The sequence below is a fragment of the Pinus tabuliformis genome, chromosome 5_1, assembly GCF_031772625.1.
Source record: "Pinus tabuliformis cultivar Carrire ecotype Pingquan chromosome 5_1, CPIR1, whole genome shotgun sequence".
In the NCBI taxonomy this organism is placed as follows: domain Eukaryota; kingdom Viridiplantae; phylum Streptophyta; class Pinopsida; order Pinales; family Pinaceae; genus Pinus; species Pinus tabuliformis.
In genome coordinates this window covers 641,543,645-641,615,733 of record NC_142305.1, presented here as the reverse complement: position 1 = coordinate 641,615,733, position 72,089 = coordinate 641,543,645, and the positions used below count along the sequence as shown (strand labels likewise).

The following is a 72,089-nucleotide window of genomic DNA, read 5'->3' as shown; positions in this document are numbered from 1 at the left end:
TGTCCATAGCAGAAAACGATATGCAGGAAAGTCAAGTTTCGATTTCAGAAGGTGATAAAGTCAAGACAACTATTTTAGATCTAGATTCAGATAGTGAAGATCAAGAATACCTTGTGCTGAATCCTATGAAGGAGAGCTCTGCCATTGAGATCGTTCTCAGTTCATTAGAACACAACCTTCATGAGGAGGTAATCCAATCAGTTCATGAAAAACAGAATGAGATATTTGTTCAAGTAAGTGATAAGTCTTCTTTCAATAATTCAGTGATAAATGATAATTTGATTGCCATGTCATATGAAGACAATTACTGTTTGAGCAAAAGAAAACAAAAAGCATTATCTCCTTTGTCTGAAGATGAGATAGATCAACTCTTGAAAGGTCATGTTATAGCCCAAGCTAAAGCAGATTTGCAGTGCACACATGGTTAAGAAAGTGTTGGTGAAACTTCTTCCTCTTTTGAAAATGGTGGCAGTCTTGTAATTAGTTTTATAGATCAGCAAACAGATAATATTTTCTTTCACAAAGATGATAAGGCTGTCATGTTTGATAATCTTGAAGATTGTTTTTTGTTTACGAATAACCTAGACTATGAAGTTGAGGAATATGAGCTTGAGAGAGACAATATGCTAAGATTTATCATGGTCAAGGAACCTACAGCTAACACTCAGATGGCAGAAGCACATACCTCTCTGTGCATTCCTATCCCTTGGAAATCAATTGTTCTTTCATATCAAAATGTAGGGAGTACTTGTATTTTTGCAGCTGGATCTCAAGATAAGCCAGTGCTTCAGGATTTTCAAGATCCCTTCGGCATTCTTCTGCAAGAATTAGAAAAGATAAATATTTCCTGGTTCATTATCGTAAGCTTTGGTTTCAGTGGTTATTTCGAGTTGCCTACAGGTTCATCGTTCCGCCTGCTCGAGAAAAGTGAGAGCAGGAATTTGGTATGTAGCCATCTGCTGGATTGGTTACATTGGAAAGCTCATTACACATGATTGTACATATTTCATTAGTATGCAGGTGGTTGTCATCATGATTTGAAATCTTGATGGACTACTGCTCTTCAATAAGCTTTGTAAGTTATTGTTTTAGTTAAGTCAGCCATGAGTCATTTGTGAGTCAGTTTTCAATCATGTTGATTTCATAATTTTGTCGGTTTGAGTCAGGTTTCAGTCAATAAATGAGTCAAAGTCTTGTGCCGTTTGCTGAAATAATGGACTCCATAGCCCAATGGACGAAGGCACTGTCTAGTTCTCCCAAAGATCTGTTGTTCTTGGCACCTCCAAGGAGCTACCATCCCCATTGGATCCAATATTAGTGTCAGTCTTTCCAACCTGTTATCACTTAGAACCATAGTTCATGTATGTAATGTTGTCCACAAGTTTCATATAAAGGTTTTCAGCTTTGTGAATAGGTTTATATGTGTGTGTCACTTTGAAATTTGAATTTCAAAAGGTATTGATGTAAGTTCGTGTAAGAAAAAAAATCGTTAGATACCCTCCATCATTGTCAGTTAAGACATGTCATGTCATTAGTACTTTGCGCAGTTTCGCAGCGCATGTTTGTTTGGTCAATTTAGCTGTGCAATGATGTTTCCGTCTTTTCGCAGCGTACTGTTTATCAGCCATTTCGTAGCGCGTCTTGTTAAATTTGAACTGTCCGCGCTACGAAATCGGGGTTTCAGGGTTTTTGTAGCGCTTGTTCTTGGAATGTCAAATCCGGGAGGGGTGAGTCATAGGTCCGTTCATGTTTGTCAGTTGATGTCATCTCCAGGTCATGATAAATCATCATTCCGCCATAAGGTCCAGAGTCATGCATATGAATGTCAGCTTAAGGGATTTTACGAGGTATGGTTATGTCATAATGTGTTTTCATAATGTGTAAACATGTTTGCTGTATGAGAAGCCCAAGTTCTTATTTAAAGGGATCATTGCAAGCGAGCCTGCACTCCAAAGTCGAGATTTTTTTTGCGCTGTAGCTGCCATTAGTTCCCTGTGTGAAAATATTTGAAGCAAGATGGAAAAGAGGAAACATCGATCCGGTAAGTGTTTGAGGACAGAGCCGGAGGGGCTTGATGTTACACTCAGGGATGAAAGTGTCGCAAGAGCCTTTCGAAATGCTGGTTGCTGGAGGTTCTGCGAGAAGTTGAAGGGAGGACATGCAGAGGTAACGAAGGCTTTCGCATTGAATTTTACTGGACTAAATTCAAAGGTGTCAATGTTAGAGTTTCCTGTGTCTCCTGAAGTTATTTCCACTGTCACTGAAATTCCGAGGGTAGGTCAAGAATGGTTCAAAAACTTTAAATTCGACATGAGTCCCTGTAAAGAATTTTTGAAGGAACCTTATGAAAATGAGGACCTCACCAAAGCGGTGCCAAGGAGTTACATAAAAGAACATTATGCTATGCTCCTCACATGCATCCAGAAATACCTAACATGCGAAGGAAGGTTCAATAAAGTTTACTCCTACCACTTCAAACTTTTGTTGCATTTCACAGGTAAGGCTTCAATAGATATACCTTTCTATTTGTTCAGAAGCATTAGTAAAATGTGTGATAAAATCCAGTTAAAGAAAGATGGTTGTGAAACATCCTTGTTTCATCATGGTTTAGTAAAGTTGCTGGTGTTGGATGGTTTACAAAAGATTGGCAGAGATTGGGATTCATTTGTGTTTATGGCCGGCTTTCCAAGCAAAACAGGCCTCACTCCATTGCCTGTGAGGGAAAGGGAAGAAAGGAGTGAAGAACCCACTCTGGCTGAGCTCAGAAAAGTGGTGACAGACCAAAAGAAGCCTAAAACCAAATTAAGGAAATCAGAGAAGTCTGTGGCAGCAAAAGAGACACCTAAATCATCAGTAAAGGAAACTCCTAAGTCATCATCTAAGGAGACACCTCAGTCATCAAAGCAGAAGATCCAGAAAAAGAAGGATGAAGCTAAACCAAGTGAAGTTGAAAAGATTTCAAGGGTGAAAACCAGAGGTCAGCTAAACAAGGAGAAGGGTAAGTCAATTACTGTGGAAGAAAGCCCTATTTCAAAAGGCAGTTTAAATGACTTACTTGAAGCCATTGAACTTGAGCAAGATCAGCCAATACAGATTGAACCAATAGAGTTTGAGCAAGATCACCCAGTGCAGCCAATGCATATTGACCTCACTCAATCTTCACCCGAAAGTACTAAAAAACCAAGAGCTTCAAAAAGATTGAAATTTGAAGAGCCTAGTAAAGAATATGCTTTCAAGCCACGTAGACCAGTCACAAGAAGACAAATGAAAGAAGTGGAGAAAGCGCAGAAAGAGAAGGCACCTTTAGAAGTGCCTAGTACAGATGTACTTGAGGTTTTGACCAGAACAGTTCAAGCAGCCAAAAGTAAAAACAAGGGTAATAGGGTTATCATCAGTCAAGGTGGAAATGTCATTTCTATCAAGCAACAAGGAGGAACAACACAAGAAGAAATACCTCAGATTAAAAATGTTTCTAAGGAAAGGGCAGTAAGATATGCAAATTATAAAAAGGCTGTAATAAAAGGCAGAACAAGTCTAATGAGCCAAACTGACTCAGTGTCTGATTCATATTTGTGGACGGTGCCAGCTCTGAAGCAGGAAAAAATCATGAAACAAATGAACACAAGCTTAAGAGCAAAAAACAAGGCTTTAAAGGAAGAAGTTAGCAGTTTAAAGAGAAAGCTAGGCAAACTAGCTGATTAATCCAAGGGGAAATTTGCTTTTCAAGTTTTGATAAATTTTGGCTGTCATCATTTCGAAACTTTTTGGAGCCCTTACACCTGTACAAAATAGCTGAAGAAATCACGGAGTTAAGTCATCAGTGCTTTAAGATTCATATGCTTTGTTTTGATTACCTACAGCAGTTTCGTAGCGCGCTACGAAACTGCTGTAGATGACTGTTTATGTGAAAAAATGAAATTGATGCTGAGGTCAGCAAGTCTTAAAAGGGATGACTCGAGGCCAGCATGGAGATTATACAAAGCTATTCAGATATTCAAAAGGTGACAGGTGTGAGTATTTAAGGAAAAAGTGAAATTTTTGTCTTTTGTTAAAGTCTTCCTAAAGTTACTTTATAGCCGAATTATTAGGGTTCTGGTAGGGTTACCGAAATTTTGAGTGGTACACCTGTTCAGTTCACAAAGTGTCCAGATCATAAGGCATATTGAATTATGCGTGGTTATTAGAAGAATTAAATGGCTTGGAGCATAGTCTTTAAATGCATGAAGACTAATGGGAGGCAGAGACCGTGAAAATAGGGCACAGATCCTTATCAGTTGATGAGTCATCCACATATCAAGTATCCGAAGCTGCTCATTCAGTGAATGTTCCTCCAGCATGTCTTGGCTATTACTGAAGTGATACAGGTGTCAAATTTCAAGAAAGCATCAATGCACACGAGGAGATAGACTTAGAGTTTCAATGGGAATGGGACTCTATGTTTTCACAGCGCAATACCTTTGTAATTAATTAGTTTGTTTAGATATGGATAAGGAAATTAATGATAGGATTTCGAGCTCCCTTCATGCTTGTTGAGGAGTCTCAAGTAGTTGTATTTTTGGTTTTCCTATATATAGAAATGACTCTGATGTAAAAAAGGTTGGAGATTTTATACAAAAACAGAGTTTATTTGGGCCAATGTAAAGACTTATTACAGTAATAGTAAAACAGTGGTTGTTTCTTCTCAAGATTCTCAATGGATTATATTGTTCAAATGAGATAGTGTTTTATTTTCTTAATGTTCTTTTACAACCTTGTTATAGCACAATCACTCAGAATTCATATCTTATGCTCTGACTTCCTGTGTGTTTGGCAAGCTGTGGTTTTTGTGAAGTATGTTTGAACATTTAATGCAAAGAGCCTTGACTTCCATGAAATGACTGTGCTTTTGTTTACTAAAGGTGTGAGACTCCATAGCCCAATGAAGACTAATTTGATATGTGTCCAACCAGCTTTGTTTTCATGAATGTGTGAAGAGTTAGCCATCTGTTGTTGTGATTGATTTTTATCAAAAGTCTGTGAGAGAGCCCTCTCTGACCAAAGAGGCTAATCTTTGGTCTAAAGTCTGGTTGAAAGAGTTACATGAAATCTTGCTTGGCTGCAGCCCTTAGTACTGATTTTGTGATAACACAACCTTCCTCCAGTGATCAAATATGCTCTTACAAAGTGGTCTCAGAGTGTCAAAGTCAAATTTTGTCATTTCAGTGAGTCTTCAAGCAAAATTTGGTCACTAGGCATTAGGTCTAGGGTTTGCTTTCACTCCTTTCAAAGTTGCCCAAATGTCAGTCTATGTCACTATTCAGCTGAGTCTATCATCATTCAGAGGATTTTCATCATCATGTTAGGTTCCATTGGGTCATTTTACACCCTGTTCATGCTTCAGTTGCGCCTAGGCAAGGTTCATTTCCCTATCCTAGGGTTTTGAAGGCAATTTCTCTTGAATGGTCAAATCATTAGCAAAACTTGTATCCAAAGGTTCATACACATTCCCCTATCCTTAAATTACCTTATCAAACACTTCCCATCACTGAGATCCCCCAAATTCCTCATTTTCGCACAAACCCTAGTTTCTTGCTACAACCTGGCAATTTTCTAGGTTGGGCCTGTGTTTTGCCCTTTTGGACCCCTTCCCCTCATTCAATCTCTGATATTCCACTTTCCCCTACTTCCTACATCTCTCCCTACTTCCCAAAATTTCCTCAAGAATTTAGAAGCTCCCTATCTCCTTCATTTCGCTTCATTTCGACAAATCTCTTGTTCCACACATCGGGGTAGGTTTTACTCAAATAATGTTTCTGAGCAATCAAAGACGAATTTTGAAAATTTTAGAGAGGTTTTTGTCCACAACAGGCCAAGAAATAAAAACCTCCTTCAATTTTTACACAGGTGTCATGGTTTTAGAGAAATGTCAAAAATACAATCACCTCGGGAGAATTGATGCACCTCTAAAGTGACCTTGGGAAAATCAAGTTTTCTCCTATTTTGGTTGGCCAAATGACTTTCGTGATGAGTCAAATGATAACTAGACACAAACATATTTCCAATGAGCTATCATGAGCTCAATTTGGAGTTGAGGAAGGCATTCAAAATTTGATTGCAACAGCACTCTACCTTGAGGCAGCCTCATTTGGCACATTTTGACCAGTCTTGGGAGATTTGATTTTTTATAGGGAAAATGAACTCAAAATTGAAAAATTCTAGTTGGGTTGGAAGTTAGACTCAAAGACCTTTCCAACGCGATATCCTGCACCCAATTTCGACACCGGGAAGGCCTCCAAAAGTCTCCTGTAAAAAGGGACTACACACAGGGCTATATGCGTTGTGCCTTCCATATGCATCGCGCCAGTGTATTTTTGCACTGAGAAATGAAGCTATATGCGCCACGCATTCCATATGCGCCACGCCATCAACAACTTCACAAACATGCTCCAAATTTCCTGAAACCTGTGGATCATCACTTGTTCAAGTAGATTAACCCTCTGTTATTGCTTTTTATCCAAATTTGATGGTGGTTTGATGGTGTTTGTGTATGGTGAGTGTTCAAAAGAAACCAAACCCTACCTTTGAAATTTCTCAAAGGAAATTGTTGCTTAGGGTTTCAAACGGTCGTTTTGTTACCAAGTCCATTCTTTATTCCCTCACCACTCCCTTATTCCATTTTTCTCTTGATTTCCCTATCCCTAAACTCACATATCCCTAAAAAGTTCACTAATCCTATATCCCAAATCTCATTTCTCAAAATTCCACATGCAAATCCCCAAAACCCTAGCCCTTGTAAAAATCTCCCAACCGTATGCAACAATCCCAAACCCTAAACCCTATTCCTATACATAAATCCCCAAACCTCACACTCCTAAAACACAATCAAGTGACTGTCCTCACATTGCAGACTTCACTTGATTGAACAATATCCTTACCCTCACTCCATTATACCTACTGTTCCATATTCCTCACAGCTCCTCATTTCCCTTGGCATATTTGGCACTTGGAGACAAAGACATCAAGCCTTCATTTCTCATTTTCAACAAATCAAACATACACTTTGCATAGACTTTCAACACCATGGAGGCGGGCACCGATACATCATATGACCAAGACAATGACTCTACAACTGAAACTGCATACACCAAGAGGGTACTGAGGATGCACAAAACACATGATCGGCTCCAAGTCTTGACTGAAGCTTATTTGGTTGAGCATGGCACTTGATGGGGGACCTACAGTCCAAATTTCAAGAAATTTGGAGAAATTTTTGACATTTTGGAATTTTTGCACTAAAAAACAGGTTTTTTCCCTATATGCGCCGCGCACCTTGTGCGACGCATAGGATTGGGAGATCCAAATCACAAATGGCTTGTAGTTTTTGATTTTTCATGAGAAATCATGAATTTTGGTACTTGGACAAGAAACTTGGGCAAGTTTTGGGTCCCCAAAAGGTCAAAAAACATGCAAAAAATGACCTCACTGCCCCTATTTTGACACACAGGAAGCAGTCTTGGGAGAATGCACTTTTGGAGGGGCAAATGGACACCAAATTGGAAAATTCCACTTGGGTTGGAAGGTAGACGGGTAGGGCTTTCCAACAAGACAACCTAAGCTCAATTTGGACTTCATAAAGTGCCTCAAAATCAGCAGCAAAGTAGCGTGGTGCATATAGAAATCAGCGCGACGCATATAGATTTTTTGCCCAATTTTTCATCTTTTAGCTCAGAAATTCGGCCAGTTTGACTAGTTTTGATTTGTGATGTAATTTTTGACTTCTCTTGATGTAATTTATTGAACATGATGTAATTTTGACACTTAGTTACTTGTTCTAGAAGATTCATTCACCAAAGAGTGAAAATTTAATGAATGAATCAGTTTCCTACCTTATAGAGGCAAGTTGTTTTGACTGCCTAGATTGTAGTGCTTTGTTTAGAATTGGTTGAAACAGCTCCTAGAATGTTGAGCTCGACCCCTAGAGGAAAGGGAATAGGTTGGCTTGCCTATATTATGTAATTTCTAAGTCATTTTCAGGGTTGGACTCTTGGGAAAAGCTTGACACTCTATTGTACATTCACTTCTGCATTTTTGGCAAAGGAAAGACCAGGGTTTTGCAGCACTGTTTGGGATCCTTGTGGCTTTATGTGTTGATGGTGTGCTTTTTTCAGTAATTGTAAGTTGCTATGTGTATCATTTTCCTTCTCTCATCTTCTGCAATTGAACAAATGAAGTGTTAAGGTAGAATCCATAGATTGTTATGCTCTTCCTTTGAATTTGTTTGATTTTCCATGTTTTCATCTGTTTAAGGAGAATCCTTGAAAGCTTCTTGTTCTCCTTAGCTTCTCACCTGTCAGATCTAACCATTCATTCTCTTTAAAAGCATCAAGATGATCGCCTACCTTGCCCCAAGTAGACCTCTGCAAAAAACTGTGTCTCATCCCCTCACCCAAAATTGCCTTTTCCTTAGATTCAACAAAAACCTCAAAATTCAACCTCAAACTCCTTGTACTTCATACCTAGCCTAAGATCAATTGCAAATTTAGTCATCTCAAGCCTCATCAATTACCTTTTCCGAGATTGACACGGAGAGAGCCCTCTCCTGTCCTCGTAGGGCTAGTTACGAGGCTGAGCGTGGTTTGATGTGGACCTAGAACCTTGTCTTTTCAGCTTGAGACAAATCTAGGCTCTAACAACATGTAAGGTTTTTCTTCTTCAAATATGATCTTGTAAAGTGGGATGATGAAATTGTCAATTAGTTGTTCCATTACTCCTCGATGTCTGCAATCCAAAAGTAGTTTGCAATAGATATGCTTGATAGTTTCTCATGGTGTCCATGTCTAGTTCATGCCATGAAACTAATGTTGTGCACAGATTGCATACAGTAAATATGAAGACATATAAAACCTTTCTTACTCACCCTTGGGAGGATTTTGGGCCTGTGTTAAATGGGCTCTCAACCATCGCGCCATCATATATGACCAGTTGAATGACTTCCCCTCGCTCATAACCTAGTTCAATAAGATTGGCCACCCTTCAGGAAAGGTCTACATGCTCTGTTGACCATGGATCTTGGAAGCTAAGATAACCAAGAGTTGGTAGGCCTTCTTGAGAGACTTTGTCTCACTACAACAAAACCCTATGATTAACATCCCTTTTTGCTTCCTTTTTGCATCTAGAGCTCATTTTTGGTGCTATTTGTGTCCGTTTATCAAATATGGTGCAAATCTTGATGCAAAATTTACACTGAGTTTTACACCAAGATTTGCACCAAGTATTGTAATATGTTTTGCACCCGGTTTTACACCAGGTTTTATGTTAGGTTTTATGCCAAGTTTTGTGCCATCCTTTGCACCATTTTTTGCATCAAGTTTGGCACCTAATTTTGTTTCACCTACTTTTGCATCCTCTGTTGCGTCCAATTTTTGTGCCTACACTTGCATCAACTTGTGCATCATCTCTTGCATTCTCTTTTGCATCTTTTCTTAAATAATTTTTTGCACCTATTTTTTCATCATTTTTTGCATCCCTTTATGCCAAGTTTTGCATCGATGTTTTTGTCTAGTTTTTCATCTACTTTTAAATCCATATCTACATCCTCTTTTTCATATATTATTGTGTCTACTATTGCATCTAATTTTATTGTGCCATAATTTGCACCTAGTTTGGCACCTCCCTTTGCACCTATTTTTTCTTCTAATTTTGCATCCACGATTGCATCCTCATATACATCTCAGATTTCATTGACTCTTACATCTATTTTTGCATCCCATTTTTTATCCACTTTTGCATCGGGATTTGCATAGGGCTTTGTGTCTCATTTTTCATATACTTTTACATCAAATTTTGTTGCATCAACTTTTGCATCCATTTTTGCACCCGTGTTTACATCCACTTTTGCATCCCTTTTTACATCTTTGTTTGCATCTTCATTTGCTTATTTTTTTGCATCCATTACATCCACTTTTGTTGTGCCACAATTTGTGCCATGTTTTTCACTTACTATTGTACCCACGTTTGCTTCCAATTTTACATCCATGTTCATATCCTCTTTTGCATCCAATATTTGCATCAAATATTGCATATCTTTTCGCATCCAGTTTTGTGTTTGGTTTATGCATCGAGTTTTGCGTCTCATTTTGTATCCTCTTTTGCATCTACTTCCACTGCATCCATATTTTGCATCCAATTTTGCTTATCCTGTTGCACTCATTTTTCATCCCTTATTGCATCTTGTCTTGCATCTAAGTTTGCATTTTTTTTGTGTGTCTGTTGTTACATCCACTTTTGTTGCACCACAATTTGTGCCATATATTTTTTTCTACCATTACAACACACATATTCTTCCACTTTTGCTTCCACATTTTCATCCTATTTTGTGTCCAAGTTTGCATCGAATATTGTTTATGTTTTTTTCATCTCATTTTGCATCTACTTTTACATCCACTTCTGATGCGTCCACTTTTTCATCTAATTTTGTGTCCACTATTGCACCCATGTTTGGTCCATGTTGACATCCCTTTTTGCATCCAATTTTGCCTCCTTTTTTCGTCCAATTTGGTGTCTTGTTTTGCATCTGTTGTTGCATCCAAATTCATTTCACCACAATTCATTCTAGTTTTTATGCCTACTATTGCACCCATGTTTGCTTCCACTTTTGCATCCACATTTGCATCCTATTTTGTGTCCAAGTTTGCATCAACTATTGCATCTACTTTTGCATCCACTTTTGTGTCAATTTTTCTATATTGTTTTGCATCTACCTATGTTGCATTCACTTTTCATCCAATTTTGCATCTATTGTTGCCCCCATTTTTTTTGTTCAATTTGGCATCCCTTTTCCAACACTCATCATATTTTCTACGTTGATGATATTTCTTATGACATTGACAATTATGAACAAATGATGACAATGTTAATAATTATGGCAATGATGATAATGAAGATGATGATGATGATTATAGTGATTGTGATGATGACAATGCTAATGACCTTGGCCAATCTTCCAAATTTTTAAATGTTGTCATGGTAATAATCATAATCATTATCTTTGGTGTCCTCTTCCAAGTCATCATCATCTGATCATCATTATCATTATTGTCATCTAGGTCATCATCAACAACAATAATGGCATGAATGATAATGACAATTCCAATGATGATGATACCCATGATGACAATGAAAACAATGATGATAGAAATTACATTAATGATGATGATGGGGATGATGAAAATGATAATGATGATGATAATGGTAGTGACGATGATAATCATCGATCATCTCTAAAAAATAGAGTTTCTATTTCTCTTGCATATATCATGTGTCCTAATAAACCTTTTCTAGCACTCATAACATTTCTTGGGTCGATGATATTTCTTATGACACCTATAATTATGAACAATTGACGACAATGTCCATAATCATGATGATGATGATGATGATGATGACATGAATGGTGATTATGATGATAATGCAATAATGAAAATAATGAATACGATGATGGTGGTGATGATGATGATAATGAAGATGATGACAATGATTATGGTGATGCTAATGACCTTACAGTCATGGATTCATGAACTTACTAGTTTCAAGATCATATTCTGCATACGTATTACTATCCGAATTTTTACATTTTCAAACTCTCTTGGGATATTTTCCTCTTCTCAATAATATATATTAGCTTTTTCATATACACGAGGTAGAGTTAGATGGTCACCTCATCTGTAGATGCCCCATTTATTATGAGATTCAAGCGATGCTTTATTGTCTTTATCAATATTTGGATGGATCAATTTTTACTCTCTTTCAATACATGTCTAACTCTATTTATGAGGGAGGTCCTTGGATTTAGATCTTTATATAAGGCCTTATGTGGCCTTCACCTTTTGAACTCTTCCAAAGGGATCACCTCCTTCCATGTTTTCTTTCCTACATAGGGCCAAAATTAACAAACCAAGATTCAAACTTCTTTAACTATAAAATTGGAGATGCCTCATACCTTTTCTTGGCCCCCTCAATGGGATATATTTGAGAGAGACTATTGAGGATTTTGTTGGGTCCCTATAATACTAGCGATTACCCCATTACTATTGTAGTTATACCCCTTATTAATATTGTTGTGCCCCTATTGCCCGCCATATTGTTATTACTGTGCCCCATAGAATTCCTCTATTGTTATTTTTGTGGCTTTATATTATTATTATTAGGTCGGCTGGATTATATTGTGACTCCTTAGACTCCTATATATAGAAAGGAGGTTTTGTCATTTGTATCATCCAAGAATTGTTCATTTATGTAATGTAAAGGAGGTTGCCCCCTCAAAGAGGCTGAATTCTAAGGCGTTGATCTATCTTTTCTATCTTTTCTTGAGCTGGTTTCATAACATTTGGTATCAGAGCTTGGATTCTAGGGTTTTGCTGCTCCAAACAGGTCATCGTGGAATTTTCGATATAACGTTTTTTTTGTGACGTTTCAGAAGTCGCAAAAAAAACCCATTTGAGAATAAATCTCGCTGAACCTTGGGTCCGAATTTCAGAGCTTTTTGCGCGATATTTGAGGAGATATGATCTGAGGAAGTTAGTCTTTTTGCAGACTCCTGAATTACATTCCAAACAGGTGACCTGGAGAAAATCGTCATAACTTTCTCTCTGGGGATCGGATTGAAATTTCGTAAGAAAGTACAGAAAGAGGACAGACTGTAGTTTCTTGTATGCATTTTTCAGATCCAAAGGTCGAAACAGTGACTCGTGGCACATCGTACAAGTTCGCTCTACTGAACTAGTCTATAATCAAGCCACTGTGGGAGATTTCACATAACTCTTCCTTGGAGAATCCAATTTGGGTCAGACTTGTGGCATTGGAAAGAGGACGCAGAAGGCTACTATAGGTCACAATTTTAGAATTGGAGGATCTGAAATTACAGAGATACATCAGATTCAATATCAGACTTCTACAAAGTGAAAAAAGGTGTAGTTTTTTTTTTTAATTTTTGCGTAAGCTTGGTTTGAAGGAATTCAAAGGGCATAGTAAAGCATTATTATCAGTGACTGATGCCCCGAGGAAAGAAAATGCAAACACCTAGTAAGGAACCTGAAAGCTCTAGCATGACTCATGAAGAAGAGGAAGAAATGCTACATGATATATCAAAATTACAAGAACAAGTGCAACAAATGTCACGCTCACAAAAGCTAACAGAAGCTAAGATAAATGGCATGGAATCTAAGATAAAGGGCGTGGAAGCTAAGATGGATGATTGGAAGATAGATTTGAAGACAGACATGGAAGAATTGAAGATAGATTTGAACACAAGCTTAAAGACAGGCATGACAGATATGAAGACAAATTTGACAAATTTTCTACAAGAAATACTTACTAATGGTGAAAAGGTAGTAAAGGAAACTCATGATGCGAACAAAAGAAATGTTAATCATGATATCATAGACTCTAATGTTGGATCGAAGCCCCACCATATTCCAAAAATCGATATGAGGAAGTTTGATGGCAAGGATCCTGCAACATGGATATTACAGATGGAGCAATTTTTCGATCTCAATAATGTGCAAAACACACAAAAGGTACGTATGGCAACTTTATATTTGGAACCAAATCAGTTTGTATGGTATCAATGGCTTTGCTCTCGTAAACAATTTATCACTTGGGCAATTTTTACGGAAGAATTGATAGCACATTATGAGGATACAAAAAGCAACACTTTTTTTAGCCAATTGATAAGTCTCAAACAAAAGGGTTAAATAATGGAGCACATTGAGGAGTTCCAAAAATTGAACATAAGGGTAAAAGATATTCCAGAGGAGCATAGGATTGATGTGTTCATAGGGTCTTTAAAGGATAATATCCAACATGATGTTCGCCTTTGGGAACCTGATTCATTAGAGAAGGCATTTAGGTTAGCAAGAAAAATGGAAAGCAAAATTATGGCAACCAGGAAGCATACTACTCACAACTATAAAGAGGGAAGTGTTGTTGCCCCTAGTCTTACACAACCTATAAGGTTGACACCACAAAAATTGGAAAAAAAAAGAGAAAAAGGGCTTTGTTACAGTTGTGATAGCAAATACACTAAAGGTCATAAGTGTGCTGAGAAGAAATTATTCTACATAGATTGTGAAGAGGAAGAAGAAAAGGAGCAAGAAAGGTCAAAGGAAGAGGATATACTCCAGGAAAAAAGCCTAGATGAAGAAAAAATAAATCCGACCATATCTTGTAATGCATTGGCAGGAATTACCACTCCTCAAACCATCAAGATAGAAGGACAAATCAAGAAGAAAAAGGTAATAGTGTTGATTGATTCAGGAAGCACCCACAATTTTATTCATTGTAGGGTAGCAAAAGAATTGAATTGCTTCCTATATCCAGCACCAGAGTGTCAAGTGATGATTGCAAACAGAGGAACAATAAATTGCTCTGGAAAGTGCCATAATATCAAGCTATCCATGGGAGAATATGTATTGACTAGCCCAATGCTTTCCATTCCAATGGGAGGTGCTGATGTTGTACTAGGAGTCCAATGGCTACAATCCTTGGGTACAATAGCTTTTAATTTTCAAGAAATTTTCATCAAATTTTCTGCGGAAGGAAAGGAAGTTGAATTAAGGGGTATTGCAGGGAAACCAGGAAAGATAATCAACTCTAATGGTATGACAAAGCTTCTAAAAAAGGAGCAAAGAGGTGTAATTGCACAATTATGTTCGCTAGATGTTTCCACATCAGAATCATCTATTTCTCCAGATCTCCAAAAATTCCTGGACAATCATTCCAAGGTATTTGAGACTCCCAAAGGTCTCCCACCTATGCGTGATCATGATCATGCTATTCATCTGATTCCAGGAAGTGTTCCTCCAAACATCAGGCCGTACAGATATCCCTATGTCCAAAAGAGTGAAATTGAACGTATGGTTGCAGAAATGCTAGAGGTTGGTATAATTCAACTGAGTCAAAGTTCTTTCTCTGCTCCAGTAGTATTGGTGCACAAGAAGGATGGATCATGGCGCATGTGTCCAGATTATAGGGAGCTCAACAAGCTCACTATTAAAAATAAGTTCCCCATTCCTGTCATTGATGAATTACTGGATGAATTGCATGGATCAATTTACTTCACCAAGTTGGATCTTCGTTCAGGATATCATCAAATCAGAATGAAGATTGAAGACATTCCGTAAACAACATTTAGAACTCATGAGGGTCATATGAATTTTTGGTCATGCCTTTTGGCCTTACCAATGCACCTTCAACATTTCAAGGTTTGATGAATTCAATTTTCAAACCATTCCTTAGAAAATTTGTGTTAGTATTTTTTGATGATATACTAATCTACAGCAAGTCTTGGAAGGATCATGTTGAACATGTTGACAGGGTGCTACAACTATTGGAGGAGAAACAATTATATGCAAAAAGATCCAAATGTTTCTTTGGAGTCCATGAGGTGGAATATTTGGGTCATATTGTATCTCATGAAGGAGTTAAGGTAGACCCTAGCAAAATTAAAGCCATTAAGGAATGGAAAATCCCCACATCCATAAAGCATCTGCGAGGATTTCTTGGGTTGACAGGGTATTATCACAAGTTTGTTAAGAATTATGGGAGAATAGCAGCACCTCTAACAACATTATTGAAGAAAGATGCATTTTCATGGACTCCTGAAGCAACAAAGGCCTTTGAACATCTTAAAGAGGCAATGTGCCAAGCACCGGTCTTAGCTACACCGGACTTCACAAAAACTTTTATTGTGGAATGTGATGCTTCAGGAAATGGAATTGGTGTTGTTCTAATGCAAGATGAAAGACCCATTGCTTTTGAAAGTCGTCCAATCAAGGGAAAGTTTTTAAGCAAAGCTATTTATGAGAAGGAAATGTTGGCAATACTCCATGCACTTAAGAAATGGCGACCCTACCTAATGGGAAGACACTTCAAGGTAAAAACGGATCATGATAGCCTTAAATACTTTTTAGAACAAAGATTATCCTCTGAAGAGCAACAAAAGTGGGTCACAAAGATGTTGGGTTATGACTTTGAAATCATCTACAAAAAAGGGAAGCAAAATTTGGTGGCAGATGCACTCTCAAGAAAGGATGAGGATGTGGAAGCATTGTTGTGTGCCATTTCTATTATCCAACCAGATTGGATAAACGAAGCAAGGGAGGAATGGAAGAATGACGAAGAAGTGTGGGCACTTATTCGAAAGCTACAACAAGATTCCAGTACGTCTGATACATTTAGCTAGCAAAATGATTCGTTATGGTACAAAGATCGCTTATACCTCTGTAAGAATTCCCAGCTAAAACAAAAGATTCTTATGGAATTGCACACTTCTCCCTTAGGAGGGCACTCGGGATTTCTAAAAACTTACCACAGGGTTAAGAAGGAATTTTTTTGGGATGGCCTTAAATTAGATATTCAAAAATTTGTGGCGGAATGTTTGGTTTGCCAAAAAAATAAAGTTGAAACAATTAAGACACCGGGTCTATTACAACCTTTATCCATTCCAAGCCAACGTTGGGAGGAGGTTTCAATGGATTTTATCACAGGTTTACCCAAGTCTGAGGGAAAGAGTGTCATCATGGTGGTAGTTGACAGACTTACCAAGTATGCACACTTTTGTGCATTATCACATCCATTTAAAGCCAGTATGGTTTCTACTGCATTTATGGAAACAATTTAAAAGCTACATGGAAACCCAAAGATTATTGTAAGTGACAGAGATCCCATTTTCACTGGAAATTTTTGGACAGAATTATTTTCTTGTCTTGGTACTTAGTTAGCTCATAGCTCATCTTATCATCCTCAATCTGATGGGCAAACTGAGATAGTAAACAAATGTTTGGAAGGATATCTTCGTTGCTTTGTATCTGATAAACAGACACAATAGGTCAATTGGTTGCCTCTAGCTGAATTGTGGTATAACACTTCCTTCCATACAGCAACAAAAATGACCCCATTTATGGCACTTTATGGGTATCAACCACCATCCATCACATCATATTTAAGAGAAAATTCTAAGGTTTAGGCAGTGGAACATCACATCGAACATCAACAACAAGTCCTCCAACTCTTAAAGGATAACCTCGTGTTGGCACAGAATAGAATGAAACAACAGGCAGATCAACATCGCAGTGAAAGAAGTTTTGATGTAGGTGATTGGGTATTCCTACAGCTACAACCATATAAGCAAATGTCCCTCAAGTAAGCTAAGAAGGATAATAAGTTATCACCAAAGTATTATGGTCCGTACAAGGTGTTGCAAAAGATTGGTACTATGGCATACAAATTGGAGCTTCTTGCAGCTTCTCGATTGCACCCAGTTTTCCATGTTTCATGTTTAAAGAAGGTTATAGGCGACAAGCTCCCAGTTCAAACAATATTGCCAGAACTTGACGAGGAAGGAAAAATTATATTGGAACCGGAAGCAGTCATAGAAACAAGAACTCGACATCTACGAAATCGATCAATTTCAGAGTATCTTATCAAGTGGAAGAACTTATCCATTGAAGATTCCACATGGGAGGATAAGAATTTTATGCAATATCCAGAACTACTCAAGCGTTGAGGACAACACTTTTTTGAAGGTGAGGGGCATGTTGGGTCCCTATAATACTAGCGATTACCCCATTACTATTGTAGTTATACCCCTTATTAATATTGTTGTGCCCCTATTGCCCCCATATTGTTATTACTGTGCCCCATAGAATTCCTCTATTGTTATTTTTGTGGCTTTATATTATTATTATTAGGTCGGCTGGATTATATTGTGACTCCTTAGACTCCTATATATAGAAAGGAGGTTTTGTCATTTGTATCATCCAAGAATTGTTCATTTATGTAATGTAAAGGAGGTTTCCCCCTCGAAGAGGCTGAATTCTAAGGCGTTGATCTATCTTTTCTATATTTTCTTGAGCTGGTTTCATAATAGATTTCCCATCATAGATCGTAGGTTGGATGTCATAGGACCTATTACCCTACTTCATGTTGAGAAACCAAGTGTTAAAAGAAAATGATTGATTTATATTAACTTGATAATTACTTGTAAATTCTTTTTGGCTTCTTATTACTTATATTGTCTTCTTCATCAAGTAATTACACAAAAATGCAAAACATAAAGATCACAAGGAAACAAAAAACACCAAGAATTAGGCTCCAAGCCAGGGGAAAACCCCATAAGGGGGAAACCCTAAAATAATTCTCTTATAAAATTAGATCAAAATGAAATATACAAGACCCAAGACCAAGACCAAGATTGCCCCAAATATCCAAGTCAACCCTCCTCCAAGTCTCCTCCAACTAAGTCAAATTCAATGAAAATCAGTATTGATCAAACACTCTAAAAATATGGTCAAATCACAAAATATTTGGACCTGTAGTGAAGGATGAAGTTAGACCTGTAATTTTCATAGAGAAACCACCGAACCTTTGCACATGTGCATAAACGCAGGCTGAAAAAAACATAGTTTATCTCTCCTTTAATTTCGGTTGTCTTTTATTCTTGTTTGGCACAAGAAACGAATTTTTGTGATCATAATTGGTTTTTATTCCAGATGATCAAGTTTATTGATATATATACCTATCCAAGTGGGCCGAATAGTTGCCTCTCAGGCCGACTTGGTCTTCTGTTGATTCTTTGACTCAAAATAAAAATTCCTTTTCTTTTTCTTTCAAAAGTCAAATGGGACTTGATTGAAATACATTTCTATTGACTCAAAATAATTTCTCTTTGACTCTATAAGCATGTAGAACATGATTTGACCAAAATGAATATAATAATACATATCAATGATAAAAATTACATTTTATTGCATTATGAAGACCAACACTAGTTACATTTTTCAACACTCCCTCTAAACTAGGGAGGTATTTATAATGACACAACAAAGTACTCTCAAGTTGAAATATTCATATAAGAAAGGATTTAGATTGATAAGCATCAACGATGATTTACATCATCATAGCCAAAATTGTCAAAATAGCAAGGCCTTGAGTAACAAGTTCTATCTCTCCATTAGATCAGAGCATAACGTTGGAAGGCATAAATTTGGACACCACTGCCTCTATAGGAACTTACCCCACTAGGATGTTCGCCAAGTATGTCCTCACATGACCATTTCCTAATCCAATGTCATAATACTTGACACTAGGAAATGTAGATCCTCGTGACTATTCTTATCTTGGATTAATGTACTTGACCTATGGCGATTAGCCCAAGTCAAAGTATAGATTCTTAAAGAATATTAGTCCTAGATGTTTATCCAATCGACCATTCTCCTTACTTGTGTCTTTACTAGACTTATGAATGTTAGTCATAGCCATAGGATATGACACATGGATAATATGGTGTCTATCCTCACTCCCTCTCAACCAGGGAGGACACATCCACAAGCATAAGATTTTCTCAAGAATTACCCATCCTTTTCATAGAGAATAACATCATTAATTCGTTTTCATCACATGACACCTTTATGATTAAGAATTCATAGATTGTGGCAAAATATTTCCCCTTTTGTCATTTGTGATGAAATAAAATAAAAAAGTGTAAGCCAAAATCATTAAAGATGCACTAGAATGATGTATCTAAGTCTAAACTCTAACGTTGAAGTGAAAATTCATGTAAATGTTATATCTATGAGTTGTGACAAACTTATGAAAACCTCATTCCCTAAGTCTTTTATATAAGAAAAATAAGGCCCAATGAATGGTAACTCATGTATTCACTCCCTCTTTGGAAAACATATGAAGATATACACTCCTAGTCACACTTGATCACATGTTTGTGATGGTTAAATCATGAGTTCATCTTTTCCCCTTGCATTTTCACCTCATCATTTAAGCACCTAATTGAGGATCTAGGGAATGCTTGTTGCCTAAGGGTTTCATGTATACTCTTGGTTTTGCTTATGACACACTACGGTAAATTTATGTGATGGAGTGAAATACTTAAGTTTGTGGAGTTATTGGAACAGTGTATTAAGTTAGTCACCACACACACATGTATTACTTCTCATTGATCCACATGTGTGGGTTGGAGAATCATTGCTTGAGAAATTTAATGGAGACTAATTTAGGGATTTGATGGTATAGCTTACAAAATCTCTTGGTAAACATTGTGATTCATCATTTCTTTTCCTCGAGAGACTTGATAATATTGAAGTCACTCCCAATCATCCATGGAGATGGGGAGTATAAATTACTTGTGCTAGAAATAGAATTGAGAAATAGAGGTTTTCCATTTGCGATATTAAAGTCATAGGCATTGGATACGTGGTAGTAGTCCTCGATGTCAATTAACTAAAATTGTATTGTCATAATGCGAAAAGAGGTAAACATATTGGTAACCTAGGTGTGCTGATCATTTCAAATAATATCCATCCCACCCAAGTATCTCTAAGCACCAATCACTACTACTTGGAAATTCCTCCACCATTTTCTACTTATATGAGGTAGAACCTCACTTAATATTTATGTTTCTTGTATCAACATTATTGATGGGTGCTTTGTGTACCATTTTTCTTTTAGGAGTCTTTGTTTTCCTTTACTATTGAGGCCCCTCATGTTCCATGAGACTATTTTCATGGATAATTTACATACAGAGGAAGTATAATGTGAATAAAAAAAATATATATGTTTCAACATTTAAGTGCTTGGACAATGCCACTTCGAGACTCCTATATTTCCTTAACCCAAGACCGAATGGTGAACTTGATGGCCTTAAAGGAAATTGACCGATAAAAATCTCAAAAGGAGGTGACTTTTGACTTTATCACATACAAGTTAATATACTAAAAAAAAAATCCATAATAATTTCATCAATAAATGAATCATTACATTATAAAAGAAACTCTATAAACCTTTTTGGAACGTTTTGCTAAACCATGCTCAAAACCAACATATTTAATATTCATATTTAACAATAATATGGACAATAACAATTTTTCATAAATTAAATAACATGTTATCAAGCCTAAAAAATGTCACTAAAAGGAACCTAAAAAACTTACAACTAATGGGAGTGACCACTCAAGACCACCATAAGAAAATTAATCTATTAAGACAAAGATTAATGGGGACAAAGATCTACAAAGGACAAAGAGGAACTTATTTTAACTTTATTGTTTTATTAGGTGCAAATTGAACATATCAAGATATAATGCAGAGCATAATGAATTTTATTGCATTAAGAAAACCCAAGCACATTCTATAACTTAGCAAGGAAGAGATGTATAATACCCATCTTAGCGACACAACAAATGGCATTAAGTTATTTTTATATCCACCGAAGGCAGAGTATATTGTAATAAGTTTGAGTCAAAATGCTTTGACTTTTAATTAATTTTTAAATTTGTAGAAACTAATTCTAAAGTTTATTAAATTTTTCGGAAAATTAAATATAAAACTCATTTTTTAGAAATTGAAAATTATTTTTTGAATTTTTAAAATTTGAATTTCAAATTTTTTATTGGTGGATGACTAATTTTATGTGGTTTAAAATCAAATTTTTCAGAATTAAAAATTATTAAAAAAAAAAACCTCTAATCACCAATATAAATTAGTTATCGATTTTTTCTTTTCCTTATTTATGGATTTTTATGTATTTTTATGTATTTTTCCATAACAAATATTTTCTTTTCTAAAAAAAACAAAAACAATTGACATTGCTTTTTGGGATTTTACTAACCATGGAAACTGGCTCATTTAAAAAACAAAAGCAACATTTTTCCTTGGTGATTTTTATTATTCAATGGATTTGGTTTTATTATTATTAGATTTGTAAATTTTTTTAAGAATTCAATAATTTTATGTGTAAATATAATTATGTAGATTTTTAATAAATAATTATCTTAAAATATAATTATTAGCACAAGTTTCCATCATCTTTGGGCCTTTTGCAAAAACATAAAAATCAACAACTTTCCTTTACTACCTATGAGCTCCTATGTTTCCAAATTATACAATTTCTTATGACTTCAAAGCTGTGCAAACTTTTCATTCTCTCATTCAGGTTTGGATTTCACAGTAGCCACTTACAGCTTCACCTAGTTTAAATTTCACATAAATCATTTGCGGCTTCACCTACTTTACGTCACATGGACTGGAAATGTAGTTATCAAAGTGTTAATTACAAGCCCTCATGTACTTGCCAATGGGAAATAACAATAATTTCCTTGTTCTTATTTGCAGTGTTGGCATAACATCCTTCAACCTTCCTACTTGCATGAATTTCCATTTCCTGATTCTGAAGGTAAGATTTTGGTTTTTTCTTAAGGTGGTTTATTGGAATTTTGAGTGACTATTGTTGCTTTTCATTATGGTTTTCCCATTCCCAACGCATTAATGGAATTACTTGGATTCCATTGTTGCTATTTTCATTGGCCTATTGCCATGCATTTTGTATCCAACAATCATTGTGCTCCATGAGATGACATTCATTTTAGGCATTTGGTCAAATTGCTGGCATCCAATCTGCAATTTACCATGGCCACACCTGATTCAAATCCAGTTTAGCCATTAAAAGAAACTGCATAAATACTCTTTGTTAGTGACTCCATGGTGGATTTTAGCTATTGTTGTGAGTTTTTCTAACACATTTTATAGAGAAAATAAATCATGTCTTTATGTACCATCTTTTGACTTGGATTCATTATATTGATTATATGGATAACATGATCAATAGCATAGAGACATACCATCGATTCAACAATTTGAAAAATGTTGGTTGCAATTAATTTATTTTAGGATAGAGCCAATATGACAAATTGATGGGAAGACCAAGAAAGAAACAAGGATACGGTACAGATGTCTAATGTCAATATTACTTGAATACTGCTCGACTTAATGTAAGTATCATATGTGAAGTCTCCATGAACTCAGAGTAACCTGTAGGTTTTGTCACATCCAACGAGAGTTCCAAAAACTTGAACCACACGAAATGCAATTCAAGAATGAGGAAAACCTGTGGATTGTGTACTCTACAAATTATTTTTTTATTTGGACTTGTTATATTTGTGATATAAATATTAGTTTCTCATACATTTTATAAAATGGTTGCAGACAACTTTTATGTTTTCTCCCACGGTACATTGCAAAAAGATGGGCAGTTAAAACTTTAAAATTAATCTTTTGCACAACTTGATAGTTTCTATTATTTAAGTTTGCATGATTGAAACATTAGATTTGTAAAAGTATGTTTTGCACATCTTTATAATGAAGCTCATTATGTTATATATATAAAGTTAATTTTGATGTAGTCAATTAATTTTGAATATATTAAATTATACATTTTATTTTCTATTAAGTTATAGGGATTGCAATAAATTTATTATTTTTCAATTTGTATACATTGTGGATGTTTAATTAAACATTTATATTTAAAATCATTAATTACTTTACTAAGTAGCAACACTTCATATTACACTTGTTTATATATAATTTAAATGTTTATCCTAAAATCACAAACTAGCATGAATGGAATGTTTAAAATCAATTTTTATAAAAACAAAATATAATTTTTGTTATAAAAAAGAAAAAAATACCAAAAACTAAATAATTTTTTTAGAAAATAAAAAAATACTAAAACTAAATATATATTAAAAAAAACATAAGCAAATAATTATGTTTTTAATTAAAAATATTTTTTTAGTTTTTTTTTTTAACACTCATTCTAAAAAGTAAAAATAATAATAAAAATAAGGACGGACCGAAAATCTTCCTTTCCCTAGTAAGTGTTTATCACCATTCCTTCCACTCACTTGAGTTACTTGTTTTAAAATAGAGTTAAGTGTTATTTCACAATCTTTTGGCAAAGCTTACAAACCCAATAGCTCTAGAAATCAATTTTTTTAACATTCTTGTTCATATTACAATTCTAGAAATTCCATCTTACCCAATTTTTAGCTAGACCACAACAATATAAGATATAATATGAACTCTCTCTCTAGAGGTAATGAACTTGAGAATTTTTAATTCTTGTTGGCACCTTTCAAACTCGGTTTCCATGTTTTTAAATCCTAACTACCACTAGCAGACAAGGGATATTTATCCTTCCAAAGATTTTTTTGTAGAATGCCCACCTTACCTTACCTTACACTCCACCTAAACCTAGTCTGGTTGAAATCCCCCTAATTACATCACTACATACATTGTATTCACTACTAAACTCATAATAATATCGAACTATTTTTAAAAACGTTATAGTTTAGGAAGTTCAAAATCAATTGGATTTAGAGCTAAATTGAAATCAAGATTTTAGTTCTCTTTTACATTATAATTTAGGGAGTTCAAAACAATTTGAATGGAATCATTGTCGTCACTAGGTATAATGGATTTAGTCTGATAATGGATAAAATGAAGTAATTATTTGTGAGAATTTGTTCTTGAACGAACATTAGGATCCATTATATCATAGAGAAAAGTACATGCATTAAAAACAACTCAATATTTCATGTGACATTCATATTGTATGTGATTTACAATTGTAATTTGAACTAAAGCATCCAAAAAACTCTTAATTTACCAATCATGCATGGACATCATATAAAAATTCACAATAGAATATGAAGAACAAATGGATGCCTACTTCATATGCATTAAAAATTGCGTCTACTACTTAATGTGAATTACAAGTGTAATCTTCGTTAGATCTCCAAAATATCTTAAACCATATTTTCATTTTATTTTTTAGTACTATTAAATTTTATTATGTCCTACCTCATTTTATGATTAGCATTGTAACAAAAATATGCATTGTGATATGGAATTAGTACTAACATGTAATGTTGGTTTGTCTTTTTCTAGAACGCTACAGATAATAGCCACGAAGATGATGATACTGACTATGTTGAGCTTACATCAGATATTAGAGATGATGATGATGAATATTGCAATGTTGTTGGCGATGATGATGTGGATGAGATCATGAGGATGGTCAGGATGATGATCCTGGAAATGATCATGAGGATGATCTTTACTATGATTTTCATGGTGCTAGCTAGCCATGTGTTATTTTTTATATTTAGTTAGGATGTCTTAGTATGGTATTCATACATTTGAATTTTGTTGATTTGAATAATGATGATGATACTATCGATACTATATTGTTACCTTATGTATGAATATGTTGAAAATTGTTTACATTGTTTTATGAAGAATTATTGTGTATGATGAGATTCCTTATTTTTTATGGATGTTGTGAATTTACCTTAGAAAAATAATATCTATGAAACATTTTGATTTGGTAATCATACATTGACTTTTAGTTGATTTGATTAAATATGATGATGATATTATCATTATTATCTTGTTATTTTATGTATATATTGAAAATTATCAACATTATTTTGATGGAGAATTATTATGTATGAAGATATTACTATCTTTGGACAGATGTTGTGAATTTACCTCAGAATAATGTTATTCATGAAATATTTTGATTTGATAATCACACATTTGAATCTTAGTTGATTTGATTAAAGATGATGAGGATATTATTACTATTATCTTGTTACTTATATATGTGTTGAAATTGTCAATGCTCTTTTATGGAGAATCATTATGTATGATGATGTTACTACTTTTGGATGTAAAGTTGTGAATTTATCTTGGAATAATGATATCTACGATAGGTGTTGATTTAGTAGCCATATATGTATATTGAAAATTTTCAATTATTTTTTGATGGAGAATTGTTATATATGATGATATTGCAATTTTTTTATGAACATTGTCAATTACCCTTAAATTTGTTTACAAACATTAAATTATCAATTTGAATTGTGATATCTTCTTAAATGATATTTAGAAACTATAATATATTTCACTATGTAATTTAAATTAGTAAAATGAACCCATAAAATGGGTCATAAATGGAAAGAAAAGTACAACTCTAATCAAGAAGCTAAAAGTGGATGTGACCATGGATGTAAAATTGGGAGTAGAAATGGATGTTAAACTAGCCATCAAAACAAAATGAAAACAATGACACAAAAATGGTTTTAAAGTAGAATTTAAAAAGGGTGCAACACTAGACACAAATAACGGAACAAAATAGGGCATACAAAAGGATACCAAATTGGGCGTAAACAATGAAGCAAAAATGGTCACCAAAATGAGGATGCAAAGAATGGTGTAAAATTAGGATGCAAAATTGGGTGCAAAAAAGGATGTAAGTAAAGACACAAACAAGATGCAAAATGGGACTTAAAAAGGATGAAACCAAGGATTCCATATTGGATGCCAAAAATGATGCATAACTAGATGCAAATTCAAACTCAAATCTAGGTGCAAAATGAGATGCAAATGTGGACACAAAATGTGGAAAAAAAAAGATGCAAATTTGGATGCCAAAAAGGATGCAAAATTAGACACCAAAAAGGATGAAAAATTGTACATATAAAATGGTGCAAAATTGGGCACAAAAATAGAAAAAATGGTGCAAAATGGGCATAAAAATGGCTCGAATTTGGATGCAAATTGAGATGCAACATTGGATGCAAAATGAGGTGCAAAAAATGATGCAAAACTTGGTGCAAAAACAAATGCAAAAGTAGACGAAAAAATAGCTCAAAATGGAACGCAACATTAGACACAAAATGGGATACAAAGGTAGTCACAACTCATGGTTCAACTTAGGATGCAAATTTGGATGCTCAAAAGGATGCAACATTGAATGCAAGAAATGGTGTTAAAAGTTATGCTAAATTGGATGCAACAAATGATGCAAAATTAGATGAAAAATATGGTGAAAAATAGGATGCAAAAAAGGGAGACAAATCAAACACAAAAGTGGATGCAAAAATTGGTGCAAAAATGGATGCAAAATTTGGCACTAAATCAGATTCAACATATGGTGCAAAATTACATGTAGAAAATTGTGCAAAAAAAGGCACTAAATCAGATGCAAAAGACAGTATGAAACTCGATGCAAATTACAACACAAAACTAGAAGCAAAGAATGGCATAAAACAGGAAGCAAAAAATGATGCAAAAGTAGATGCAAAAAATGGCACAAAACTAGAAGCAAAAATTGTTGTAAAACCAAATGCAAATCTTGGTGCAAAAATTGGCGTAAAAAAAAAATGCAAAATTTGGTGCAAAAAAGGACGTTTTAAATATTATACAATAGAGCCATATTTAGAACTAGGCTGCTCATCCCAATTGAGAAAAAAATGCACTAAGATCTGGAGCTAAATCTTATGCAAATTACTTATTTTGTTGTAGTGTATTGTATGAATGGGTGGATGTCAGTCGAAACTTCGATGGCTATTTCACCCAGCCTTTAAAAATATCTCTTGTGTTCACATAGTTGTTGGAGGCATAGAAATATGAGTCCATGTGCCTTACTTACTCAAGAAAATGATACATGCGTTGATAATCCTCTGCCAGAAAGGTATAAATCTTTTATCCACTGGAATTACTCAATGTCATGGTCTTCTCATCAATGTGTGAAACAATCCAGTTGATGACATCTACACATAGGAAGGTTGGATATCTTAATGCAACCCTGTGTAGTCCTGACTGCTAGATACTGAGATAAACTTATTGGTCCTTTAGGTATGCCTCAAGGCTCTTTGCTAAAAGATATTCATTAACTTGTTGCCATATTAGTGTTGACTCATTTTCTATAAACAATTGAGTATCTGCACATACTTGAAAGTATATTGGTGTTTTCTCAAATGATTCCCCAATACCGCTTTCAGTGGTCTCTTTTGAAGCATCTCTCTTTGATGCCATGGTAGTAATGACCACTGGAGAGAAGTGCTTCACAAATGTGGTACCTATGGGACAAAAGGGACACTCATGGCAAGCAAACATTAGCATTTTACAAATATACCTTCAAAGCATGATCAAGCAGCAAAGCGGGAAATTGATGAGAGGTATTGCTCTATTTTCATCAACAAGCAAGGGATACTAACTATGGGAACTACACATTGCACAATCCCAAGGCTTGAGATTGCACAATGTGTAGTTCATCCTAGGCAGAGACTGGGAGAGACTACACATTGTGCAGTCTCAGTGGCCAAGATAGTAGACTACGCCATGGAACTGTGTAATGCGCATTTTTTCCATCCTATACTGTGAACTGTGCAGTTCCAGAGGCTAATATCTCGACTTGAGCCTCAGGATTGCGTAGCACCTATCTAGGCAAGGCAAAATTTGGCCAAGGAAAGTGCATATTTGACCGATGGAAGTGTGGAAAACAAGCATAACTAAATGATGATGTGATCTTGAGTGAAAAATTGACCAAGTATGAATGATTCAATGTAGATCAAGTGAAAAAAATGAACAAACGGAAGGAAAATAAAGTATGTGAGGAGAGTCGTCACAACTGCGACCATCGGTGCAAAAACAAGAAAACTAATGCAACACTTGTGAAAGGAATACAACAACTTAGAAAAACACTCCTACAAGCTAAAATAAGTTTAAACTCCAGTTTAATGAAGAGAAATAAGAAAAACAAAACTCACACAAGAAAAATGACAAAAGGCAACATAAAAAACGACAAAAGATGATAAAAGTGAAACTCGTCCAGAAAAGTGATGATGACCACACCAAAGGTTCCTTGATCTCCTCAAGAATGCTAGAGCTCTAATATAGAATGTGCAAAATATCTCTACAAGCATTGATTAAATAGATTTAGGTGAATTAGGGTTTATGACGCACATGCCTAAAATCAAGGAAAAAGCGACACTTGGAAGAAACTTCTAAAAATAATGAGTGTGCCTCCTTCGGGATACTAATAATGGATCCCTATTCTTTAGGGATTATTTTTTCTTTTCTTCTTTTTCAGGGAAACTTGCCATGCACACTACTGGGAAAGATTGTGTAATTCTAGGGAACTGGGAAACTTTCCGGCTTAGTGCACTACACAGTTTCTGAGATTAGTGAGGGATTGCATATTTCTTGGTCTCAGTGTTGGGTTTCCTTCCATCACTGTGTAGTTTCTGAGCTCAAGGTTGACTTCCAGTCTAAACTACACAATTCCAATCATCAAGGCCGATTGCCCTCAAGGATTGCATAGTTTCTGGAGGCAAGCCCAGAATTGTCGTGTGCCCAAGTCAAGAGGTTAGCTTGTGACTTAGAAATATCATATAAGTGTAAAAAAAGAAAACACAAGCCTAAATGAAAAATATAAGTCTCATTCAAATCACAAGTACTTGACAATAATACAAGATAAGCTCCTGTGGATAGGAAGGAAGACTTCAAAATCAAAGCACATGCAAAATTTTGGAGGTATATTGTAACCACTACAACACATCAGTATGGATAATAGCTAATTGAAAATTTTATTTAAATTAGTTCCTCTGCATCATTTAATTGTTTCCTTATGTCATTTCTTCAATGTATATGTGTTTGGATATAGAAGTTTTCTACACACATCTACTAAATGTGATTGATTGAGTATTTAGTATGAATACTTAATTATCTAGTTTATCTTCTATTCCTCTACCAAACTCTTGAAAGCTATGTTATTTTGTCAGAGTTGGACGTTGGCACTTTGACAAAACCTCAGCAAGAGAGGACTTTATTTTTTAGCAGAGATTCGATACTCATTAACAACCACTTATATAAGACATAGTTCTGGCCATTTTTCTTTATAGGTTGTTGTCGAGTGATAGTGAACATCATTAAAAAACCTCATAACACTTGAGGCATCCCCCTCTAGTTCGACAGAAATCCTAAACCTAAATTTTGGTCGAGTTGGTTTCTCAATGCAGTTTCGCAGCCAAGAACTCCCTTCGAGAAACATATACAACACCCCCATTTCCTTTAACATTTCTATTATGTCTTCATGTTTATTCTTTCCCCGAGCCCTAAAAATGAACATGTGTCCACCAAGGGTGATGTATCATTTGGAGTGATCCTCTTAGGGCCACTCTTAAACCCACCAACACCTAGAAGAAATACCCAAAAAAATTATGAGAGCTCACTATCGACCTCATTCAAGAAGAAGCCGCTCACTTAGAACATGAAGCATCCTTAGCATGACAGCAACTCTCAGACACTAAGATTCTCATTGAGATGGTTGACTAGGTTTCAGACATGGTCCACACTCGAGGTTGCTTCAACCAATACATGTATACCATCGACTTATACCAGCGCTTGAAGTTTCTCTTAGGTTGCATTTTGAAGGATCAATTTGAGCATAGAGCTAATATCCTTCACTCTTTGGAACACCTTCATTAAAATATGAGGGAATTGGACCAAATGGATTTCAACAAGCAACGATTGGGCATTCCTCCTCTAACTGGTGGAAATCTTGGCAACAATGAAGTCCTAGTTTAGGTTGCAGCCATTGATTATGATCTCTCTACCTAATTCCTATCTTGCACATGTTTATTTTGTATTTTGATCTTATAGTGTGTTATGCCAACCTACTTGGCATGAACCTCAGTATACACCTTAGTCTTTTAGTTTCTATGACTATTTTGATATCTCATACCTCTATGCATAAGGTGCAATTTGGGTTATGGTCTGGTCTACCTAGTGAAATACTACCCTAGGCTTCTCAATTCTTTCATGTACATTTTAGTTTAGAAGGCAATAAAATATTTACCCCACAAAAAATTACATCATCGTATGTATAGAACGTCATATATTATTATATTGTTGTTTTTATGTATTAATATATAAGTTGTTATATTGATTGTGATTACCTTTAATTATCACTGCATTACCAATATATAAAACAAATTATAAATTGATATATATACATAAATACATTGTTATATTAATATATTACTATATTAACATAATAATTTATATATTATCTATCAATATACTTATAAATATATTAATTTATCAATCTATCAATGGTTGTTGATACATTAATTGATATTATTTATTACTAATATTTCATTTAAAATTATTATTTTAACTATATTTATTGATTATAAATATATTTTTAATGTGTATCATGATATAATTCATGCATTTTATGATTCATGTGTGATATATTTACATGTATTTAAAATCAATATTGAACATTATTTGCAAAATTGAAATTGATTTGTTGACAATGCCCTTAAGACAAGCACAATTCATTATCTAGAAATTCCAGGCTTATCTACTATGAACGTTGCAAGGAAACATATGTTAAGTGGATAGAAAACCTTTGTTTTACATGAAAAGAAACTTTTGGCTCATGCAAAAAATGTTATAATGATGTCAAAGTTCCTATTGCCACAACAAAGGGGAAAATATATTATAAATGATGCCAGGGAACCTAGCCAAAAACTTCCTTTTCACAATATTTTAAACATAAACCAACCTTGAAGTGTGAAAACATAACCCAATATTGTAATGTTTTCAATAAAACATGGTAATGAAATCTATCAAATATTACTAACATTGCAACATGTTGAACATAACATATCAAACATGGCAACATAGTGTATGAAACATTACTAACATTGCAATGTGTTGGTCAGACATGGTCATCCATGTTTAATCATAAACAACCATAATCAAGCATAGAGAACATGGAAAACCATGGTCAATCCATGGTCAACAATAGTCAATATTCCCATCCATGGTCAAAATGGTCAAACATAGTCATCTATGTTCAACTACTATCACCATGGCTAATAATTATCAACTATGGTGTCCATGGTAAACTATAGTCAGCATGGCCATCCATGGTTAACCTTGCTTCCCCATAATCTATCTTAATAATCCCTGGTCAACCATGGTTAACTATTGTCTACCATGTTCATTAATGACAAACCATCCAACCATGGTTAGCATGGTCAACTATGGCCATCCTTGGTCATTCTTAGTCCACCACAATCTATTCTCTTAATGCTTGGTCAACCATTGTCATCACAATTCACCATGGCCAACCAAGGTCAACCAAGGTTAATTAAAGGGTGTTGAACAATACCCAATGTCACATTATGACTAACAAAACTAAACATCGTCATGTATTAGTCATACGTTGACATTGCATTCACACATCATCATTAACCAATAACATATTTTAGTGTGATCCTGTGAATCTCAATGTTACAGTATGACAAGCATTACCTAGCATCACAATGTCTCACAATGCGACAATGCATTATCATTGTCATAATGTGATAAACTTTACTACATTTCACAATGTGGCAACTTGATCAACATTTACAAACATTGTAGCATGTCAAATAAAACCCAATGTCACAATTTGATGTACATGACTCAATGTGACACCATGACAAACATATTCTAACATTTCATTTGAACATAACCCTTCACAACATCACATTTTGATGTGATCCACCATATCCTAATGTCACAATGTCACAAACATTACTGAATGTTCCAATGTGAAAAAATTGTGGTCAACCGCAATCGACATGGTCATCAATGGTCACCCTTAGTTCCCCATAATATATCATAATAATCCCTGGCCAACCATGGTAAACATTGTCAACTACTGTCAACCATGCTCAACAATGATCAACCATCCAACCATGGTTAACCATGGACAAAATATGTCAACCATGGTCATCCATAGTCATGCTTAGTCCACCACAATCTATCACCTTAATCCTTGGTCAACCATGTTCAACCATGGCCAACCATTGTTAATTGTGGTCTCCATGGTCAACCATAGTCAACATGGTCATCCAAGGTCACACTTATTCAACCAAATATAGTCAAAATTCCATCTATGGTCAAACATGGATAACCATTGCCAATCATTGTCAACTATGGTCTCCATGGTAACATAGTCAATCGTTTTCAACTATGGCCACGATGGTTAAACATTACCAACCATGGCTAATCATTGTCAACTATGGTCTCCATGGTCGACCATAGTCAGCATGGTCATCCATGGTCACCCTTAGTACACCTTAATTTGTCCAAATAATCCCTATTCAACCAAGGTAAATGTAGAGCCTTGAACCTGTACCTTCCCATACACCTCTCAGCCTCCTTTTCCCACTCATTTCATCCACCAAGTTGATTAAATCATTGTATTTTAGGACTTTTTACATGGTTTTATAACTCTGCTAATGACTGTTGTTTGGTTTAGAATTTTGGTTCAGAATGCTGCGTTTCCGCAGCCAACACAGGTTTCCGCAGCTGATCCAGGTTTCTGCAGCCAACACTGGATTCCGCAGCTGTTTTATTAAATGATATGTTACAGGTGTCCTCCGAGAAGATGAGCCACATGGGCAAGTTCCAGTAGTCAAGGACATGGTACGTGTCCCTCCAGATCACCCAAAACACCCATAAAAGCCCGCGGTCAACGAGGAGGCAAATACGGTCAACAGAAGTGTCCAGCGGTGGCACGACTCTGCGTTGCTCTGTTTTTGGGCACGTGAAGCTAGGTGGCATCATCCTTAGCCACGGAGACAATCTAGAAGCACGAATCCAACAGCCATACTCTCCAGATTGAATGATCACTATGACCGTTACCTAGATCCGAGGACGCAGAGGATTCACGTGTTTTTGAACAGTTGATCGAATAGCATAAATTTCGTTAAATCAGTTTGCTTTCTTCCTATAAATAAAGCGTCCTTGAACGCTGTATAGTTAGTGGTTGTTGTAATCATTTTGTTTGAACTCCCCACTGTACTTGACATTTTGATGTTTAATACATGAGAAGGCTGTTTTACATCTAAGCGTATATTTGCTCATTGAATCGGCTGAAGTAGGCAGAGGGCCCCTGTTTGCTGAAGTCCTGTATAGTAATCTTTAATTTCTTGCATTTCTTTTTCTGATTTCATGTATAATAGTTGTACAGATGTCTTTTAAATTGCTGCGTTTTCAACATGTATAACAGCTGTACATAACTTTGATTTCTGCTGATTTCCATTTCTGCACTTTTATGTTCATGACTGATCAGTGTGTTATGCAGGTTTCTTAGGCGTGCCCGGGACAGTTTTCTTTCTTTTCTTTTCATAGCTAGTGGCATGCGTGATCATCTTGTCTATGTTGCTGACCTTAATTGTTTTGCAGCTTTGATTTTCCTTACTGTCATTTCTTTAATTTGCATATTTACTTTCTGCTCTTAGATATCAAGTTGTTAATCTATTGATGGTTCCTTTTCCATAATCCAATATCTTTATTGAAAGCCAAAATATCACTTAGCACAGCTTGGTTTAGTTTGCTTTAGAACTCACATTACTTGACTTATTCATAACTGTTTCTTACATGATAAATTCAGCTGAAAGGCAAGAAGTTAAGAGGAAGTTAAAGTACTTGTGACTAGTCTCTTTTATGTAGTTTCACTTCAATTTCACATTGCTTAAACATTCCATGAGATCTTTTCATAGAGAGGATTGAGATGAAAGGTTGAAATAGTGTGAGATAGTTGTTTTTACTTATTAGTTGGATTTAATATAGATTTCATTTTCATTTTCTTGCAGCAGCAGAGATACTGGGCCGATGTCATTAGTCTTTTATTTGATGTCTTCATTTTCCTTTAAGAGTTGATTTTATTGCAATTGTTGTTCAAGCTTTCTTGTAGAATACTTTTTAAGTTTTGAGAGATCATTTAGGGCTCACCACAATCACCCACATTTCACTTGCTTTATTTCATTTCCATCACATCACAGTAGGAAAGATACATTTGAAAACAAACTTAAAAAAAAAAACTAAAAACGACAAAAGACTAAGAAAACAGTTGCCTAAGTACATATAGTACACCTCACTTCATCAGCTTACAAGCCCCGAGTTGACATTTAAAAGTTGCAATTTAGACATCACCAAATTGACCAAACAGTAAACATGGTCAACTATTGTCAACATGCAACAATGATCAACCATCCAACCATGGTCAACCATGGACAACTAATGTATAATGGTCAATATGGCAAACCCATGGTCACACCTAGTCCACCATAATTTATCATCTTAATCATTTGTCATCCATGGTCATCATGGTTAATCATGGTTGACCATAGCCAACTAAGGTCAAGTTAGGTCAACCATAATCTATCCTTTTAATCACTAGTCAACCATGGTAATCATCGTCAACTATGGACAATGATAACCAACCAAGGTCAACCATAGTAATCATGGTTAACCATGGGAAACTAAGGTCAACTATGATCATCCTCGATCAACCATGGTCAACATCGTCAACCATGGTTTACTTTGTCAACCATATTCAACCATTAGTGTAACCATTGATGTAACAATTTGATGAACATATATAAACATCATGCCATTTCAAACAAAACCCAATGTCACAATTTAATGAACATTCCTCATTTCCACAATATGAAAAACATATTGTAACATTGCATTTGAACATAACCCTTTACGGTGTTACATTCTCATGCACTCATACATTTCTTAATGTCATGATGTGACAAACATTACTAAATATTCCAAGGTGACAAACATTTTGAGGTTGCAATGGTACAAATGTTATCCAATGTCACAATGTGCCAAACATTACCCAACATTGCTATGAATTGAACATAGCCCAACATCAAAATATACCAAACATAATCTGACCATGGTCAACCATGTGAAAACATGGCCAAACCATGTGACAACAATAATCAACCATAGAGAACATGGACAACCATGGTCTAACATGGTGAACATAGTCAACATAGTCAACATGTCCATACATGGTCAACTATGGTTAAAATGGTCAAACATAGTGAACCATGTTCAACTATGGTCAATATGGTCAACCATGGCCAATCATTGTGAACTATGGTCTCCATGGTCAACCATGGCCAATTATTGTCAACTATTATCTCCATGGTCAATTGTTTCAACATGGTCATTTGTGGTCATTTTTAGTCCACCATAATCTATCCTAATAATCCCTCGTCAACCATCGTAAAAATTGTCAACCATGTGACAAAATTTGTGACATAATAATGGTACAAAATATTATATAAAATCATAATATGACCAACATTACTTGATGTAATAATGAGTCGAACATAACCCAACATCAAAATGTGATGAACATAGTCTAACCATGGTCAACATGTAAAAACATAGTCAAACATGGTAATCCATGGTCAATCATAAACAACCATAATCAACCATAGAGAACAAGGCCAACCATGGTCAACCACAAGTCAACATGCTCATCTATGGTTAACCATGGTGAAAATGGTCAAAAACAGTGAACCATATTAAACTAGGTCACCATGGTTAAACATGGCCAATCGTTATCAAATGTGGTCTCCATGTTCAACCATAGTCATCATGGTAATCAAAGGTCCCACTTAGTCAATTATAATACATCCAAATAATCCCTAGTCAACTATGATAAACATGGTCAACTATTGTCAATCATGCTCAAGAATGATCAACTGTCCAACCATGATTAACCATGGGCAACCAATGTCAACAATGGCCAGCATGGTAAACCCATGGTCAACATGGTCATCCATTTTCATGCTTAGTCCACCACAATCTATCCTCTTAATCATGGTTGACCATGACCAACCAAGGTTTAGCAAAGTCAGCCATAACCAGTCGTAATAAAGCAAGGCCAACCATAATCTATGATTTTAATCCCTATTTAACCATGGTAATCATCATTAACCATGGAAAACCATAACCAATCAAGGTCAACTATATTCAACTAAGGTCAATTATGGTCAACCTCAATCAACCGTTTTCAATCCTCTTTAACCATAGTCAACCTCATCAACCATGGTTAAATTCATTAACCCTCTTCAACCATTAATGTAACAATTTGACGAATATATACAAATATCATGGCTTGTTGAACAAAACCTAATGTCATAATTTGATGAACACATGGGGGCTTCACTCAATGAACCTCTGAGATATCACATGCATTCATGGCATACTAAAAAATACCCTTAATTTGACTAAATTTTGGAAATTAACTCTAAAACCCACAATATTTAACCCCCTACCAATACAAACCCAATACACCTTCCCAATTTAAAAAACCCCTACTTTCACTAGATATTATAGGTATCAAATATTTTAATTAACATTTTTTATACCCCTTGATATTTTTTCATTAACTTTGAGCTCCATACTTTATACCTACCAATATTAAAACCCTTTACCCCCTATTACATGCTTAATATATTATGTCATTTTTTCCTCAATATATATCCCCCAATATGAATGCACGTGGTATGGTATTTCTCCCCCAGTGAAGCCCCCATGGATAAATATTACTCAACATCTCTATATGAAAAATGTATCCTAACATTGCATTTAAACATAACCCTTCATATGTCACATTTCTTGATGGCACAATGTGAAAACTGATACAAAATATTGTAATGCAATAATTTGATGAACACATGGGGGCTTCACTCAATGAACCTCTGAGATATCACGTGCATTCGTGGCACTCTAAAAAATACCCTTAATTTGACTAAATATTGGAAGTTAACTCTAAAACTCACATTATTTAACCCCCTACCAATACAAACCTAATACACCTTCCCAATTTAAAAAACCCCTACTTTCACTAGATATTGTGGGTATCAAATATTTTAACTAACATTTTTTATACCCCTTGATATTTTTTCATTAACTTTGAGCTCCATACTTTATACCTACCAATATTAAAACCCTTTACCCCCTATTATATGCTTAATATATTATGTCATTTTTTCCTCAATATGTATCCCCCAATATGAATGCATGTGGTATGGTATTTCTCCCCCAGTGGAGCCCCCATGGATAAATGTTACTCAACATCTCTATATGAGAAATGTATCCTAACATTGCATTTAAACATAACCCTTCATATGTCACATTCTGATGCAATCAAACATTTCTTGATGGCACAATGTGAAAACTGATACCAAATATTGCAATGTAATAAACATTGTGACCTCATAATGGTACAAATATTATTCAATGTTGCAATGAAACAAACATTACTGACATTGCAATGAATCAAACATAACCCAACATCAAAATATGGCAAACATAGTCCACCATGTTAAAACATGGTTAAACATGGTAATCCATGGTCAATCATAGATAACCATAATCAATCATAGAGAATATGGACAACCATGGTTTACCATAGTGAACATGGTCAATCCATGGTCAACAAAAATCAACATGCCCATCCATGGTCAATCATGGTTAAAATGGCCAAACATACTGTATTATGTTCAACTATGGTGACCATGGCCAATCATTGTCAATGGTCAACCATGGTCACTTATTGTCAACTTTTATCTCCATGTCAATCGATTCAACATGGTCATCCTTAGTTTACCATAATATATGCTAATAATCCCTCCTCAACCATCATAAAAATGGTGATGATGGTCAACCATGGATAACCATAGCCAACCATGGTTGTCAATGGACAACCAATAATAAACCATGGTTAGCATGGCCAACCATGGTCAACATGGTCATCCAAGGTCACACTTAGTCCACCACAATTTATCCTTTTAATCCTTGGCTAACCATGGTAATCATGGTCAACCATGGTCAATTAAGGTCAACCATAATTAATCAAGATAAGCCATAATCTAGCCTCTTAATCCCTCACCAACCATGGTAATTATGGTCAATAATAATCAACCATGGTCAACATTAATGTAATATTGTTTGATTAATGTAATGTAAATTCATTGTCACATTAATGGTTTACCATGGTCACCTTAGTCAACCCTGTTCAACCTCAAGCAACCATGTCAACCATTGTCAAACCTCATCACCCATTTTTAACGAGAGTTGACCTATGCCAACCATGGTCAACAAATCCACTCACACACGTTGTTGTGAACTAGCACAACTACATTAATAAATGCAGTTGATATATGTTGATCAATGATATTTTCCTCATTTTATATGCTAAATAGCATATGAAAATTACACCGATATATATGAACCATATTTACTAATATAATTGTGCTAGTAATTTGAAAAAATAATAATAATATCATAATTACTAATAACATTGTCTATTATTATTATCCTTGTTGAAGGCAAATTATATTGTTTTTTTTTTTTTAGTCAAAAAGCTTTGACTTTCAATTAGTTTTGAAAATTTTAAACAGATTCTATGAAATTTATTAAAGTTTTGAACAAAATAAATATTAAACTGAATATTTTGATTTTTTTTAAATGTAAATTTATGAGAGATTTTTCGACTTAAATCACACTAGCCTCCTCGATGCAGACATGATGATCGGTCTTCTGCATCGAGGAGACTAGTGTGATTGCTAGAGTGTCCCAATTCCATCACCGGAAATTTAGGGAAGCGCTTGAGATTGAAAAAAGGCTGAACAATCTCAATAGAGAGGATGGCTGGAAGATCAGTAGTTGCTGGGTCCCAGCCCTCTCCTCCTAGGCGTTGTCTTCCTGCCTTCCCCTCCCTATTTATTGTTTTTTCTTGTTGTCTTTTAAGAAATTTTTCCCCTGGTTTCATGTTTCTTGTGGCCTTTGTTCTTTGAGGTTGATTTTGTTGGAGGTATTGTAATAGCACTTATTTAGGCTAATAACATAAAGAAAATAATCTTGAAATTAATCTATGATAATTTTAACACTTAAATAAACCATTAATTTTAAATATTAAAATATTCTTTCTAACCCTTAAATTACTCTAATATTTATATATTTATTTAACTTTTATAAATAACTTTTGAATTAAAATTACTTTATTTTTAATTTATTTTATTATATAAGTCCCTTTAACTTACATTTTAATAAAATTATAACTTACTATTTATATATTACTCTAATATTTATAACTTTCATAACTAACTACTCTAATATAAGACTAATATCTTGATAACTTACTATTAATTTATTTTTTAATTGATTTAGATATATATTGATAATATCATAATTATAATTTAAATTACTCTATTATCATACCCTTAAATCACTAAAATATTTATATATTTAACTATTAATTTAAAATTAATTTAGTTTATAATTAATTTTATTAGTGTATGAAATCAGTCCCTTTGACTTTTATTTTAATAAAAATATATCTAGCTATTTATACATTACTCTAATATTTTATATTTTTAGTAATTCTATAACTAACTATTAATTACTCTAATAGTTAGATATAATAACTTTGATAACTAACTATTAATTTTAAGTTATAATTTATTTTTTAATATATATTTATAATTGTAAGTGGATAAAAAGGGTCCATTTACTTTAATAAGAATTTAACTAACCAGGGTAACTTTTTTAATTAATATACCCCTATTCCTGTCCGAACTAACCAATCAAATCTAGTCGTTGCCAATATAGCCGTTACCTAGTCAGGGAATATAGCCGTTAGAGGTTCTGCTCTATCTATTTAACATGCAAAGCACGATCTGTTCTTTCAACATGTCCTAACGATGAACCACATTGGTTGGTTTGAAACGCGTCGACAAATGAAATATCTTATGATTTACGCTGAAAAATCTATCATAAACTTAATATGGATCGCAAAAGCCTCAATTCAACAAACAAATGTAAATTGTTTTTTCTAATTGGTTGATGACTAACTTTATGTGGCTTTAAATAGATTTGTGAGATATAAACATTATATTAAAAAATAAAAAATAAAAATCTAAACAAAAAATTATATTCACTAAATATTATAATAATTATTATTATTGACTTTGCATAACACAATGCTATGTGAATAATTACCCACCATAATTTAAACAAATAATTATATAAAAATAAAAATAAAAATAAATATAAATATAAACAATATAATTTTTATTATATTAAATTTTTATATTAATTTTTAATTCTATATAAATTTAAAATTAATTTCATATATATATAATTATAAATTTACATAAATTTAATATTATCAATAAAATTATTATTATTATTTAAAATTATTAACTACTACGTAAGACTATTTATTGAAATGATAGGTTAATTGTCCTTTTCTATAAGTTATGTGGTTAGTTATCATTTTCGTGGAACTCGTAGTCTCGTCCATTCAAAAAGTGTTATTGTGCGTATAAAGATGATGGGGATGTCTATTTCATACAAATTAATTAGTAATGAAGTGTTGATTGGATTTTTCATTCAGAAAGTGTTAATGCGCCCTCAAAGATGATGTTACGTCATAGAAATTAATTGTTGAAATTATTAATAATATCGTACTTTTGATTTATAGTTTTGAATTCTGGATGCAGAAAGTGCCATCCTGATTGTCATGCACTATGCTGTAAACTATGAGATAATAAGACCTTATTCAAAAGCAAAATGTTATTTTGTTGAATAGGGTTTAATTTGATTTATTGTTTTTTATTAGTAATTATTATTTAAATTATGAGAAAAAGTGATGTTGTTTATTTAATTATTTATATAAATGATTTTAAATAAAATATTTTTAAAATTATATATTTATTCAAAGTGTTAATTTAGTTGGTAAAGTTTTTGTCATTCAAATATTTTTGTCATTAAAGTATTTCTATTATGGAAAGGTTACTTGTTCAAATTTTTAGACTTTTTAGGTTAAGTTTTGTGGTTGAGCCACTTCATATATATATAGATAGATAGATAGCTTAGTTGGTAGAGTCCTTGTCATTAAAACACCTTTGTTATTGAGAGGCCACTTGTTCAACCATAAGCACATACACTTTAACTTAAAGCTCATGCCAAAATTTATGGACCATTGGTATGTTATATAAAGCAGGTTGGAGATAGAGTAATTAAATTGAAGAGTTTTTAGATGTCTAATAAAAATAATAGAATTGAGTAATTGATTTTATTTATTTTTAGAGTTATTATGTAGTTTGTTAAGACTTGGTACAATAGTCATAGACTTTGGTTTTTATAAAATGTGTCCATTTATTACTTAATTAAAAAATGTATTTATTTGGTGGTTGGATATGGAAATCTCAAATGTGTGATTACCATGGTGTTGATGTGTTTGATACATTCACACAACTAGGTTTGGGCATTTAAGTGTTGGGGTGTTCGCCACACAACTTTATCCTTTACTCGTCAAAGTATATGAATAAAGCAAGTTGGAGATAGAGTAATTAAATTGAAGAGCTTTTTAGATGTCTAATTAAAATAATAGAATTGACTAATTGATTTTATTTATTTTTAGAGTTATTATGTAGTTTGTTAATATTTGGTACAATGGTAATATACTTTGGTTTTTATAAAATGTGTCCATTTATTACTTAGTTATAAAAAGTATTTATTTGGTGGTTGGATATGGAAATCTCAAATGTGTGATTACCATGGTGTTGATGTGTTTGATACATTCACACAACTAGGTTTGGGCATTTAAGTGTTTGGAGTGTTTGCCACACAACTTTATCCTTTACTCGTCAAAGTATTATGAATTTCTTCAGAATGCATGTCATGTATATTATTATTCTTTGATATATTTGAGTTCTCCAAATACTATTTGATATATTTGAGTTCTCCGAATTCCTATTTAAAAGTAGGCTCAAATTTGTTTTATGGGTCTTTTTCCTTTAGTCCACATAACCTTATCCTTTACTCGTCAAAGTATTATGAATTTCTTCAGAATGCATGCCATGTATATTATTATTGTTTGATATATTTGAGTTTTCCAAATTCCTATTTAAAAGTTGTCTTAAATTTGTTTTACCTGTCTTTTTCCTTTAGTCCAATTCATCACGTTGAAAGTTGAGATTGATTTTTCCTCTTCAAAATACATTATAGTTAATAGGTTAGATCAAACTACTTGAAAACTTTTAGAGAATGGTTCAACATGAGTTTTAAATTTGTTTGAAATTATATAAACAATGATTATACATCATTACAATAAACCATTGACTAGTTTAGTAGTATAAATAAAAAAAACTCAATCTAACTTATGGAGGAAATAACATTTTTCACAACTTGAAATTTCAAACAAGATTGTGATTTTTTGTTATTCAAATTGCAACACTGTAATTTTATACATTAAATAACATAAACTCGATTTTTTAAAAATCTATTCTGATTTCAATTAAATTTAATTAGAAAAAATGTTTTGAAAAATATCACTTTATCAATTTCCTCTTTTGAATTAGAATTAAATTTTAATAAAATTAAATTCAATTTTTTTTAATAAAAATTATTTTTATATCCCATATTTAAATGATGAACGAAAATAAATTAAAAAACTATCATCTGACTTCATGGACAAGCGTGACCGTCAAATCTGTAACCTGAGGGCTTTCCTTAGAACTTGGCTAGATAAATTTTAATTAAGATCTTGTTACTTCATTAATGAAGTCTTTTTCAACGTTTGCACTGCAAACTTTTATATAGAGATCGGGGTAATACAAACGATATACAATACGGCATGTTGATAATTAGAAGAGGCTCTTCTTCATCCGCAGCCGAGAGAAAAACAGTGCTATACATACTAAGTAATAAGGCCAAGTATACTTCCGAGAAGACTTTGACGAAGAAAACCAGAGGACCTGATATAGTCTAACAGGCAGCTGTTGGACAGAAGGTGATGGTATAATCGGCATGGGTACAGGTGACAAGGCTGGAGGCATCGTCATAAGCGTAGCTGTACGCCGTTGGGCAAGCGGCCTTGAAAATCTTTGAATACTTGGTGGGAGTACAGGTTTGAGGGTTACCGTGGTCACCCGTGCAGCAATACTCCGGACTTCCGAAGGCATTGCACGCGCTCTTGCAGGCAATCACCCGCCCGTCGCTGCCCTTCACGCTCAGTTCCGCAGGGCAGCTGTTACGAAGATCGGAGCTGCACCCAGCGGTCCGGCAATCCCCCGTACCGCCCGCCGCGCGGATGCTTAACGGGACGTTGTACCCGTCCACAAGACTCACGTCGTAGAAATCCTTCTCAGCGTTGCCGCCGATTGTGAACTCCGCTAGAGTGGCGGGCGGCACACCGCTAGAGCCATCGCATTTGAGGCCGTGAAAGCAGTCCCCCGTGGCGCAGGAACCGGTGCCGGACGCGTTGAATCTGCAGCCTGTGCGGCCCCAGAAACGGCCAGACCAACCCGTCGGGGCGTTCAGCGGAGCAGACTGTCCCGGCGAGAGGGCAAAGCCGCCACCGCCTAGAGACGTTCCGCCACCTCCCGCGACGCCCGGCCAGATTGTCTCGGAACACTTGTTCACAAAGGTGAACACTGTTCCGCTCACTCCACCGCACCCTGCATCAACACAAACAAACTCACAGGTCAGTGTTAGCTTTTTTACGACAAGCAGAGAGGGATTTTCTCACCGAGTAAGAGCGCCATCGCCAGCGCTGCGACCAAGGCCTCCGAAGCCATTAAACCAGAAACTAACCAAACCGAACTTGTATATCTATATATCGTCACAGAATCGGAGCCAAGCAGCGAGTATTGATAATTGGGTGCGGGTAGAAAAGGGTGTATATATAGGCTTGCCGATTTTTAACTGCTGCGAGGAGATCTAGTAGATGATCCTTCTGCTGTCGAAATGTGTCGCTTCCATGAGGGATTTGGGACAGAATACGACAGGAAATTGCAGTGGTAATACATGTGAAGAGAAAATTGCAAGTACTCTGCGAACAGTGCGTGTGGCCAGAGTACAGGCACGAGGGCCGCTCTAACAGCGTATGTTGAGCTTTAAAAGCTCTTCGTTTAAAGCATGGCTTGTTTATGAAGCTGGCCATGGCAATTTGCTGAGTGTGTGTTTCGTCTCCATTGGTTACCGGGTTAAATTTTTGTGACTATCAACTTTATTCTGTTTATGAAGCTGGCCATGGCAATTTGCCAGAGTGTGTGTTTCGTCCCCATTGGTTACTGGGTTAAATTTTTGTGACTGTCAACTTTATTCTGTTTATGAAGCTAGCCATGGCAATTTGCTGAGTGCGTGTTTCGTCCCCATTGGTTACTGGGTTAAATTTTTGTGACTATCAACTTTATTCTGTTTATGAATATGACCATGGCAATTTGCTGAGTGTGTGTTTCGTCCCCATTGGTTACTGGGTTAAATTTTGTGACTATCAACTTTATTCGTTTATGAAGCTGGCCATGGCAATTTGCTGAGTGTGTGTTTCGTTCCCATTGGTTACTGGGTTAAATTTTGTGACTATCAACTTTATTCATTCTTTTTTAAATTTCATTCTATTTTGAATTAAATAACTTTAGAATGCATTAAGTTTTTTAATATTTGTTAAAATATAATAATTAATATCAGCATAAATCTATTTTAAACATTGATCTAATATATGAGTCGAGAGGGATCCAATTTCTTCACGTGCAAATTATTTTATGAGTCACATTATTTAAATGTTTTGTATAGTTATTTATTTTTTTATTTTGTAGATATTTTAAATTTTTTAATTTTGGTTGACACGCCCAAAATTTCAACATTGATGACGGACTGGCAACTTTACACATCATACACATCATATTGGGCTGCAGAATGAACCTCTCGGCTCAATAATAATTTTTTATTAATACTAGTGCTCGTTCGGTATCTGTTGTTAATCATGTCCCCAATGTGGGCATATCCTAGTGCATTAATGGTTGAGATTGGGTGGTGATCTCTTTGTCATCCTCTCAAACCTTATTCAATGCCAACCATTAATCATACCCCAAATGCCTGCATATCCTAGTGCATTAATAGTTGACGTTGGGTGGTGATCTCTTCATCATCCTCTTAGACCTTATTCAATGCCCATAGCAGGGTGGAGGAAGGAGAAGGGCCTTGCATTCAAAACACAATTGGGAGATGGACTTAACTTGTACACCATAGAAAGACATTCATTCTTTCACTTGACCAACTCTGCAGGTTGTTGGACTCTCTGGTATTTGTATGGTGGTGAAGGTTGAGGAATTTCGAATTGAAGGGAGTGGCTTCTCTTGCATGTTAGCCATGGTTTGCAAACAAGGATTCACAATGAGAGGAGGGCAAGGAGAGGAGGGAAAGGACGAAGCTTTCGGCCTCATCTTACTTAGCAAAACCAAGGGGTTGAACAATTTGATGAAGACCTGCCTCAGCACATCAAACACTTGGTTGTAGCCATGAAAGCACAAGAGCTCAGGAACACTAGCGATGGAGATTGGGAAGTCAAGAACTTGCTTGGTTGACATCTGAGGGACTAGGAAGAGGTCATGTGGGTAGTTGAAGGAAGAATTATGGACTTAGATTTTCATCTAGTTCAAGCTCGCTTGGGTCTTATCAGGTGCACTAGGAATTCAATTCCTTCCCGTGCCATCATCTTTAACTTCCTCCACTTTGTCAAATAACTCAGACAATTCAAACTCAATATTCCAAGGAATTAAGCCTTAGTCTTGAGAAACAAGGGTCTCTTCCAAAAAAGGAAAATAAAAAACAAGCATTCCAAACACTTCTTGCTGTAAGGAGAAGGAGCTTCCTAATGCCACCAAGAGAGTCGCAGTAGACAACCCGAAAGGTGGAACCTTGCAACGAGAGGCCACCATATGCAATGATGGAACACTTGCTGAGTGGGAATTCCCACCATGATTCCCAAAAGGCCATAACGACCCCTTCCAATACCTCTCAGCACGCCACAACAACCCCTTCAAATATCTCTTAGCACTCCACGACGACCCCTTCAAATATCTCTCAGCACGACCTGGCTAGCTCACAATTTCCATGAAAGACTCTCCCAACATATGCTAATCTGTTATTTTTCTTGAGGTCTTTCGATGTTACTGCTTACTTAATATTTGCTACTCTTGTTTTGGTTATTATCTTATGGTGTGAAAAACTCACAATTTCCATGAAAGACTCTCCCAACATATGCTAATATGTTATTTTTCTTTAGGTCTTTTGATGTTAGTGCTTACCTAATATCTGCCACTCTTGTTTTGGTTATCATCTTTTTGTGTGAAAAACCTATCTCAGGGTGCTTTGAGAGACCATATGGTTTCACACTTAATGGCAAATGGTCCCTCCCAAGATTTTTCTAGGCTAGAATGATTCTTTTTGTCTCCATGGTTATCTATGCATGTGCTCTATGTAAATCTTTGATAATGTTAAGAAATTTTGCATACTTAAAAAAATAATTTTACTCTTAATATTAAAAAAAATAGTTTATATTATTTTAAATATACCAAAATATTTTCTTGATTTGATTTTTGAATATATTAATGTGTGTTTTTTTAAAATGTAATAAATTTTTGCTGAAAAATTTGTAAATTCTAATATTACAAAATTTTCATGATACTCAAACTATTTAAATATTCAAAAATACATTTTAAAGAAAAAAAAAATCATAATCTTACCAAAAATTATATATAATCCATATAAACTACATCTATATTAAAACATAATAAATATAATCTATATTTATTATTTTATTCATATAATATTTTATATACCTCATATAAAAATTATTTTATTGGTATGAATTTTAATTTATTCAAAATACAATTCAATTGATATAATATTTTATATACCTGATATAAAAATTATTTTATTAGTATGAAAATTAATTTATTTGAAATACAATTTCATTATAAAAGTTTAACACATTCTTTAGTTGAACAATATAATTTCAGTTTTCACTTATTTAAAAACATATAATATTTAAAATTCAACTTAATTGGTAAAATACTTATTTTTTCTATTAGAGAAGAATATAACTATAGCATGAGGTTCCATTGTCTCACATAATGTCAAAAGAAATCGACATCCCATAAAGTTACTAGAATAAAAAGAACCTTGTAACTGTCGTAATAGTTTGTACTGGCCCACTATAAAGCTAAACGAATCAGTTAACCTATTACACAAGACAGTCCAAAAGAATGAATATATATATATATATATATATCTTTTATTTTATAGTATATATTAAATAATTTATTGGATAAAAATAGTTTGTATATTTTTTCATTGAATAAAGAAATATTTTTATTTTTATATTAACTATATATTTATAAAAATGATTCGAAATAAAAAAAATCATAAATTATTAATAAATATAAATTAACAAAAAAATATTTAAATGTTAATTATAAATAAAATATTTTAATCTTCATTCTAATTAAAATATTTTTATATCGATAATTTTATATACAATTAAATCATTTAAAATTAAAAAACAAAAAGTGTTCTATCATCATTAGGTGTTTCTACCTCTTATTACCAGAGATGTATTATCCATTGATGTATTATCCATTTCCTCTTGATAATTTTATATACAATTAAATCATTCAAAATTGAAAATAAGTGTTGCACCATCATCATGAGATGTTTTCTACAACTTATTATGAGAGATGTATTATCCTTTTCCTCTGGTTCAATGTAAAGTTGATGTATGAAATTTGAAAAAGTTTTAATAACCAAAAAAATATTTTAATATTAATTATAAATAAAATATTTTACCATCCACTTTAAATAACACATTTTAATACTAATTTTATGATGATTTTGAAATTCTTATTTTAATGTTTTTTAACACATAACTAAGATTCAAAGCAATCTTAGTAATGTCTTACTCTTTTCTTTTCTTTTTTAAGTTTAAAAACTAATACCTATCCGGATGGATGCTAATAATAATTATTATCATTATAAAGTTAACATAAAAATATTTTAATTAAAGTGGATATTAAAACATCATCATATTTCAATTTTAAAAAAATTATTAGTTTGTCAATCTAGAAAGTGCAATTCTTCCACTACTCAACATTTAAAAAATAAAAAAATTCTATATAAAATATTAAAAATATTTCACTTTAACTTATATATATATATATATATATTATAAATTCCACTTTGTGTGAGGGGGAATTGTACTTCCTTTAGGTAGAAGTGTACTTCTTCCATATCTAAACATGAAGTTGTCAATTAACATTTTAGAAAAAATCAATGTCAATGGTAAATAAAATATTTCATTATTAACGCACTCTCTCTCTATAAAATAAAGTAAAAAAAAAATTATGGTCATGCAATTCCTTTCATAATAAATTTTAGTAGTCAACTTGGTGTAGAGGTTTCTTGTTCCACAAATAAGAGGCTCTCATAAATGAATTTGATGTTTAGCTTGTTACAAAATGTAACTCTTACTTGTCTTTGGTGTGCTCATTAATTCTAGAATAATTTTATTCTTAGTCTTTAGAAGGTTAAGATATATTTTCTTAATGATTTTGATTGTGAAATCATGATAGTTTCTCTATCTTGAAAAATCATTCATACATCTATATGTGTTTCTTTGTCCATAATATAAACCTATTGAGTGGAGTTGTGAGTTTCCTTTTGTTTGAATTCCAAGAAAGTTGCTACATAAAGAATTATGGATTATAAGCATTGCAGTGTGTATGTGAATTCGAACCTATGAACCATGAGCCTTATTGAGAAGTGTTTCAAACCAATATTAAGCCACAAAAATGATGTGTAGATTTTGCATTGAACAACACAAACTTGTGTGGAACCATGTAATGTTACCTATGTGGAAGTAATGCACTAAACGAAGGTCCTTTGAGAACAAGGTATTGGAATGTGATTGTGGTGTTGGATGGACATGAATGCATGGGGTTGAGGTTCTTTTCATTTGTTATCTAAATTCATCAATTCAAAGAAGAAAGTAGGAGATAGATGTGGAATCACGAAAGAGATTCTTGCCAACAATTTGTTTTTCGAGTTCTTACAAAACTATGTACTTCGATTGATGGAGAAAAGAAAAAGATAAAGATAATTATGGGGTTAGTGGGTTTCAGATCCCTCATGGACAAGACCTAAAAAATGTAAAAGTGGGACAACTACCACATACTTTTCATGTTCAACGATAGCCCTAACTTGTGGATTGAAGGCTACATTGTGCATGAGGAGATTCATCAAGGTAAAGGTTATGTTTTCTTCAAGGTTTTTTCAAAGAAACAAAGATTAAAAGATGACTGACCTTGTTCATCTGCTCATGTCTTGTTGAATGAAAATGCATGTTTATATGGCTTATGGTAGAGGTTAATTTTTTCAAATGTTTACAAGAGGCATGTGATTTACGTTTTATGGATTAGAAGAATCTAGAATATCATGTATGAAGTTTTTAGAGATATTGTATTAATCAAAAAGGTATTTTCAACCAAGTTTCTAAAAGGATTATAGAGACAATTTTTGAAGTCTTTTCAATGGTCATGTGGACCTATTTTTTCGAAAGTGTTGTTTTTGAGGAAGTAGAGGATCGATGTTTGAAAGGAGTTGAAGAGGTAAAGTAAAAGTAATGTATGTTGATGAATGGTTTTATATTCCCGGGAATATAATGCCTACAAAGGAGTGATAAAATTTTATATAAATCATTTTGAAGAACCTAAAATTGTTGTACCTATTGTAATTATAAGGGAGTGCATGATTGGTTGTTCCAGACACAATAGAAATTTTGGTCCAAGTTGTAAAATGTTGATTTCCCAAAACATGTCTTAAACCCTGTTAAGTCAGACCTACACATATTAGTGTGCTAATGATGTAGTGTGTATCCCTCTTACATAGAGAGAGAGGATGTGGCATCAAGTTGTGGAATTAACCACTAGGTAAGTACGAGGGTGGCAAGTGTACTTGTATCTTAAATTTATGTGTAATCATAAAAGTTAGTCTTTGATTAAGGTGTGGGGGAAGAATGTGAGATGGAATTATCTAAAAATGTGAGGGACCAAGTCAGATAGAATTTAACATAATTGATGAACCATGTAGGTGAAAAATATTCCTAGAGAATTGGTGAGTACAATAGATGTCCCCCATGTACCTTGGTAGATAGATTTCCTTTTATATGGACATCAATAATTAATTGTATGTGGGTACAAGAGGAACAAGAAGAATTCCAATTATCAATAAATCCAAAGTGAATCAAATAAATGTGGTAGAGATGGTTCTTTTGGAGGCACCATGGCAACAACATACATTTACTGATGATGGAAAAACAAAGTTAATTTTTTTTAGCGTTGTAAAATAGACTCATGATCATATTGTAATGTGAGTCGCACATAGTAGAAATTCTATAGTGTCATGTTTGGCTTTATGTAATGGTTCTTGAGGATGTATGTACCTATCATCTCCATGAGTGGAGTTTTCCATTGAATGTTCCTAATCCAATCATGATGTAAGCTTGATAAGGCATGAGTACTCTTGTGTAGTTCATGGTAATTTGAAAACCACTTGTAAGTGTAGGTTTGTGGTAATATGAAACCACTTGGTGTGATGTGGTGAAATTTCTAAGAGACAAGGAACATATGGAAATGGATTCTTGTAGAGTGTTGTAGTTCCTTGATACTATGATGTAGAAGCTCCAGGAGCATGGTTGAGAATAAGCCAACAAAACCCATAACATAGTTAATGATAAGTTGAGAAAACCCTAGAGTATGGTTACATATGAGCTGAGAAAACCCAGGATTATGATAACAATGATGTAGGGGGTAACTAAAGGTACAAGTACAAGTACATGTATGAAGATATGATGGTTGAGTGAACCATATACATGAAGGTTGTCTTAGTAGATCGACAGATGTAGTATTTAGAGACCCATGCGTTATGGTGGATGGTTGTTCCTTTATATGGATGCCAACATTTTTACTGGACCATAGATAGACTTTGTTGATCTAGATTAAGACAAGTATTTGTTAAAGGGGAGTGTTAGAGAGTAAACTCCTACCTGTCTTTGATATGCTCATTAATTGTAGAAGAATTTTATTCTAGTATTTAGGAGCTTGTTAGATCAAGTTAGATTTAGAGATATTCTCCATTCACTAGATTACTATATTGGTGTGAGGCTGAGAGATTTTCTCAACCAAGTTGATTGTAAGATCAAGATAGTTTCTCTATCTTAAGAGAATATTCATGTATATATATTGTAACATTATTTTATATGTGTGTGTGTTGGGGTGGGGTGGGGGGGAGGGCGATGTGTGAATAAAAGTAATTTCAGTTATAGTAAAATGAGAGATTTACATTGTCATTATATATATCAAAGTTACGTGCTCCATAGGTACCAATATCCCCAACAAAACAACAATTGAGGTCCACTAAAAGTAGTAGTACAAAAATGATAGAGTTCCATTCTCAAACAACAACTAAAGAGATCCATAAGATTTTATAACGTTAATTAATTAAGACAAATGCATAAAAAGATTGAGAATAATTAGTAACTAACTTCTCTTAGGAATTACGACCACGAAAATCTGAATAAAACAAGCCCATAGAATAACAATTATTAGCAGTGGAAAGATTAGCAAATTGATCCAAAACCTGAAACTGCATAAAAATACACCTTCCACCCGACAAAGAAAGTGTAGCTGCATACTTAAAAGCAAATATACTCATCCTTTTCTTTGCAAGACAAGTTGAAAACATATAGTGAAATAGGCTGCAATTGTCAAAATATAAGTTCATTGTGCACAGGTAATGAAAGGAGAAAGAGCATTCACATGTAGCTCCAAAACCGTAGTCTCTTGAGAGATTACACTTGAACCACAATAGAAAAAACCAAGTAGGAATAATATCAACAACATCAGTAGGAGTCCACCACCTCTAAGAGAAGTGAACAAACATGATATCTGTAGCCACGAACCTTTGAAAAAAAAATGATAGCACAAAATCTGAATTGCACCAACCTTATTCATGATTAGAAGAAATGATAGTGGGAGTGCCACCATGATCAATTAGAATATTTGTCAGGTCCCCAAAAGTTGAATCACTGACTAGAAATCGTTAAACATGAGCTAAACGAGAACCCAACCTATCAAAACAATATCAGAGGTTAGGAAGCATTCTTTTAACATCTTCATTGGAAGAAAAGAGATTATAGGTCTTAGCTTGCTTAAATACAAGGTTCAATAGAGTAGCCATTTGTTGGTGTGAGGTTAGTGAATTGAGAAAGTGAAGCCATTTCTTCCGAGATTTACCAAGGACTAGAACTCGTCTCAACTCCTCACCTTGCACCTCTAAGTGTGAGTGATAAGGATGACCAACATCCTATTTACTTTCCAACAATAAAATCTCTCTCCAACAATATTTAATTTAACTTTATTATGAATAAAATAAAATTATATCTATACCTCGAAATTATATATATACGTCGGAAGTTGTGGATTACAAATACCTCAAAATTGACTTCAACAAATAAGCTGGGATGACTGTAGAAAAAAAGAACTTTGGGGGGTTGGAAAGCATTTTATGGTTTTCAAAATAGGTGTAGAGAGACAGAGTTATGGGACTGAAAGCCACTCAAAATCTTTTTTTTCTTCTAGTGATTTTGGTGATTCTCTATGGTTGTGAACTATGGGCCGACATAAATCCGACATCCAATGGAAACAAAATCAAAAAAATGAGAAGAGTTTGATTACAAACAAATTCAAAATTAAAAGTGTAGTTCTTTATGCTAGCTTGTTAAGTGAAATAGGGGCTACTCCCATTGAAGCAATTGCTATGGTGCGAGTCATAAAGTATTTAAAACAAATTGAGCAAATGGAAGTGGGTAGATGACCTAAGGTTGTCTTTAATGACATATTGTGCAAAAGATATAAGACTTGGATCAAGAAAAATAACAAATTTTTTAGTAAATGGGGTATTTCTTGAGCATGTGTCCCATAAACAGTAAAGAGATAAAATATTTTGTTATGGATAAGTCCCACAAACGTACTTGGAATAAGGAGCTAAGGAGAAAGAAAAAATACTATATTGAAGTGTTTAATCCCACTCATAATCATCAACAAAAAGCGTACATAGAGGCCAATATTTCCTGGAGATCCAAAATCCATATTGTTCAGTTAAGGACTAATTCTCATGAACTCTGTTGTAAAACAGGGTGCTGGAAAAGGCCAAAAGAAGTGTGGGAGGAAAGAGTATGTATTTTTGTTCTTCCAAAAAAGTGGAAACAGAAAAACATTTCATTTTAGAATGTGAGACCTTCAAAGACAACAAGGAAAGTTATGTAGATATTTTGGTAGCTAACTTGAGATAATCTATTTAGTGAGGGGTTTATCGAGAAGCTGAGAGCGTTTATTGTGAGACTTCTCAGGAAAATTGTTGAATACAACAACCAGATGAAACAATCTGTCCCATAAACTATCTTTAGTATCATGGATGTTAAAATAATTTCTTTCTTCTTTCTTTCTTTATATATATATATATATATATATATATATATATATATATATATATATGTAAAGCTTGGCAGGGCTTTCTGTTTTTTATTTATAAAAGACAAGTTTAGACCACATATGTGAGATAGGTAGCCTTCACTTGCCCAGTGGGAAACCAAGTATGTTGGCCACCTATCCTCATTATAAGCCATCCAAAAATAATATAGTTTCAGGCAGTCTACCCAAGCTATATATGTATCTATATCATGATAAGAGTCTAAGTGTCTATCTATCATAAGCATGCATCAGTAAAAGTAAATGATATCCGCAAGAAACCAAAAAATCATCCTGGAACCTGACTATTCCTTCTGATCTTCTGAGGCTAACTCCACTGGAGCCGGGTCTTTGGCTGAGTCTCCGGGTATATCTGCCAGCTCGATAATACAAGGGATGTGCCTTTGAATATGATCTAGGTAGATGTCTTGCTTGCATAGTTGAAATTGAATGGCCTGCATGTCTTTCTTGTAGTTGGGCATGTCCTGGAGGGTCACAACCATCCCTAATGATATTTGCTCCATGGCCTTCCCTAGAAGGCTCTTCATGAGCCAGTACAGGTATAATGTTTGCTTAAACTGTGTGAGTCTATCGCTAGTATTCCTAAGATCCAGGATTACCTCTCGCCAATTCTCCATTTCCTCTTCGGATTCCTCCTCCTCCTTTATCTTTTCCTCCCACTCTTCTAAAATCTTGTGGATGCCTGCATCCGTTCCTATCCTATACGTTGTTGCTGCTTCGCTGATGAGCCATTCTACCGGCTTCCTCCCATGCCTAAGTTCTGAGGTGCTCAGGTTTGCTACTCTAGGTAGCTCCCTCCCCCTTCTACCTCATCCTCTTCCACATGTTGGTCTGGCCATTGCTTCTTTTGTGCGAGCTTGTTCACACAAAATTCTTGATAGTTCACAGGGCATAGATTCATGCCTTTATAGGTTGTAGTTGATTCCCCTCCCCTCACATTTCAAGCCACAATTGCCTCTTCCCATATGCCCCTCTGCCCAAATATGCATAGCCTCTCCTCTGCTTGAGTTATCAACACCCCTCACCTGCCTTACGGTAGCCTCTCCACCTTTCTGGTTTTGGCATATCTCTCCCCTGCTCCCAGGGGTAATGTCCTAGTGCCTGACTCGAATTATGCTTACGATGCTCACCGCTAGCCCATCGAGCCAGGTGACCATCACTCCCACTCTCATATCCTTCCCTCGCCCCTCTGTCCTGTGCTGCTTTCACTCCTCTCTTCCAAGCTGAGTTGCCTTCCCTCGCTCATGCTTATCTACAATCTCCCCTCCCTCCCTGGTAACCCATCTATCATGCTTAATCGCAGGTGGTTTCTCAAGGTCCCAGCCCCGCTTATCACTCCCGGTGCCAGTCTCTGGCTCAAACCTGTTTCCCGTCCCTCCCATCATGTAGTGGTCTCCCCAACCTTTACCCCAATTCCCCTCCCTGGTCTATTCCCTCACCCCCCAGCCATGGAATAGCACAGTAAACATTGCAATGGGCCAGTTAACATACCCGGAGATGATTCGTAGAGGTCTTTGTTGGTCGCTTCCCTGGCTTGCAGCGTCGCTTCTCCTTCCTCCCATATCAATTATGCTCTTCCCACCAACCTACCTGCTTTCATAATCCTCGTCCACCTTTCTTTGTCCCATCACCCCTCCTCGCTTATCCTTCCCACCTCCTTCACTACCCTAGCACTGACTGCCACATTTCCCTGGCCTTCTGTCAGCTATCATGCGGGAGGCCACCACACCCATCACCATGAGCGTGTGGGATGTGGTGGTTAGTACCCTTCCCTTATGTGCCCTGACTACCATAACTGGCAAGCGTACTCGGGCACACACCCCGATCAAGACTATATATATAATTATAATTATAATTATAATTATAATCAAAGCAATTACAAATTAAATACTAATTAACCGCCACAATAAAACATTACCATTTAAATTATTTATAATAACTCCTTTTGCCAGCTATTTGCAATCACACTTCTAAAAGAAAATTAATTTAAAAATTAAAATATATTAATATATCATTTTTTTAAATATTCCAGATACCAAATTTACCATATTTCATTTCAGTATAATAATATATAGTAGATAGAAGATCTTGTTATATTTAAACCATTTCACATACACGCCCAACAAATTTCTTGCATCCACACTGCGAAATTACAGGCTTTTATATGTGCATTAAAATAATTACAAGAAGACAAGTTCTACCCTATTCCATTGATTTTTTTTAATTAAAAAGGATATATTATCTTTATGGGCACATAACAAACAGTGTGACGTATAATGCAAGTAATTCCCTTTATATGTACATCGAATATTATATAAAACATGAAAGGCCCATTGTGTAAATGACAACTTATGTGGCTTATAATACAAGTAATTCCATTCACATGTATATTGAAATGATTACAGTTAAACCTGTATACATATTTAAAGGACTACTTAAGATTCGATGTAATATTATTATTATTATAAACATTTTTTATGCACTCACTCATATGTATAAAATAGGGTTTATAATGTTAATTGAGATACCTTACCTGTCTAGATACATTCATAACATCTGTCCTTTGATTAGTATTAAAAAATTATCATCTAATATATTAATCAAGATATTATCTTTTATATTACTACCATTTACCATTTATCCTTTTAGTGTCATTATTCCATTTCAGTGGTCCAAATGATTTGACTTAAGTATATCTAGATTTCAGACATACAATTTTAAAGTACAAGTTATTCATTGGTTATTATTCCATTTCAAAGCATCCAAATGATTTGAGTTAAAGTGACTTTAGATCTAATATATATATATTTTAAAGTACCCATCTTTTTGAAGTACGAATTCTTATGGCTGATTGGAGAAAACTTGATCTTTGGTTTTCGAATTAATATTGTGAAACCATTTCTAATTTTATATTTTGTAAATTATTTTAGCATTATTATTTATATAAGATTATAATTTAATTTATACTAAAAGTATTTTATTTGTTTGATTTTTTTTTGGATATATATATTTTTGATTAATTTAAAGATTTTTTGGAATTATAAGTTTAAGTTATTTAATATATATAATTTAAGTGTTTGGTGATTTTTTTGGGTACATAATTCATTTATGCATTCAAAAATGTATTTTAAATATAAAAACTAACAATCTTGCTAGAAATTGCATCACTTAAATTTTTATCCCAAAAAACAAAAACATAAAATGGTTAATCTATGCCTTATTAGTATCATCATCATTAATACATTAGAATATGAACATATATATATATATATATATATTTTTTTTTTTTTTTTTTTTCATTTATAAAGAAATATTACATCATAGTCCATTAATTTGCAAAATTCTACCGGCTTCTTACCATATTTTTTGGCTAGTAGAAAATTTCCCAAAATGATTACACCAAGCCAAAAAAGGTTTATAGTCCAAAATTGGAAAGGAACACAAAACCAAAAGACCATCAAAATCAAAACACAATAGATTGCCGTTATGATTAAATTGAATTTATGGGAGCATGGTTCTTCGATCCAGAATGAGGAGGAGGTGGTAGCTGAAATTCACAATGAATGTATTTTTCCTTATGGCCTAATTGGCCATCCTGGTGATCCAAACTTTCCTTCATGTGTCATTGGTTTCGTTCCAGAAAAGCCATGTAGTCTTGCATATACCATTGGTTCCTTTCAAGATCATTTATAAAATAAATGAGTGTCTTTCTGTCATCATGCCTTTCCTTGAGAAGTTGCTCGAGTAACATGTTGGGTTGCCTATGCAAGGTGAGCATCTCACTGAGAAGGTCATAATCAAATACTGAGTGTCTTTCTTAGTGAGATAGCCCTTCCGAACAACAATTATCTTCCCTCATGCTATGTAAATTTGGTGCTTCGAAGGGTGTTGTATCTGATTGGTCCGAAGCCCCAGGAAGAGGTCAGATGGATTGACCTCGATCTCCAACACTTTGACGGGAATGACCACATTGTTGTGGAATGTTGGCATTGACTGACAAAAAATACCACTAGAGATTGCAAAATTCACTAGCTAGCCCCAAAAGAATGGACTCCCCCATCCCTAGAAAAAGATCGTCTCAGAAAATAAATGATATCACCCGTGTTTGCAAGCTGTGACTTTCCACAGTCCCAGGGGGTTAAGCAATGATGCAAGCCCGCAGTCCACCAAAGAGACCAAGAAAGAAATAACAACACAACTCCTCTCAGACTTAGAGAAGGAAACTCAAGGGGATAATGAAAGAAAGGAATGTCGGGGACTAATGACTTGAGTTCCTAGCTGAATTCCGAGGGTGTGAACCACAAATGAACACCCAAAACCAAGGGAACAATTCTAAACAAATTGTAAATATCAACATCCAAGATAAACCACGAGAGGGGCTAGATACCATACATAAAACAACTAAACACAAAATCAAAGATTAAACACTGTGCCAACCATGGAATTCAAATTACCCCCTAAACTAGTTGGATGCTAAGGGAAGAACTCCAATGGAAACCCATGGCTATTTGAACAAGATTTCTCCACACTCCCTCTGTGTTCAACAAATCTCGATAATTAGAGAATTTTTTAGCACCGCGGTCCCATACTTTATCGATGAGCAAATTCCATGCATAAATTCACATAGAAGGCAACTAGTGTGGAAGGAAATGCCCATCAAAAAGCTTGAAAAGTAGGTTCATAAGGCCTCCACTAAGCTGACCCTTCCACGCCTTAGTGAAGCAGGCCTCCAACATCGAAAATAACCAATAAAGAGAAATATCGAAGCAACCAATAATATGGTTTATTGTTGCACATTTGGTGCATGGGGGAGTGTGCCATGCCTAGACCCTCCTTATATTATTATTACAATATTAATATTTCATAATACACACCATTATTAATTTGTGAAATTCTATGTCTGTAGAAACCCTAGACATATTCTCTCTAGGCTCTCCAATAATGGCTACCACCTCCTTCCCTGAGGTGTCCCTTCCTTGGACCTTGATCTAGATCTAGCCAGGTTTCAAGCATTGGTAGCTACCTTGGAAAGGATAACAAAGAAGATTCTAGCCCATTTTTTTAAGAATATCGGTGAACTTCTTGTCAATTCCTTACCATCACAATCACCCAAAATGTCCATGACTATGGTAAATAAGGGCATGATTAGACAATACCAAACTATAGTCCCCACAAAGGCCATGGTCATCTAGGTTCAAAGGAACTAGAAACCACTCGTTCAAGGAAAACTCTCATTTTCGTTTGTGGACGTAGACATTTCATCTTTCTATTCCAACTCAAGGAGGACTATTATTTCAAAGTGGACCTTATTTTCATGGCACCTAAGGTATGTATTTGAATCATTAGACCCCTGAGTTTCAAGATTAAAGCCGGGGTTAAATGATGCTTATACATACCTATGTTATCTAGATACATACCTATGATTCAGATACACACCTATGTTATCCAAATACATACTTGTGATTCAGATACATTCCTATGAATCATATACATACCTATGCTATACATATGCTAATTAGGAAAGGAAAACCATTGGCAGGAACTTCAACATGACTATGGATTAGTTAGAAAAAAGAGGGAGCTCTAAAGTCTAAGATCCGATGAGATAAAAAATGGAAGATTTCATATGAAACCAAGACCTACTTGATGTCAAGCCTAGTGTTTGGAAATACACATGGTCCAATAAAAGAATTGGCTCAAGTATTATTGTAGCCAAGATGGATTATTTTATTTATCATCAATCCTTCTTCCTTTATCCACTTCTCATCTCTTCTGGCATCATCCCTTGGGAAAATTTTTATCATCATCCCATTAGCTTAAAAATCTTGCACAATCAAAATCATGGACCAATCTCATTTCGGTTTAACCCCCTGTAGCTTCAGAATCAAGATTCTATAAACATGATAAAGCAGGCCTAGTCCACCTAGATCAAAGGATCCCCCACCTATTTATGGGAGAAAACAATTAAATTGGCAAAGATCTCTCTTAAATATGGGAAAAGAACTACCGCCCCTTGTATATAAAGAGTTAATTTCATGTAAGGAATCCTTAAAAGCCATTCAAAGGTAGATCACTGCCAATCAATTCACCCCCATATGATTCAACAAGAAAGAGAGGCTCATTTTGCATATCAAACAGAAATAAAAAATAAGAATTGGAGTGGACATTGAAATAAAGATGCCTATAGCTATCAGTTTGAGATAAAAACACTACCTTTTTCTACAAGAAAGATAGAATCAGAGAATGGAAAAATTTAGTAAACTCCATAAAATCTAAGGATGGTATATATTCCTTTCAAGACATCAAAATGAAATCCATTCGTCATTTTGAGGTTTTATATTCTCCCCTCCAAAGCATCATGAAGGCAACAATGACCAAATGTTAGAACATATCCCATCACTAATCTCAGTAGTCAACAATGTCATTATCACAATAGACATTAGGGAGGAGGAATTTTAGGATGTAATTTGGTCTCTTGACCTAGACAAAGACATTGGTCTAGATTTTTTTGCAATAATCTTCTACATACCCGATTGGAATATAATCAAGTTCAATTAGGTGAGAATGATCACGTATGTTCAGAAGTCCTCAAGAATGGGGGGGTTCAAGTAATGCCACCTTATTATCTTTAATCCCAAATGAATTTAATCCTTCATCCTTTTCTATTTTTCCCAGTCTCTTTATGCAATGCATCATATATGATATTGACAAAAAATTCTTGCTATTCATTTAAAAGAACTACTTCCAAATATCATAGAAAATAATGAAGAGGGGTTTCTATATCACAGACAAATTTTGGACAATATCATCATAATTTAGGAATTTATCCATTCAAGAAATACCAAGGGCGACAGAGGCATGGAAATAAAACTAGACATGGCCAATGCATTTGACTGGGTAAACCACTCCTTCCTCTTCCATGTTCTTGTAAAGTTTGGTTTTACCTCATCTCTACCTTATTGGAACTACCATGATATTTCATCTTGTTAATGGGAGGTCGTCCTCCTACTTCTTAGATAAAGGAGGCCTGAGACAATGCTTCCCACACTCTTCACAATTATATATTTTAATGGAATATTCCTTAAGAATAAAAATGGAAAATGCAAGAATGTCACAAAAAATCTTAGGAATCAAGATAATGAATGGATTCAAGAGAGAAAATTAATCTCATTTGCAGATGATACCATCCTTCTAAGTAAAGCTTTAATAATCATGGCATCTAGGTTCAAAGTTATTCTAGTCACTCTTTTAAGAGTCTCATGGGGGAAGATAAAGAAATAGAAATCCCGAGTTTATGGATTGAATGTTAACAATCAAACTCTAAATTTTGTTGCAAAAATCATATTTTTCCCCTCTTAGAGAAAATGGGACTCTTTCACTTATCTCGGAACCCCCATTTTCCATCACTCCCTCTCTTCCATTCATTGGAAAACATGATCTCTAAAATAAAAATAAAAATAAAAATAAATTCCTGGGGATCCCAATGGATCAACTTAATTGGCCACGTTCTCCTAAACTTTTTCCTCTCTACCATCCCCATATCTCAATTTTCTTCCCTCCTAACTCCCTCTATTTTTCAACTCCAACTTACAAAGGAAATTCAAATATTTATCTTGGAAGGAGGAAAATATTCCACCAAAAAGATTCATTTGATCAAATAGGATATAATCAAGGATGCATTCTCTTTTAGTAGACTAGCAATTAGGGATCCCCATTTGGTCAATTTAGTGATAGGAGGCAAAATCTTGTGGAGACTAACCACTAGAAAATAAAAATGGTGGAAAAAATTACTTTTGAAAAAATAATTCATAGGACCTAAGAAAATATGTATTGATTTTCCTTCTCAAGAAAAAGACATATCACCTATTTGGAGAGCATTTTAGTTATTCCTTCCCATTATCAAAACCAAGTTATCATGGAATATGAGAAATGGAAAGCATGTTAATTTATGGATTGATTGATCCACCAGGTGGATATTGGTGGCCACCCTCCTATTCCACTTGGACCCCAAACACAATTTCTTTCAATTTTTTAATTTCCTTAATTGTAGAACTGTTTATTATTTTTGGATTTTGGGTCCTAAATTTCTGGAGCCATTTTGAGGCCCTAAATGACATTTTTTTGGAAAACGTGCAAACATGAGTCTTCAACTATGTTTGCAGTTGAAAGTTGTAGTCCTCAAATAGATATTTCTAACAAGTATTTCATGTGTCAAATGGAGATCGTATGCCAAAGTTACGACCCCGGGAAGTTGATGTACCAATTTACCCAAACGGGACCCACAGTTTTGGCGCTTCATTTCCCAGGGTTAGGTTTTTGGATGTTTATGGTTTTCCATTTGTTGTCAATAATAAAAAGGCCTTTGAGCCTCATTATAACACAGTTCAGAGGCATGTAGCTGCCACATCTCTTCTTAGAGATAAGCTACCAATGCCCAAGCTAGTTTATTTGCATTTTGTATATAAGCATATTTCAGTTATTTCATATTAATGAAATGAAGTGTTATTTCTGCTACAACTTTGTATTTATGGTTATATTTGTTTTTTGTTGTGTTCCTGTTTATGTTTGGATCGATGGTATCAGAGTGGTCTTATTTTTCTCTGTTTTTCTTTGCATGTCCCCACGAAGTCAGGGTATAAGGAGATAGCGCTTGAACTCGTTGAACCTTTGCAAGACTAGCCTTGCAAACCCTGACGGTCTCCCTTGGTGAAAGAAAAGAAAGACGAGGGGGAAGGAGATCCTTTTAAAATGTTGCTCGAAGAAACCCTCAAGCGACAGAGGAAGGCAATGATGGACAACTTGGCCCAGATCCTTTAGCAACTACCCATAAACAACACATCTCCTTCCAGCATCCACTATGGAAGCGCCACACCCTTAAAGGTACATGTTAACTTTGATATGCCCATATTTGAAGGTTAGATAGATGTTGATTCGGTAGATAAATGGTTAAATCTGCTAGAAAGATATTTTTTGGTTCATGATTTTTCCAACCCGGAAAATATTACTTTTTCACTCCACAAAGCCACCCCCAAGTCAAGGACTAGTGGGAAACCTACTGTGAGAAGAGGGATGAGAGTGCACCCTTACTATTTTTAGCTGCACCCTCTTGGAATTCTTTCTGAGATGCCACCAAGGAGCTGTATTACCCTGTCAGGAGATATGAGGATAAATACATAAAGCAGGCCACATTGCAACAGGGAAGGTACCAAGATGTGTCAGAGTTCACAAATATTTTTCATACCCTTCGAACGAAGTTGGGTATCAAGGATTATGAATGACATTTGGTACTCAAGTACCATGGTTGTCTACAAAAGTACATCCAAGATGATATGGAGTTCCTGGACATGTCCTCACTTGGCACAACGTATCAATACACTTTCAAGATTGAGCAGAAATTTAAATAGGAGAAGCGAAACTTTGGATCTGTGAATTTGAAGTAAGGGAAAGGTGCCCCCAAACCACAAAGAAAAGGACAAATCCAAGGCAGGGAAACCTAGGACAACCTGCCAAAGCCACAAGAAAAGAGAAACACCGCGAAGACAAGAAGGACATAGGAAAATTGTGTGAGTTCCATAAGAGTCCCACTCACAACACAAGTGAGTGTTGGGCCTAGCAGTCACTGGTGGCCAAGCTTAAGGCTTCTGAATTAGATGCATGTTCAAACTATGAGCTAGAACTTGATAAGGGGAATGAAAAAGAGAAACATATTATTGACACGGAGCCCAGTGCCACTGTTTCCACCACTAATATCCAAAAGAATGAGCTCAAAGATCCTGTAGAATGAGCCCAAAGATCCAAAGGAGGGGGAGCACCTATCACAAATGTGGGTGAAGGTTCTCCGCAACAGTTCATTATCGACAATGGGAGCTAAAATAACCTCATTTTAGTAGATTTCATGAAGCAGTTGTGCCTACTGACCAAATCACACCTGCAACCGTACACCATTAGGTGGATTCACCAAGGAAAAGACCTATGTGTTATCCAGTAGTGTCACCTTCCCTACAACATCAAGCCCTTCATGGATGAGGTACTATATCGTTGTTCTCTTCTTGAAGTTTGTGATGTATTATTAGGACAACCATAATTGTGGAAGTGGCATGTTATATGAGTCTAGGCCTTGCACTGTTATTATTACTTTGGGAAATAAGTTGTATAGGATACCATAGGTAGCGCCGCCTTCCACCATATCTTTGATAACTTCAAAGTAATGTAGTATGATCATTTCCCAGAATTGGAAATTTGTTTTCTTATGATTCACCCTTAGGGAAAGAAGAATATTGTGGCCACAACCTCCAGACATAGCTCCTCCACATGGTAGTTGTATATGGACAAGGGAATGGAGGAGTAGAGGGATATTTTCACCTCACCCACAGGGGTAACTCTACACTATCAGGTCAAGCACTCCATCAATATGATCGAAGACATGTCGCTACCCAATGGACCAATCTATTGATGCTCCATTCTAGAGAACGATGAAATCAAGAGGAAGATTTAGGAGTTGTTGCAGAAAGGGCACATCAGGCCAATTTCATCACCTTGTGGGAGCGCACTCATTTTGGTAAAAAATAAGGACGATACTTTGAGACTCCGTATTAACTATTAGGTGCTGAAAAAGATCATTTTCCAGAATAGGTATTCAATCCCACGAATTGATGACCTTCTGGACCAGCTCAAGGGGGCCAAATATTTCATCAAGATTGACTTGAAGTCTAATTATCACCAGGTACCAAACGAACCCTCCGATGTGTGGAATACTTCCTTCAAATCCAAGGAGGGATTTTTCGAATGGATGGTCATGCCTTTCGGGTTGAATAATTCCCCCGCAACTTTGATGAGGCTGATGGACAACATCTTACGACCCTTCACCAACTAATTCATGGTGGTGTTCTTGGATGAAATTGTGATATTTATTCGAAGTTGGGAAGAGCATGTACACCATGTTCGACAGGTCTTCCAAACCCTGCGGCAACACAAGTTGTGTGTTAATTTGGAGAAATGCACTTTTGGTATGATCCAGGTTCAATATATGGGGTAAATCATTAATGAGAAGGGTGTGCATGTGGACCCAACAAATATACAAGCCATTCAGGATTGACCATCCCCAACCACTCTAACAGAGGTTGGCAACTTTCTAAGTCTTGCTAATTTCTACTATAGGTTTGTTTTGGGGTTCTCTCATATCACTCTTCCTTTAAGTCAAGTCACCAAGGGTGGAGAGAAAGAAAAGTTATTTTGGTCTGAATCCCCAAAAAAGGCATTTTTTGATTTGAAGCATTGCCTCTACTCTGCACTAGTGCTCACTTTACCAGACTTGCAACAACCATTTGAGATTGAGACAGATTCCTTTGACTATGCTACTGGTGTAGTTCTTACTCAGTAGGAGAATCCAATGGCATATCAAAGTGAGATACTTTCATACATATTTTGAAAGTATCCCACCTATGAAAAATAGATGTATTCCATTGTGTAGGCTTTTGAACAAAGGAAGCATTACATTATGGGGAAGGAAACGATCATCCACACAAACCATTGACCCCTACAGTTCATACAGACACAAGGGAAGTTGCAGAATGATTACCATCAGAAATGGTCCACCAACCTGCAACAATTCCATTTGAACATTAAGTACGAGAAGGGAAGAACCAATAATGTTGTAGACTTCCTCAGCCAACCACCGTTCATGGCCTTGATCATTGTGCTCAACTCTTGTGGGCACGAGACTTTGGGGTGGCCGCATCTTTACAAGAGCGTTCCAAAATAAGACAACACACACTAGACGCTCTTGGAAGGCAAGCAAGTTCAAAATTTTCACCTCTAGGATGCACTATTATGCCACTTGGGAGACATTTGTGTTCCTTCAAGTGAGCATGCCAAGATGATTTTGGAGGCGCACTATAGTTGGGTTACTGGACATTTTGGAGTAGAGAAAATAGTCATAGAGATGCAGAAGTATTTTTATTGGCCAAACCTTCGATAGGATGTTGGAAAGTATGTCAAATCCTGCACTACTTGTGCCATTTCCAAACCAACCATCAAGAAGAAAGTATTTAGTGATCTATATAATATAAATATGTAACCATTGAAATCAATAAAATTTAAAGTGTGTGATTTGTATTATGTAAAAAAAAGGAAGAAAAAATTATGAAACACCAGTTAATGAACATAAAAACATCCTTTGAGTTAATGGTTCTCGACATTCTTTGGTGATGAGAGAACACATCCTTGACTTAGTTATGTTGAGTCTGTTATTTGCTAATGTGTCATGTCGTTCTTCAATGCTTCAAGAACATTAGTTACATATTTTCTTCATATGTATGAAAGTGCATATGTCAAAAATATCAGTTGTATTATAGACTGTTGGATAAACTTAGTACATAGACAACTTACCTATAGAATTAAAAGTATGTATTTCGATGCATACTGCTAGGATGGAAGCATGTCCATAGAGATATTGAGTATCTAGGCTATTCTTCGGGGTAGTCAAGAAGTGTCAATTGTACAAAGTTCATCAACGATGGTAAGAGGAGGTTATGTTTTAAATGGAGGTCAAGTGACAGCTCAAAGATGTGGTGGTGAAGAAAGAGTGGTGTTTGTGAGATTCCAGAGTGGATGTGAGTGCTGATGAAGACCAGTCAGACATATATCATATTGTTGTTGTAATATGTGTTTTCCATGTAAGCATTAAGGGAGGGTGTTGGAAGTAATTCTTCCATGTCATGTGTAGTTGTCATTGTGAGTCCCTAGGCATCAGTCTAGAAGGTGTTTATTCCTATGTAGTGAGTTGGAGTAATGATCTTGATGTGTCGAATTTAGTGTGTTATGTCCTATATATATGTAATTGTTGTGATGAATAAACATATTGTGATTTGTGTTATGTTGTGCAATCTCACTCTACTCTCTTCAGATTTCTATCAAACTCTAAATCTACCAAGCATCAAGATGGATCAAATATCTTTTCACTTTAAAAGAGGTTTGCACTCAAGAGGTTTGATCCCTCTCAATGCTTGTTAGATCTAGAGTTAATATGGATCTAAGCTTCTTTATACAACAATCACACTTATTAATGTGGTTTTGTTATTTGACTATTAGATATGCATTAGGAGATATGACTAAATATGTTCAAGATATGGTTAAGGAGGGTTTATTATGATTAACATATAGTTGACTATGGATGACCATGATTGTCCACAACAAACTATAATTCACTATGATAGATTATGATAGACTATGGTTGACCATGGTTATTCATGTTTGATCATGGTTGGCTATGGTTTTCGATGGTTGACCATGGTTGGGTATGTTAACCATGGTTAAGCATGTTAACCGTGGGTGAACATGGTTTGACCATTTTGACTATGGTTGACCATATTTTTCTATCATAGATTATACTTGTCGATGTTGGCCATGGATGGACATGGGTCTATCAGACAAAAGCTATGGTAGAGCAGTTTATGAATGTCTTCGTGGTGGACTCGATTTTACTAAGGATGATGAGAACGTAAATTCCCAACCATTCATGCACTGGAGAGATCGTTTTGTATTTTGTGCGGAAGAAATTTATAAGGCTTAGGATGAGACGGGTGAAATTAAGGGACATTATTTGAATGCTACTGCAAGTACATGTGAAGAAATGATAAAAAGGGCAGTATTTGCAGGAGAATTGGGAGTTCCTATCATTATGCATGACTACCTGATGGGAGGTTTTACCGTAAATACATCTTTGGCTCATTATTGCTGAGAAAACGACCTACTTCTTCACATTCACCGCGCGATGCATGCAGTTATTGACATACAAAGAAATCATGGTATGCATTTCCGAGTACTGGCTAAAGCATTGCGTATGTCCGGTGGAGATCATATTCATGCTGGTACTGTAGTAGGTAAGCTTGAAGGGGAATGAGACATAAATTTAGGGTTTTTGATCTATTGTGTGATGATTTTATAAAAAATGATCGAAGTTGTGGTATTTACTTCACTTAAGATTGGGTATCTATGCCAGGTGTTCTGCCTGTAGCTTCAGGAGGTATTCACGTTTGGCATATGCCTACTCTGACCGAGATCTTTGGGGATGATTCCGTACTACATTTTAGTGAGTGAACCTTGGGACATCCTTGGGGAAATGCACCTGGTGCAGTAGCTAATCGGGCTGCTCTAGAAGCTTGTGTACAAGCTTGTAATGAAGGACATGATCTTACTCGTGAAGGTAATGAAGTGATCTGTGAAGCATGTAAATGGAGTCCTGAACTAGCTACTGCTTGTGAAGTATGGAAGGAGATCAAATTTGAATTTGATGTGATTGATCACTTGTAATCCAGTGACTTTCATTCTACCAATCAGACTCGGCCCAATATTTTACTACTACCCCAAATATTAGTCCAAATCGTGAGCGGAGATATGGGATTTCAGATATCAATATATGGAATTTCAATATATTAATATCTATATATCAATATCTATGTAGATATTAATATATAGATATTTCCAAGGTTAAATATCTCAAATAGAGTTATTTATGAAATTTGTTTTGGGTCAATCATTCGATAACGAATCCTATTCATCCTTTACAATGATCTTATAGATCATTCGATATGGTTGGTAGCTCAGTGGATCAGAGCTCATGGTTCCGGACCATGAAGTCAAGTGTTCAAATCCCTTCTAGCCCAAAAGATGTTGTATTTTAAATGAAAATTCCTTTCCATCACGGTATAGGAGAGAATCTTTCTTTATAATAGAATAAAGTATTTTATCATAATCCCGGATCAATATTTCAGATTCCTAATCAATAATGAATGGAGATGATTTCTCAATGATTCATTCCATTATTGATTAATAATTTTCATCATTGTATTTATACTTATACGACTTCTCTTCATACAAAATAAGATAGGAAAAGTAACAATTTTCACCTTTATATGGAAGGAAAACTCTATGTCTATAAAGGAGTGGTTTGAAGACAAGCATAAAATAACTGCATTACTAAAAAATTTGGTTGAAAGGGATAGTAAGGATGCCAATGAGATGGAGAAAAACAAGAATAAAAGTATCAATTACGCTAAAATTGAGAAGTTATGGGCTCAATGCGATAATTGCGAGAACTTGCTATATCTCAGATTCTTGAGAGAGAATCAAAGTGTTTGTAAAGAGTGTGGTTATTATCTGTAAATGAATAGTTCAGATAGAATAGAACTTCCAATTGATCGTGACACTTGGCGTCCTATGGATGAAGACATGTACACTCTAGATGTTCTTCAATTTTATTTTGAGAATGAACCTTCTCATTCTGATAATCTTAATTCTGAGGATGAATCTTATAAGGATCATATCACTTTCTATCAAATAGAGACAGGTTTAACTGATGCTATTCAAACAGGCATAGGTCAATTAAATGGTCTTACTATCACACTCGGAGTCATGGATTTTCAGTTCATGGGAGGTAGTATGGGCTTTGTAGTAGGTGAGAAAATAACCCATCCGATTGAGCGTGCTACCGCGGAATCTCTTCCATTAATTATGGTGTGTGCTTCTGGAGGAGCACGTATGCAAGAAGGAAGTTTTAGTTTAATGCAAATGGCTAAAATAGCTTCTGAATTATATATTCATCAGAAGGAGAAAAAGTTGTTATATCTATATATATATATATATATATATATATATATATATATGATTCTGATGTCACCGGAAACTGGTGGAGTGACTGCTAATTTTGGCATGTTGGGAGATATTATTATTGCTGAACCTAAAGAGTACATTGCATTTGCAGGTAAAAGAGTAATCAAACAGACATTAGGTCAGAAAGTGATTGAAGATTTTCAGGTGACTGAGCATTTATTTGGTCATGGTTTATTTGATTGATTGTTCCACATAATCTCTTAAAAGGTGTTATGAGTGAACTATTTTGGTTTTATGTTTTATGGTATTCCTTGTAAATAAAGAAAAAGAAAAGAATGAATGTTGAGTTTTTTCCTTATCAGGAAAAAGGATCAAATCGAGTTCCTTGTAATGGAGGTGACAATGATACAATTTATTATTGCGGCAAAAGAAAGAATTATTTCTTTAAGAGAATTGTTTTTCACCCCCTTCTTATTAACAATTTATGATCCTCGAGCCTATACCAACAATCCATATGGCCAATTCTCCGCTTTCCGAAATTAGAGAAATTTTGGTCACGATTCATGTTCTTCCACTATTTTACTTATATAGTAAGTGTTCTAATGGATCTCTATATTGTAATATAGAACTCATTATTGAACTCATCGAGATCTTATTCAAAAAAAAAATTCCCCAACTGGAAATGCTTTTTTAGTAATTTCGGGAGAGATGGGGAAGGAACAACGAACGCTTGCATACATGTATTCTATGGAGAAGGACGAATGGGACCGCTTATTTGGTCCTGTCACTTATTTGACCATATAATTATTCTTTGTAATATGGATAAACATTTCATTGATTAAGTAAGGTACTCGTTCTATGATAATTCCTAACCTACTCCCTATCCTACCCTCTATTTTGGTGCCTTTATTCGGTTTATTACTTTCGGCAATTACAATGGTTCTTTCTCATCTGTATATTCAGAATGATGAGATTTTATGAATCTAATCAAATCAGATTTAAGAAATGGGTTTAGATCTTTCAATTTCAGAACAGATAGGATATCTATATCTATTTTAGATGATATAAGATAGAACTCTTATAGACACAAAATAGGTATAAATATCCAAATTATATATATATATATATATCTCTGAATATGGATATATATTCATATTCATATACATATACAGATAGGATATACACATATGTCAATAAGTAGGTATGGGTCAATATGTTAATGTGGTCAGTTTTCTTTTTTCATACAATATAGATATCTATTTCAGGAGATATTTATACTCCACTGATCAAATGTTGTTTCTAAATTTGAGAAATTAGGGAAGGACCCATTTGAAATGGATGGTAAGAATGGACAAGAAGAAAAATTTAGCTGACTTAATTGAAAATTTATCTATCTATATAGATAGATAGTTCATAAGAGTTTGGGAACCAAAGGATAAAAAAGTTGGCTATTCCCTCAACTTCAATAGGATGGAATTGAATACAATTTTTTATGAATCGTCGATCCAAATGGCTCTGGATAGAACCTATAATAGGGTCTCGAAAAGGCTTTTCGGCTTGTATCCTCTTTGTGGGTTCACTAGGATTTTTCCTAGTCTGGATCTCGAGTTATTTTGGTGAGAACTTGATACCCCTATTGTCATCTCAACAAATAATCTTTGTTCCAGAAGGAATTGTAATGTGTTTTTATGGTATTGCAGGTCTGTTCATTAGCTCTTATCTGTGGTGCACAATTTTGTTCAATGTGGGTAGTGGCTATAATAAGTTCGATAAAAAAAAAGGAATTGTATGTCCTTTTCATTGGGGATTTCCCAGAATATATCGTCGTATTTTCCCACGGTTTCTTATGAAGGATATTCAGATCATCAAAATGGAAATTCAAGAAGGTATTTCCCCTCATCGTGTTATTTATATGGAAATAAAGGGCTGACAAGAAATTCCTTTAACTCGTACTGGTGATAATGTGAACCTAAGGGAGATCGAACAGAAAGCCGCTGAATTAGCCGATTTCTTGTGTGTATCCATTGAAGGGTTTTGAAATCAGGGATGTCTTTATCCTTGACATACATTCAAATGTAAAAACATTTGAATATGGATCGAATCAAGGAACATGAATCAATATCCAATCGGGAAATTTCAATAAATATTTCATTTCATACAATGAAATTTCAATAAATATTTCATTGAATGAAAATGGAACGATATAGGATCTTTACGAACAATATACTATTTTTATGAAATAGTATAGGAAGAGGTAATATAGAAAAAGCAATAAGTTAAAATAGAACTGGTACCAGTAGATTAATATGATGTATCAAAAACAACAATTACTAGATAGAGTGGTCTGGTTTCCCTAAAACTAAAACTCTTTTTTCCTCTCATCACGATCCAATTATGATTTTTTTCGTTCTCTCATTTTTCAAGAGCGTTTGTCATGTCATATTTGGAGATAACTAGGGAAATATTCGTAAAGCATCTAGTGATCAGGATTCAAAGGATCTTGGCAATGAATAAGACTTATGTTACTTCAAG

General features: G+C 34.8%; 1 protein-coding gene across 1 annotated transcript; it reads right to left on the bottom strand.

Annotated features, from left to right (window-relative positions):
• Positions 1-43,069: 43,069 nt before the first annotated feature.
• Positions 43,070-44,527, bottom strand: LOC149166622 (pathogenesis-related thaumatin-like protein 3.5). Its single transcript, XM_089431378.1, has 2 exons — positions 44,093-44,527; positions 43,070-44,021 (listed from the first exon to the last, which is right to left on the bottom strand). The coding sequence occupies exons 1-2, from the start codon at positions 44,139-44,141 to the stop codon at positions 43,330-43,332; spliced, it is 741 nt and encodes a 246-aa protein (XP_089287504.1). The 5' UTR covers positions 44,142-44,527; the 3' UTR covers positions 43,070-43,329.
• Between the last annotated feature and the right edge of the window lie 27,562 nt (positions 44,528-72,089).

What these genes read in the sequence shown, in the direction of transcription:
- LOC149166622 (XM_089431378.1), bottom strand. Translation starts at nt 44,141, where the DNA reads ATGGCTTCGGAGGCCTTGGTCGCAGCGCTGGCGATGGCGCTCTTACTC. An exon ending in GGCGATGGCGCTCTTACTCG is followed by an intron (nt 44,022 to 44,092) that starts GTGAGAAAATCC and finishes GTGTTGATGCAG; the next exon opens with GGTGCGGTGGAGTGAGCGGA.